The following is a 72089-nucleotide window of genomic DNA, read 5'->3' as shown; positions in this document are numbered from 1 at the left end:
CTTATGACTGTCATCGCTATAGCCGACGAAGAAGAAGCAGGTATTTAATTTATGAAGGAATGGTTGGTATTCTAGTTAATCAAAGTAATTTTTTTATTAGCAAGGCAGAAACTAGTGTTTTTCTATAAACTTAAATGTTAATTGTACAGGTGTATTTTACAATTTTGTTTAATTATAAATGTTAATATATTAATAATCAACCTGGTCAAAACCTTTCAGGTTTCTTCGTTTGAGTCAGTCGCCTTGATTCAGAATGTCACGAGCCTTATGATATCATGCTGAGGCGCCTTGCAAATCCGACAATTAAGATCCTCCTAGACCTTGAGGTGATCAGCATAAGAGGCCAGATCCCCTCGAGTCATCTACACCTAGCTTCACCTTATTCTTTAAAGGGCAGAAAATTTGAGTCGGTGATCGCCGTAACAGTAAATTTGGCTTACAATTGGGGCCCCCTCCGCTTTAGAAAGAGGAACACCAGATTGACCACATTCCCAACTAGAAAAATCTTCTTGCGTCAATCAAGCCTCACCTGGCTCTTTTGGCTGTCAGTTTGATCGTCGTTAGATTGAAGAAAACATCTAGATGCAGCGATCGACTATAGATACTTCTAGATCATCTAGATCTACTAGACCTACTACTAGACCATGGGCCAAAGAGGGTCGACCTGCAAACTTGCAAGGTTTATTTTAAATACACATTATGGCGTTTTATATTTTGTAATTCTAAGTTGTAATTCAGCTTTAACAAATCTTTTTTTAGGTTAGTAAAAAAAAAAAAAAAAAAAAAAACTTAATAGGCCCAGAGTTTTTCCAAATGAAATACTAAATTTTAAATAGATTTGAGATTTGATTTCAGCAGAGGTACACAAACACTAAAACTGAGTTATCATCTAATATTTTGTATTTTTCTAACTTGAAAAATAGGTCACGATCTAGATCACATTCCCGATCCAGGGGAAGGAGATACTCTCGCTCACGCAGCAGGAGCCGTGGAAGGAGGTGAGAAATTTGTAAAATTCCAGTCAAAATTTTAACAAGTGAAAAAACGTAAGACAGATGGGCCTAAGAACTTAACTTTAATTTTTAGGTCAAGATCAGCATCTCCTCGGCGATCAAGGTCTGTGTCTCTTCGTAGATCAAGATCAGCTTCACTCAGAAGATCTAGGTCTGGTTCTATAATAGGATCGAGGTATTTCCAGTATGTAGCACATTTTTCCTGCTTACTGTAGATGGACTGTCATGTCTTTAGTTATCAAGACAAGGTTTGCTGTAGCACCGGCTGTAGACCATCAGGCTGGCCTTGAGCTCAGATCCACTTGCCTCTGCCTCCTATGCACTGGGATTGAAGGCAAGTGTCACCACTGGATCCCTGCTGGATTGTCATGTCTTAATGACACAGTGAAGTATCTTAATTCCAATGGGGTGCTTCCTGATATTTTAGTATGCACACCTCTAATCTTAGCAGTGAGACTAAAACCAGGAAGATAACTTGGATCTGGGGGTTGCAGAACAGAAGGGAAGGTAGTGAGGTACATCCCCCACCCCAGAATAGATTTTTATGAAAGTAAATTATTTTAATGAATAATTTGGACAGACATGATGCTACCTTGGTGAAGAAAATGGTGACGGCTTTCCACCAAGCCTGGTAGCTTGCTTGAACTAGGAACCAGTGTAGTGGAGGAAAGACCCAGTTCGCACAAGTTGCTTTTCTGCAGATTTGTGACATTTATCTACTCCAAATAAGTGAATGCAAATTTAAAACATTTTGAGACTAGGAGCAAGACAGGATCTGCCTGCCTCTTAATCTGAGATTAAGGTGTATGCTATCACAATAACTGAGTGGACTTTTTAGTTGTCTAATGACATTTTTCTGTGTACTCCTAGCTGTCCTTGCTCTGTAGATTATTAGGCTGGCCTTTAAAGGGATCCACCTACCTCCACCTTCCAAGTGCTGGGATTAAAAGTGGGCATTATCACCACCTGGCCTGAATAGGGGTTAACCTTAAATACATCAAATCCAAATATAAGTCAACTTTCTTCCCATTGTAAGAAGTCCTTAAAATGTTTTTTATAAATAGGGAATTTGTGCTATGACTGAAAAGCAGTTGTGTATAAAAGTCGCTTTCATAAACTAGTTTGAGAAAGTTATTGAGCCATCTCTAGATAGACTTAATTATAGGGTTCCGAGGTTTTTTAAAAGATATATGGCCAGCCTAACTTGGTTGGACAAATTATGTATAAGAATAGGCATTTGAAGTAGTGGTTCTCTCTACTTGAAATCTCCCTGTTGGATCATTTGTGCTACATTGGATTAATGTAAGGCAAGACCTGTGCAGTAATTGTTTCTACTCTTCTATCTATACTGTCGGGGGGAGGTGCTCGGTTATAAAGGCATTCTTGTGTAATTGTTTCCCCTTTTCTTTTTATTAAGATCCCGTTCAAGGTCAAGATCAAGATCCAGGTCTATTTCACGACCAAGAAGCAGGTAGAGTCAGATTATCTGATTTAGTGCTCTTGTGATTATATAGCACCAATATCCAAAGAGTTCAAAGTGTTGAAAATGATTGAGAAGTGGGTGTTAGCCCAGTGCTTGAGTGTTAGTAGAAAAACACCTGTACCTTGTTAACCCAACTGAGAACTTCATTTATGCATGGCCTTCTGCTTGGCTGAATTTATGGAGAAATTAATGTTATGTGACATTTTACTTTGGAGGTAAGAGGCCCTAAAAGTTGTAGGTGCATAGAGAAATGTGCTTTGTAGAAGAATGTAAAAGATGAACTGTAGTTATATAGCAGTTCACTCTTTCATGGAAGAAGTGTAAGCCCCTTAAAAATTGGCTTTTTAAAGGAAATGAGGCTGGCATTGAAATTTTAGCTGTAATAAGACATTTTAATTGTAATTTGGGGGGTTGTTTTGTAGTAGGATTAAGAGGAAAAGATTGGTTGGTACTTTTTCTTACTAGAATTTCTCATGTTTTAACAGCCGATCAAAATCCAGATCTCCATCTCCTAAAAGAAGGTAAGCTAAATGTTTTGTTGCCAAATCTTGTGGCCACTTGGAGAACTTCAACTGCCTACTCTAGTCTTTGAACTCTTTTGGAAGATTGGTGCTGTATAGATTGGGTATATTTTTAAATAATGGCTTTTTATTTCATATTAAAACTTTAGTTAGAAATACCCGTGGTGGGATAATTTAAGGTGTTTTAGTCTTGAGTGTCTTAAAGCAATGTCATGCTTAAGGAACATGTTTTCTTATATGTATAATAGCTGAAAAGGAAATGTATAATGGCACACTTTGAAATTAAAGCATTGCAACTATATTATTCCTGCCCAGTGCCCCTTAATGGCTCCCCAACTTCTTAATACAACTTTTTGTCCTTTTTAATATAGCTTTAGTTTTTACTAGAATGGTTCTTAAAAGCCTAATTCTGGGGCTGGAGAGATGGCCCAATGGTTAAAAGCACATGAAACTTTTTACAGAAAAGTAGAACCTAACACCTATGTCACGTAGGAGGTCTGATACCTTTGGCCTCTTCAGGCACTTGCATTCATGTACATAAAGCTCACACATAATTAAGAGTCTTTAAAAAAAAAAAAAGCAAGGTCAAAGGGGACATAAAACTTTTTTGTATATTAGGTCTTTGGCAGAAGGAATTTAATTCCTGTGATGTATTGAAATAATGGATTGCTCTGACATACACAAGAAGCTTCATTATACTAATTGGTTCCAAACAAATGTTTTTCTTTTTAGTCGTTCCCCATCAGGAAGTCCACACAGAAGTGCAAGTCCAGAAAGAATGGACTGAAGTTCTCAAGTTCACCCGTTAGGGAAAAGTTATTTTGTTTACATTATTATAAGGGATTTGTCATGTCTGTAAAGTGTAACCTAGGAAGGATCATCAACCATCTAATCAAAATGGATCTGGATTATTACTCTGTAAAATTCACAGCAGTAAATATTGTTTTTGTTGAATGTATTAACATCTTTTGGTCTGAAAATGTGGGTTTTTATTTGACACATTTAAATAAAATGTTTCTAACTAGATGTTTTTGATTTGTGTTCAATATTAATACTTTTTCAATTGGGTAAGCATCAGACAAGGTAACAATCAAGAAAATTGTCAAATGACCATATTTATATGGGCCTGTATTCAAAGTTTAATGGTGTTGGTTAAGTATTAAACATCATTAACTGTTCTATACATAACACTGGCCAGGATCTGAAAGGACTTTGAAATTTTCATTTTACTCTTGTTCCTTGGGTAAGATGATCTTTGAGTCCTCCTAATAGCATGAATGCATCATGGCAGTTCTCTAAATTAACTGAGAATTGGTGTTACTCTTATAAATTGTCAAGCTTCGAGGGACCACTGATTAGCCTGCAAATGGGTGCATGACAGGAAATAAGCAGAGTTACTAAAATGTCAAGAAGTAGAAACTTCTAGAGGCTGAGATTTTAGTAGTGTAGTTTTTCAGTTGAGATGATTCTGCTCAATGTAATTTTTTTCCCCTTTCAAACAGTCAATTTAATACCAAAAAATGCATGTTTGAGGAATTGTCTGAATTTGGGAAAAAAACTTGTAAACCAGCTTTGCAAAATTATCCGGCCCCAATACTCTGTTCTTTTGAATGGATTGCCTTATCCTGTGCAAAAACCTGCTAATGCCTGAGCTAAGCTAGATTTTGCAGTTACTGACATTGTTCTATTTTGCCAAGCTGGTACAAAGAGATGTCAAGCAAAAATGTTAATAAGACAGCAGTTTTGTAAACCTTACCATGTAGCTAAGGTGGTTTTTGTTTTGGATTTTTCCTCCTTTGGTAGTGTCTGGTAGACCTTAGAATGGTGTAGCCAGTAGGTTCTTATTTAGACTTTAAATATATTATGCATAATAATAGGGCAGTAATGGTCATTTTTGAGTTTTGTTTTTTTTTTTTTTTTTTTGGACAAGCTTTTTACTATATTTCTTAGCCTTGGTGTAAAAACAATAGCACAGGAGTCTGTCCTTGTCTATTTTCTGCTTTTTCAACAAAGTTGTCTTATAGTACTGCAACTTAAATGAATACTGGTCTGCCCCAAATTTATTTGGCTGAGTGGTCACTAGTATGTTGAAAGTCATTTGGATTCTGTTTTTAGAATTTGACTGGTTGAATAAGTGGTTGGTATGAAGCTATGTGTAAAACGGCAGACTTATCTGTTGCACTTGGTTAGCTTTAATTGTTCTGTATTTGATAAAAATTAAGTTTGTTCAATAAATCTGCAGAGATTGAACAAATAATCCTGATACTCAGTCTTTGAAAGTATGATATCTGAGCCAAAAATCAACCCAGGTATCTTTTTAAGAATAACTAGTAACATTCTAGATATATATAACTTACAGAAATGAGATGGAGTAAAACATCTCTGTAAACTTTTCTGCTTTTACACAAGAGCTAGGGCTCTGTAGTGTACGTCTATCAATGCATCTTTTCGGTGGTACCATCTCAGTGACTGGGTTCCAGTTGGCTTAGTACGCCTTTTAAATTTTTGGTAGTTATGACCACCACTGCTAGACAGGAAGTGCCGATACTTTACTAAGTTTAACACGAAGTAGCCCAGGCCCTGTTTTGAGTGTCTGTATTATAATTTTAGCCTTCTGAGAATGAGCAATGAAAATCTGGAACCCAGGTCATTCTAGCTTACATAAGTTTGAGACAAATGCATTAGCTAGAGGTTTGAGTCAGGAGGATCTAAAGGTGGAGTCTAATCTGGGCTACAACCTGAGTCTCCTTATTCCAACCCCTCCAATTTATGTAGTCTTGGGACTCTAGATGAGGCTGGCCTTGAACTAAGATTGACCTGCCTCTTTGCCTAGTGCTGGGAATAAAGGCAGGAAGCACACCCACTCTGGCTCAACCAAAAAAAAAAGCACTCTTTTTATCTCCTTGGGTATAGAATGAGGAAAAACAGCTCCCCCGTCAGACCATCAGACTCTGAGCAACTATTAAGTGATTAGCTTTCTTTTTAAGGTATAATATATTCATACATATGTAGTGCAGATGCTCAGAACATTGACTCCCCTGGACTATGTTACAGGTGATTGTGAGGAACCTGATAATACTGGGAGCCCAACCCAGGTCCCCAGAGCTGTCTTCCAGCCCCTTTGATAAAGCCCAGAAAGTATCAAAATAGTTGGCAAAAAGGAAAATGACATGGAATAGTTAGGAAAAAGCAAAAGTTAAATGCTAGACTTGCTGTGGAGTATTTTAAGGGTAAAGATGGATAAGCCCAAAGATAAAATGGCTAATAACTAGGATAGTGTTTTTGTATAAAATATTAAGTACAGAGCTTTTTAAAGGTAGGATATCACTGTTACCCAGGCCGCTCTGGAATTTGTAATCCTTTTGAGACAATGTATTGAAATATTGCCTGGCAAGCCTTGGATTAGTGGCAGTTGTGCTTCACAGTGTTGGATTATAGGCCTATAACCATTCCTGGCTCAGGTCTGTATCGGAATGGGAGGGGTTAAGATCTGGTGTATTGCAGGCTGATTTAGAACTCAGGTCCATAGCCTGTGCCTTATGGGTATTAATTGGGTATTATAGGATTAAAGTTGTGTGCTACCACATGCATTAGAGCCTCACTGTGTAACCCAGGTTGACTTTGACTCTTGATTAATCAGTAATTTCATAACATGAATACTGCATGATCATATCCCTGCTTTTCCAATCTTACTTTTTTTTCTTTAAACAGTCACCCTGCCTGTTCTCAAAACTTTGTTGTAACAGGCTGACCTTGGCATTCTGAGTGGAATTACAAGCACCTGCCACCATTTCTACCTGACTTCCCAGTTTGTTATTATTTTTGTTTTTCCAAGACATGCCTTCTCAGTGACGCCTGGAACTTGCTCTATAGACCATGATACAGATCCATCTGTCTCTGCCTCCTGAGTGCTGGAATTAAAGGTGTGCACCACCAGGCCTGGCTAGAGTTTTTAATTCTAAAATGAAGAAAGGAAGCAACAGTAGGAAGGTTAAACACTTGGAGAAAGTTGCTGCTTTCACTGAAACAGACTTGGATTAGGTATAATGAAACTATTGAAGGAAATGGGTTTCAGTCTTCCTGGGTTCAGAAATTAGTACTTTATTCTGATTTATTCATCTTGAAGATAAGGAACATTTAACTTCTCTTTGTAGTTTTGAACCTTTTGTTAAGTTGCAGGCTGGGCTGAGGTGATCTGCTGCTGCTGCCTTCCACTACAGATGCACCAAATCCCACCTCTTTTCTTTCTCCTAACCTAGTATTAAGCATTTTAACCTTTAACCTCCCTATTTTTGTGTCTTAAAAACTCATTTATTTTTAGTGCTGAATAATAGTTGGATATTCCAGTTCCATTTGCCTGCTGGAGGATATCTTAGTTACTTCCTAGTTTAGGTAATTATAACCATTAAAGTGGTGGTTTTGTGTAGACATTTAACATCTTTGGATAAAAACAAGGAGTATGATTGTTTACTTTTGAACGTGAGGGTTATGTTACACAATTGATCTCCAGTATTAATATGGAAGTCCTCATCTGGCTAAATGGGTGTCCTTTTCCTCCCTCATCTCTTTCAAAGCTGTGTGCTCTACCAAAGATGACTTTTCCCCAGTAGAGGACAGTTTTTCAGCAAAGAGAATACAAGGAGCCATGCTCCCCTACTGAATCCTCTACTGCTCTCAATGTGTTTGTAAGAAACTGTTCACATTCCTAGCAGCAGACTGCCACAGTTGCTGTTGCTCTGAATCCTTTTGAGTGTCAGTATTCTGGATTCTGGCCAGCATGGCTGTGGAACATCTGTGTTCAACATTTCCTTTGGTGATAGATCTACTAAGGGGTGTAGGTAGGCCTTTTTATTTATTTTTATTACATATATGAGTGTTTTGCCTGCATTTGTGCATGTGTACCACGTGTGCCTGGTGCCCAAAGAGAGGTCAAAAGAGGGTATTGGGGAACTGTAATTATGGATGGTTGTAAGTTACACTGTAGAGGCCAGGAACTGAAATTGAGTCCTCTGTATGCAGCAGTGCTCTTCTTCCCTCCAACACTTTTAAAGACAAGGGTCTCACAGCATAGCCCTCACTGGCCTGGAATTTGATATGTAGAACAGGCTGGCCTTGAACTTGCATTGATCCACCTACCTTTGCTGGGATGAAAGGTGTGTACTACCCAGCCTAGCAGTGGCCAGGTAGAAACTGAGACAGAGTTTCTTTACTTAGCTGTTTTGAAACTGTAGATCCTTGATTCACAGATCCACCTCCTGTGGTGGGATTAAAGGCATTTACCACCTTTCTTGGCTTTTTTTTTTTATTTTAATTAGATACTTTATTTACATTTGAGATATTATTCCTCCCTCTCCCAGTGCCTTGGCATTCCCGTACACTGGGAAAACATGCCCTCCCTGGACCTCTTCTCACATTGATGCCATACTGCTATCTTCAGCTACACATGCAACTGGATTTCTCAATGTGCTGTATCTGTATGCCACTGACATAGTCTCTGAGGGGGCATCTCTATCTGGTTCCTCCAGTAAGTACTTCTTGGGATCAGTTATAGTGCTTGGATTTGGTGGCTGCATATGTGGTGGATCCTGGGGTGAGGTGGCTTCTGAGTGGCATTTTCTTCAATGCCTGTTCCTCTTTAACCTTGCATTTCCTCCCATGAGTGTTTTTTTCTCCCTCCTAAGAACTGAGGCATCCCCTTTTTGGCCTTCCTTCTTTTTTCTAAATCTTTGCTTAGCTCTGTATCCCATTTTTTATTTTTTATTTTTAACTTTATTTTAAAAAACAAAGATAAAAGAAAAAAATTTTAAACTTTTTTTGCATAAATGTATACAAATACATTTTTGTCAGTGCTTGGCTTTTTTTTTTTTTTTTTTTTTTTTTTTTTTTAAGGTTTGATACTCTGCATTAAGGTCTTACTAGTTACAATGAGCAAAAAGTACATGTAAAACAGGATGTAACCCGGAATAAGTCAATGTTTTCTTGGTGTGTAAGGATTGAGCATAATGATTTTTGTTTTGTTTTGTTTTCTTTTCTTTTTTTCTTGAACTTCACACAGTCTGTGAGTTGTTTCTGGGGCAGTCCAAGCCTCTGGGGTTAGCATCCCACTATCAGTGACTGCATATTATGTCTGTTCTTTTGTGACTGGGTTATCTCACTCAGAATGATATTCTCTAGATGCAACCATGTATCCATTTTTTAATAGGATTATTTGATTCTCTAGAGTCTAGCTTCTTGAGTTCTTTGTATATATTGGTTATTAACCCTTACTACAGGGTTTTTGAGGAGAGTAGTAATGGAAACCTAGTTTCCTACTGATTGACTGATTTCTAATTATTACCACATTTAAGTGAGTATAGCTACTCAGCTTGGGTTAGCATAATTCCTAAGTTTCAAAGAATATGTGTACATTTTTATTTTTGGTGAGTGTTAGTTTTCCCTGGTGGCAATGTGTAGGTATTCCTAAATATTTGGTGAGCTTTCAAACGTAGCAATTTTTGTAAATTTGTGTTGTAAACTGATACCACAATATAGTTTTTTTTCTTCTGAATCACTACATTTTAGTTATACAAAATAAAAGGCTTAGAGCATTTTCATGCCTTTAGCATACTTGGGTCAGCTTTCTCCCCATCTGGTTTTCTGTATACCCTTCACCTTTTAATTTATGATAAATACATTAACCTTCTCTGGAAGATTTCTGTGTTCACAGTGCTTTAATTTCCTTAGTTTCAATATACTTGAGTTTTACCAGTGGGTCTCTAATTTACATAAATATTATTGTTCATATGATTGTTCATTTGTCTGCACATTGTGACACCAGGTACCATTCTGTTTCTTTATTGCCTATATTTTATTTCATTGCCTAAACACTGATTTACACTTAGGTACCTGAGTAAAAATGTTAATTGGTGAATAAATTTAATTACTTGAATTCTAATTTTATAAGCCAAGCATATGAATTTGAAAGTTAATCAGTTTATCGACTAAAAGCTTGTTTTAAGTACCAATGAAACTGTCTCCTTAGGTTCTATTTTGTAGCTCTAAGGATAGGATTCTTCTCATCTGGGGGCAGAGTTCTCTAGAGTCAGAATTTACAGAATGTGAGTATAAGGGAAATTTATTGTGATGACTTACAGTCTGAAGTCCAACTAACCCAACAGTGGGCAGCTATGAGTGGAAGCCCAAGAATCTAGCAGTCCAGTCTCTGAGCTGGAACCCTGAAGAAGCAGGTTCCAGCAGATGTGCTGGCAAGTGAGTGTGCACAGGTGAAGACTGAGCTTTCCTTCTCCCAGCGTCCCCAGATTGAAGGTGTGCACCACCACAACTAGATCTGGGATTTGCTTTGCCCCAGGCTTATACTGAACTCAGAGATCTGCTTTCCTCTGTTTCCTGTTTGGGTAGTGTGACCAGTCACCATGGCCTTCCCCAGGACATGGACTGTACTCTCAGTAAGCCAAGGTTATAACGCCCTTCCTCCTTTAAGTTGCTTTGTCAGGTATTTTGTTACAGCATGGAGGAAAGGAACTAATACAACTGATGTAAGTAAAACAAGGTTTTCCCAGCTGGTGAGAAGGCTCAGAAGGTAAAGGTGCTTACTGACACGCTGGATGACTTGAGATCAATCCTGCAGGATCCAAGTGGAAAGAACCAATCCCTTCCACATATCTCCTGTTCTCCACATGTGCACTGTGGCATTTGAACACATACACACACACACACACTCAGGTCTTTCTCTGGGACAACTTGATTACAACCAAGTATAATTTATTTTTAAGCTATATTTGGTTTGCTTCTGTTTTGTAAAGGTTTAACAATGTGCAGTAGTTGAAGAATGAGAAGTTGCAACATTTGATCATATAAATTAAGTAGAATTCAAACCATAAGATCCTTAAAGCTTTTTCAGAATATACCTGTGATCTCATTTGAGACTTTTTGTAATGAATCACATGAAAGCGTTGCACGACTGCCGGAGACTATGCTGCAGTGGCAGAGCTGGGCCATTAAAAAGCCTAAAATGTTTCCTCATTTTGACCTGAAGTATTTGTCCGCCCCTGGTTTAGACATTGGTCTAAAAGTTTCCCGATTTTACAACAAATTCCTGTGAAGATGTTGGGTGCTGAGGTTATTGGTGGAATTGGCAAGGCCAGTTTACAAAGTGCACTACTGGCTGGTTTTACGTTAACTCGACATAAGCTAGGGCTATAACAGAAGGGTGCTTCAGTTGAAAAAATGCCTTGTTAAATCTGGCTGCAAGGCGCGCCTAGAGGGCATTTCTTAATGACTGAAGTGGAAAGTGCCCAGCCCATTCCATTTCTATAAGAAAGCAGCTGAGCAAACCGTGGAGGGCAAGTCAGTAAGCAGCACCCCTCCATGGCTACTGCATCAGCTCCTGCCTCCAGGTTCCTGCACGGCTTGAGGTCCTACCCTGACTTCAGTGATGAACAGTGATGATGAAGTGTGAGCCAAATAATCCCTTTCTCTCTGAGTTACATTTTTTTTTTTTAATCACAGCAATAGTAACTATGACTAAGACATTGGTAATGCTTCTTTCTGGTCAGGAAGACTATTCTCTGAGACTTATTAATGAAGAAAGTGCTGTGGATTAGGGAGGGAATAAACACATTTGTGTACTTGGTACATGCAATATTGGTGACTAGTGAGACATTTTAAAAAAGCTGCTAGTCTCATCACTGTTTGTAATAGAATCATTTAGGGACCTTAAAAAACATTCTACACAAATGGATTAGTCATGTTAGTAGTGCAGAAACCTCCTGGTGATCCTAACACAACCAGATAGAAAACCACTGCTTTGGGTCTCTGTTCCCTAAGTGCAACCGACATTAGCCTCATGTGGCTAAGGGGCACGTTTTAGGTGTCCTCTAGGTTTCTCTTGCCAAATACATGTTTCTACGAAGCAGCAGAAACTATTTTATTCGACATCTGTACCAGTAGAGGTCACTGTGCTAAAAGATATAAACCAGAGAAAAGATGAAAAATCTCTTCAAGAACTTTGAGGCAATATTTCACAGGCAGACTCAGTAATTACTAAGACAACATCCGAAGGCTTTGTTGTTGAGTAAATACATAAATTATAATTGTTATCCTAATGTGTGTGTGTGTGTGTGTGTGTGTGTACACAAACAGGTGGGAAGGAGCACAGCTTCATGAATAGGTCCTCTTACAACCTTGTCTGAGGCAGTCTTTGTTCATTGCTGTATACCCTAGGCTAGCTAATCCACAAGTTCCTGGGGGTTCTGTACTGGGAGATTACAGGGCATTCTACTGCACCCGGCTTTCTGGGGATTCTGGAGGCCAGCAACAGCAATAATCTATGGGCATAAACATAAATATAGAGGCAACTTCACAAGCACATCGCATTTGTTTAGCAAAAACAATGGCAGTAGCTTCCCCCAAAAGAGCCTGTGACCTTCAGGCTTTGAAGGAGACTTACAACACCAGACATGAATTCATCTACTACATTCTGGCACAATAAAAACCAGCCAACAGGGAGGAAGGGAGGATTTTTGCCCAGCCCCAGCTTGGCTTTTCCCCATATGTGGCAAAGTACTAGAGTCATATCATCTTGTTTCTTGCAGATAGACAGCCAACAGCAGGGGCAATAGCCTGTATTGTTTTGAGTCCTGGCCAACAGTTGGTAGGGAGGTAAGGCAACCTTAGCACTGGATTATTTCATTTTGGGCTGCTAGGAACATCTTTATCCATGTACAGACTCTTGAATCTGTTTACCATTCACAAGTACAGGCTGTTGTAAGAGTTTTCTTGTTCGCCTTGGTGGGTGTCAATAGGATTCCTAAGGACCGCACAGTTTTTGCCTGGTCTTTGCATCCAGGATGAGCTGATTTCCTATCCTCATGCCTTGAGACGTACATGCCCTTCATGTGCTTTCCTAAATCTGGAAAATACTAATAGATGAGATTAACAGACGCGAACTTACAAAGGGTCAGCTAGAGCTGGTCTCAGAGGTAACAGCAGAGACAATACTTTAAAAAGTGTTAGTGCTGGGCCGTGGTGAACGATTTCTATCTTTGCTACACTCTCTTGGAGGAGAAAAGCATGTACAGCTTACTTTGGATGGGTAACTGGCCGTCCCTGGGCGAAGCTGCCTTTTCCATCCTTGCTAACTCTTCCTTTTACAAACTGTCTTCAGGCTTTAACTTCTTCAGAGGTTCTCAGTGAATTTAGCTTTGTCATCTTTTTTTCCACTAGCTCAACATAAATTTTGACACATTTTGCTTTCAGGTAACCCCCAACAAGTCCCATTGTGATTTCTTTGTAATTCTGTGAACAGTTTTATCTGGCCTGGTGAACGTTCATCAAACACTGCCTCTCTTATGCCCAGTTGCCTTGGTAATGGCTTCAGTCTGATAGGAGGATCTCAGCTAACCACATTTTCCCATTGATGGCATTTATTGGGTAGCTTAAATTCTTCTTTATTACCTATTACATTTTGATGAACACTGCTATCTGCCCTTGCATGCTTGTTCTAGTATTTCTTTTCTGTTTATTTATTTTTATGTGTATCTGTGTGTCTCTGTGAATGTATGTCACATGTACTTGGGTGCCTAAAGAAGCCAGAAGAAGGTGGGAGACCCCCTGGAGCTGGAATTGTGAGCTGCCTGACATAATGTGGGGAACCAAACTCAGGTCTCTTAACCACTTTTTTTACTGCTCTAGAAGTGGGGAGACCTGGAGGAACAGAGCTGATAAATGGCAGACTGGAGTCCCATGCAATAGCCAACTTTAGTCAGAGCCTGGGACAATTTATACTCTGAGGATTAAGGAAGGTCACAAGGGTAAACTTCTCGAGTTCAAGCTGTGTACATTCACAAGGACAAGTTACACACATGGAAAAGACATGTTTTTCCATGGAGGAATATAAACATTTAATTGAATAATTCTTGCAAGCAATAATGAGTAATCCGGATAGACGCACTCCTATTAGCTACTCCTGGGAGGAGCAGGAAAATACATTCTGAGAAAAAGTCTGTGTTTTGAAGAAATTGAGCTCACAAGACTCTTGCCTTGTTTCCATAGATGTTCTCACACGCATTAAGAATTCTTCTCACATGACTCCTGACAACCAAACATCATCATAATCATCATCATTATATTATTTTGAGACAAAGTCCCTCTATATAGCTCTGACTGTCCTAGAACTCACTATATAGACCAGGTTGGCCACAAACACAGAGATCTGCTCACCTCTACTTCCAGTGTGTTGGGATTAAAAGTGTGACACATCCAACTCTAGCTCATGAGTTTTGTGATGACGGAATCTATCAAATTTCCCCTCAGTAAAGTAGTTTTAACATGTTTGTGCCTGTGGTAACTGGGCAAAAACTTCCTATTTACCAGTGCTATAAATTACAAACTGTGGTAATAGGATGGTTTTAATAAGATGGCCCTCACAGATTCATGCATTGAGTGTTGGTTCTCAGCTGGTGAAAGTATTTGGGAAGGATTAGGATTCATGATCTTATTAAAGGTCTTTGGTGGGCCCAAGGTTTCAAAAGCCCATACCATTCCAGCTCTGCCTCTTTCCCTCTCTCTTCTACTTGTGGGTAAGTATGTAAGCTCTTAGTTCCTGCGCCAGCACCATGCCTGCCTGCCTGCTGCCATGATTCCCACAACGATGGTCATGGACTCACCACGAAATTCTCAATAAACTCGTTTGTCTTGGCCATGATGCTCTGGTTACACAACTGAAAAGTAAGACATGAATTATAATTTTTCCCTTTCTAAAAAAGAAAAAAAGGGACGTTTCTTTTTTCTCGTGTATAGTGCCAATAGGACTGGACTTCTTATCAAAGGATATAGACATAGATTCTGGGTTTGCCATGACCTGTTCTTCACAAGGACTTCAACACCCTCCTTACCCTTCAAGGTCAGATGAAACCATCCATTAACATATACAACCATTATGATGCAGTCAAAACAAAGAGCTGCTTGTGGAAGAGAATCCTGGAAAGTTACATGAACCCTTCCTAAGATATAAATATCCATTCACCCAAGATGGAGCACCAGCCACAGAACAAACTAAGCTGTCCACCAAAGTCCAACCTGATGGTCAGTGAGTTTATCTGCATGCACAGAGCACAGATGATGTGGATGCTGGCGCTACTTACAGGAGTTTGGTTGAGCCTAAGCAAATGTATCACTGCTAAGTCCCACCCATCTGGATGGAAGACACTATGGAGTCCCCAAACATCTGTTAGGCAGCTTGGCTGACTGCGGATCTTCTCTCCCTCGTGATTCTTTACGGCTTGTGGTGGCTATTCTTGGTTGTCAACCTGACTAAACCTGGAAAGAACATAAACCCCCAAATGGAAGAGCACACTTGAGTGAGCCTGTATAAAGACATGGAAGAAGGAGGCTTTGATCTTTGCTGGCTTGCTCTCATCTCCCTAGCAAATCCATTCCTTTACTGGCATCAGAGCATAATTCTTTGGGATTCTGGTGCAATATATATATATGTTGTCCTGAAGCTGTTAGTATTTTAATGTTAATTCCACTTCCCAAGGAAGGGCTGGCTAGTCACATGACTGCAACTGAACCTTCCCATTTTAATTAGTAAAAGAAAACCAGTGACTGGACGGGGGGAGGGAAGTAGTGAGGACTGAGAGGTCAGTCGAGGGAAGGGAAAGATCATGGCAACATGGAGCTTCCCAAGGACCAGCTAGATCCAGGTGATATTTATTGGTGTTAAAGGCTATTAACATTAAATTTTTCATAGGTCTAGCATCTTATATGAAGGGCAGTTTGTATCTTTGTCTATTTAATGTAATCTTATTGTGTAGAGGGTTTGTGGATTGAGAGTTGAACATATAAACCTGTATGAAAAGCTATCAGGCTGTAGAGTTGTGTTTGTGTGGGATTTTGGGGTACAGAAACACCCCAGGACAGAGGCAGAAAACAGGTGGTAAAAAATTGCCAAGGGAAGGGAGTTTCGAGGACTAGTTGGGCCGTGCTGGCAGTTCGGACCAGGTGTGAGGAGCACATGACTCTGAACTAAAACCAGGCCTGAGTGACCTCAGGGCCAGTAAAGAGTAAACCTGATCTATTTTTTAATATTTACTGAAACATAAGTACACTGTAGCTGTCTTCAGACACACCAGAAGAGGGTATCAGATCCCATTACAGATGGTTGTGAGCCACCATGTGGTTGCTGGGAATTGAACTCAGGACCTCTGGAAGAGCAGTCAGTGCTCCTAACCACTGAGCCATCTCTCCAGACCCAGCTTCCTCATTCCTAGGAGCTTCTGTCTTTCCTCTCTGAGGACACAGCTCCCTCACAATGGAAACTGTAAGGATTTATTTATACAGAGGGTCCTACAAAGAGTGTGATCAAGGTACAGATTGTTAGGAGCTCTGAGCAGTGGTACGTTAGGCCTACATGTCTGCTTAAATGTAGTGAGGAAGAGGAACAAGGCCACAGCTCTAGGCTCCAAGCTGATGTTGCTGAGGACTTTGGTTGCTTGAGCATTTGCTGTTCATCCTTTCGGCATGTTCTGTCATTGGAGGGCCCTGGGCCAGAAGAAAAAGAACTTGATTCATATCTCAGCTTTAGGTCCTACCCTGCAGACATGTATTCATCTTCTTCTTGTCCGTTTGTCTCACAGGTGAGAAGACAAAAGTCCCCACATGGTTCAGTGAGTAAACATGCTTGCTTTGCACACATGACAACCTAAGTTCAGATCCCTAGCCCCCACATACCACTCTGGGCATGGTCAGAACCTGAACCCCGGTGCGAAGGGGAGTGATGGAGACAGAGGCTTCCGGCAGCCAGCCCAGCTAAAAAGAAAGCCGAGCTTCAGGCTCGGGAGAGACACTGTCGCAAAGGAAAGAAGTGGAGAGGGAGATGTCCAAAATCCTCCTCTTACCTCCACAACACACACACACACATACACACACCAGTGAACAAGAGTCTTCTGAAGATGAAAAGTCTGGTTTTATTTGAACTGGTTGTAGCAGGTAATAACACAAACTACATGTTTTTGTTTGTTTGGTTGGTTGATTGGTTGGTTGGTTTGTTTTCAAAATCAGCAGCCTGGGAGCAACCAGCTACTTCTAGTGCAAAGTTGAATGTGTGAAGCCTTTTATGCCTGTGCATCTGGCTACACTTTAGCCAAACTCCTAGTTAACTACAAAAGCAGAAAAATAGAAATTATTCTGGGTATTTGGATCTCGATTTAACTCACACCATCTCTAAAAGGACAGTTCAACTCTAATGCTTCTAAAGTGATTTTTTAAAAGGTTTATTCTTAACTGTTGTGGCTGTGCGTGAGTGTGGGTATTCTCGGAGGCTAGCAGAGGGTGCTTGTTCCCTAGAGCCTGACATGGGTGGACGCTGGGCCTCTGCAAGAGCAGTGTGTGCTCTTTACTGCTCAGCCATCTCTGTAGTTCCCACGGTAAGTGTGAGGAAGGCTCTGACGGAGCAGGGTCCTAGTCCCTGCCTGTCCTTCAGTGACCCTAGGAATGTTTAGGCAGACTGAGGTAGGGGCACAAGGGGGGTTTCAATTCTCACAGCTTGAATGCAAGACCTGGTTAAAGCTTCTGGAGGGTAGTCTGAGGTAAAAGAGGAGGCAGGAAAACAGAGTTCTGCCCAAGAAAGGCTTGGGGAGAATAGGCAAGACGGAGCCAGGATGGAGAGATGGAGCCTATGAAATGAGGAGAGTCCAGAGGACCGCTTCTCTACCAGGATCAGACCTTAGGTGATGGCAGTGGTCCTCAGACAGCCCATAGCCAGCTGTTGGGAAAGGGTATCAGTATTCAAGCCGCTTATTGTGGCAGCCACTGTCTGTGTGGCTTAACACACAGGAATACTTTTAAAGCGAGGCAGATGAGTGGAACCAGCCTGGCCCTGAACCAGGTCCCATCTTCTGTCTTCTTTAAGCAACAGAGAACTTGAACCAGGTGGTGTGGTTGTACTCCTCTCCAGACCGTAGCATGACCGGCGGGAACTGGGGCTGCGGAGGGAGATCAGCTGTCAGACCTTACCAGCCATCGCGGCTGCCGTACGGGGTGTGTGCCTCTGCACTAGTCTCTGGAGCAGGGGCTGTGCGCTGTGTCGGTGTGAGGAGAGTGTGATACAGAGCGGCAGTGAGAGCAAGTAAGCCACAAGCTTCTCCCCATGACTGACATTTTGAGGAGGGATGCTCTAAGTAACAACGAGACAGGAAATAAGAGGACAAACAGGAAGACAGGAGGAAGAGTGGTTGTGGGCTGGTGAGACGGTTCAGAGGGTAAAAGTGCTTGAAGCCAAGGATGACAACCTAAGTGTCATCACTGGAACCCACATGGAGGAAGAGAACTGTCCCCTGCAGGCTGTGTCCTCTGACCTCCATGGCTTGTCCCTGCCCAGCCCCCACTCCCCAGGAAAGTTCAGGAAATGAATGAGGATTGATAAGGGAAACCACTGAGGAAGGATGGCGGTTCAACATGTGTGCCTCTAACCACAGCTGTTAGCCGTGGATTCCTGTGGCTGTATACACTCAAAAGCTCGAGGGTCGTGACTTGCCCTGTTTCCGGACAGTGGATCAACGCCACTCTGGCGAGCAAGCTTGTGGCTTTACCTGATTGACTGCATCTGGCCAGTTCTGGGTCTCGAGACAAAAACCAGAGTGCTTGGGATAGACCGCTCCATTCTTGCCCTTCAGAGAACCATCCAGAAAGTTTCCTGTGTAAAACTGGACGCCAGGCTGGGTGGTGTACACTTCCAGGATCCTCCCACTTGCAGCGTGGTGCACCCTGGGGGGAGTCGGGGAGGAGCAGACAGGCTGGAGAGAGGCAATTCAAGCTTTCCCTTGGGATGCTCAAGATGAGACCAGGGCGCTGCACTAGTTCGTATGCCCTCTGCCGATGCCATTGAGGCCGCACTGGAATTTAGACCTACCGTGCCAGTCTCGCTAGAGTCTTGGGATCAAAGGCCTGTGCCACGGCTCCAGCCCCATCCCTGTCCTCCCCTCCCCCGCCATCTCGGGCTACAGGGTTTGATTGATTTTGTTTTTGAAGACAGAGTTTCTCTGTGCAGGCTTGGCTGGCCTCAAATTCGGAGATCCTCCTGGCTCTAACTCTTGAGTGCTAGGCTCCTGCTCCTAGATCTCCAAAGAGGAAAGTTACATACAAGGAACGTGCAAGGGCTCTGGAGTTCAGTGAAGGCGGGGGTGGCCAAAACAGGAGCTTTGGACATCAGAGAATTAGACAAAAGGAACTCATAGGATAGTCAGAGATGGAAAGCCAGAGAGGATGCTGGGTAAGGTGACAGACAAGATATGAGGTTGAGGGGGTGGAGTCTACAGAAGTCACTTATGGCAGGGGACTTGACAAAGGTATGGGGTGTGGTGTTTAATCTCTGCTCTGTTAGGAAACATTGAAACCACCATGGGGATTGTCCCTCAGGCAAAACTGCAGTTTCTTCCCCCACGCAGAGACAATAAGGACAAAGCTCCCAACCTTGCACAGAACTTCTTTTCTTTCGACTCCTTCAGACAGAAATTATGGTCGAAACCATGGATGTGGTGACCCTGCAGGTGTTTTCCAAGCTCCACAGGTTTTCTGAGGTCGAAGGCAGTTCCTTCCACTGGAGCAATGACTCCTGGGAAAAGATTGGAGAAGACAAAGGTGGTTACTACCAAGACCAAAGCTTTACATACGCTGACGACACACTGACCCTAGTCTCTCAGCCTTCCTTTCAATCCGTAGAAAAGATGGGAGTCTGGACCCCACAGAGGAGAATGGGCTGTTGGGTTCCCCGATCAGAATATGCCACTGATTGTCAAATGCAGTATGTAAAACAATAGGACAAGGACAAAGGGTAGGATGTGGCTCTGTGGGTAGAGTGCTTCCAGAATCCCCAGAACCACACACAACCACACGGGGCAGGCTACATCCCAGCACACAGGAGGCGGAGGCAGGAGGATCAGAAGTTCAAGTGTGCCCACTGTGGAGGCACACACCTTTAACCCCAGCACTCAGAAGGCCAAGGCAGACAGTTCAAGGCCAGCCTGATCTACCGGATGAGTTCCAGGGCAGCCAGGGCTATGCAGAGAGACGCTGTTCCAACCAAAACAAACAAACAAGATAGAGACAGACAGAGATCTTGTCTCTAAAACAAACAAAACAAAAATTCTGAGGTGGGGAGATGGTTCAGAGAGATCCCGAGTTCAAGTCTCCAGAACCCGTATAGAACTGGACTCAGGAGCACTCCATATTGGCTAAGTTTCTTCTACCTTAAGAAACTGCTGAGGCCTTTTTATTGTTATGGTAAAATGTCTGGCTTGTTTTGTTTTGGAGACAGGGTCTCACTGTACTGAGCTAGCCTCTTCCTCTCATGCTGGGTTCAAAGGTGTGTACCACCATGCCCTACCCTTCACCCCGCCAGCCTCTCTATTCCTTTTTGGGAGAGCTGCCCCTGCCTCCTTTTTCAAAATTCTTAGGTTTCTATCCCTTTGAATGGAAGGTAAAGGCACCTGCTTCCCAGTAGGTGGCGCTAGAAACACTCGAGCAAGAAACATCTGCTGTGACTGCCAGTCCCGTGCATCCTGATTAGTTCTGGGAGAGTGAGCTAATTTTGGATCTTAAAGGCCAAATCCTAATGGTGGGGATCCACTGGGAGCACCTTTTTTTTTTTTTTAAGCATTTAAAAATGTAGACTTTAACAAGTATAATCAAGTCAACTTGTGGAAAGACTTGCCAAGATAGTGTGGCCACTTTAAGTTTCTATATTTCACTCTTCCTGCAAAATATGTATCAAGGTGCTTTACTATACAGTTGTTCAACTGCCACCTTGGTTTTGGAAGTCCTTTATTGTAAAACATATTCACACACACACTATACACACACACACACTATACACACACACACTATACACACACACACACTACACACACACACACACATGTACCGCACATGTGTTTCATGTTTTTGGCACACAGTCTACTATGTAATTACCTATTATATTATCCATTTCTATTTATCTATAGTTATAGATCTATCTCTGTCTATACCTATCTCTATATCTATCTAGATTTTCTATCTATAATTATAACAGACATAGTCTATTATGTAATTATCTAATAGTTTATTATACATTATCTATTAGGTAATATCATGCTCTGACTTTCCTGTAATTCACTATGAAGAGCAGGCTGGCCTCAAACTCACAGAGATCCTATGGCCTCTCTCCTTCAGGGTTGGGATGAAAAGTGTTCATCACCATGTCTGACTGCAGAGATGGTCTGTCTATCTGATGACAGGCAGCAGCTATGATGTTAAATCTCTACCTCCATGTGTGTTGGATACATTTCATTTCTTCTTGAGACACAGTTTTCATTTTCTGGATTTCTGAGGTAATGCTTTTATTATTCCTGTGGTGTCTGGCGGGGTCTCTGATACAGAGGAAACCTGAAGACAGACTTTCTTCACAACGAATGCTGTAAGATTATAGAGGAGCTGAAGGGTAGCCTGCTGGTCTCACAGCTTCTGAGACTCAGAGTTCAGGACTCTCTTCTGTCAGGGAAATCTTAGTAATGAACATGGCTTCGCTCCCCAGATGACTGCTGTGGGACACCTTCTGGCTGCCCATCATAACCCCAGGCTCAGGTTGCTTCTGTCTGTCTGCTTTTATTGTGCACCAAATGCCTCCTAGACTGACTGCAAAGATCTACACTTTTGAATACTGTGTGTATTTGGGGTTATGTGTGCTTGGGTGTCATACCATGGTGGGATGAGGGAACAACTTGTGGGGTCAATTCTCTCTCCCACCTTCACATCCAATGGCGGGGGAGGTTCAAGCTCTGGGATGAATCCTCATGGTCCCTGTGATGGCCTTGGCCTGAACTTCTGCTCCTCACCAAGTCTTTTTAAAGGTGACAGTGATTCTTACGAAACTCTCATGAGCTCAGGATGGTTTTTAGTTCTACCAACCTGTATCCTGTGTGACATCTTACATTTTACGTTTTCCTGTTTACATTTAACACTTTCTTAAAGCCATACCCGACTTACAGTCTTAACTGTAAAAACTGCCTATAAATACTTCTATTAAAGGGTCACACACATGAGGCACTGTATTAAAGGGTCACACACATGAGGCACTGTATTAAAGGGTCACACACATGAGGCACTGTATTAAAGGGTCACACACATGAGGCACTGTATTAAAGGGTCACACACATGAGGTACTGTATTAAAGGGTCACACACATGAGGCACTGTATTAAAGGTCACACACATGAGGCACTGTATTAAAGGGTCACACACATGAGGCACTGTATTAAAGGTCACAGCCGTAGGAAGATTGAGAACCATTGACATGAGAGACTTTGTCTCAGACAGACAGACAAATTTGGAATAATTCCAAAACGAGATCTCTTTCTTTCTTTCTTCCTTGTTTCTTTCTTCTTCCTTTCCTTCTTCCCTTCCTCCTTTCCTTTCTTTGCTAAGCCATGTGGCTCAAATGTATTCTTTCTTTAGTTTTTCTTTTTCTTTTTTCTTTTTTAAGATTTATTTATTTATTTTATATATGTATACGAGACACTATTGAGTCTTTAGACACAGCAACAGAGGGCATCAGATCCCATTACAGATGACTGTGAGCCACCATGTGGTTGCTGGGTATTGAACTCAGGACCTCTGGAAGAGCAGTCAGTGCTCTTAACCACTGAGCCATCTCTCCAGCCCTCCTTTGTTTTACAAGACAGGGTTTCTCTGTGTGTAGCTCTGAAACTCCTAGAACTCGCTCTTCAGCTCATGCTGGCATCAAGCTGGGAGACCCACCTGCCCCCGTCTCCCGCAGCCCAGCCTCATTTTTCCCATTAATATGCTGTTGTGTGTTTCATAGGCATGTGTGTAGAAATTATAAAATTCGTCCCCTAGACTTACCATGTCCTTGGGACTTTTTAAATAAGTGGAATGTCCTTTTCTGTGACTTCCACCATACCACGGGGAAGTCCAACTTGTTACTTAAGATTATACCTAAGGGCTAGAGAGATGGCTGAGCAGTTAATAGCTAACTGGCTGCTATTCTAGAGGACCTGAGTTCAATTCCCAGTATAAATACGGTAGCTCACAAAATATGTTAATGTCAATCCCAGGGGCTCTGGTGTCCTCTTCAGAGGCAGCAGATATACACAGGATGGACAAACATACATGCAGAAAAAATACATGCCCATACACATAAAAAAAACAACAACAACAAAAAAAAAAGGATGCTCTCTAAGTCATGAATGGTACAAAGCTGAGGCAGGAACATCACCCTGAGGTTAAGGCCACCCTGTGGTACAGAGCAACAACAGAAAACACCAACAGAAACAACAGGGGAAAAAAAAGAGTCATCTAGGGCTGGAGAGATGGCTCAGCGGTTAATAACACTGACTGTTCTTCCAGAGGTCCTGAGTTCAAATCCCAGCAACCACATGGTGGCTCACAACCATCTGTAATGGGATTTGACACCCTCTTCTGGTGTGTCTGATGACAGCTACAGTGTACTCATATATACAAGGTAAATAAATATTTAATTTAAAAAAGAGTCATGCATAATATGGTGGTACATGCTTGTACTAGCAGCCCCCGGGGACTGGGCCGGAGTATCTTTAGTTTGAGATCAGCCTGTGTGACATAGTTTAAAAACACAAAGCTGGGCACAGTGGATCTCTGTGAGTTCGAGGCCAGCCCGCTCTACATACTGAGTTCTGGAACATCCAGAGCTACATACTAGAGAGAACCTGTCTCAGATATCTACATTTACAAAACCCAAAACAACGGAAGTCAGGTACTGTCTAAACCACCTAACAGTATCTGCTAATGACACCCATGTATTCGTCCACCTTACATTACATAGTTGAGCTACATTTGTCAGGACTCCATAGAGAGAACTTTTACATTATAAGAGAAGACATTTACATTACAACTCATAATAGTAGCAAAATGACAGGCAGACTTAATCTGCCTTCCTCTTTGTTATCATCAAACACAGAACAGACTTGCTCAAACATTCACTCACTACTGGACCACAGTAAGCTTTCCGCCGCTTCCGAAGCTGAGTTCTGAAAGGGCAGGAACAGCTTCCTGTCCTCCATAGCCACTGGTCTGAGCTAGAACTGCTTGATGGAAAAGGCTGGGCTGCTTGAAACCAGTACTGGAAAACAGGAACCACCATGAAGGCGGCAGCGGCTCGGATGAAAAATGCAAACTCCAGACGGCTGTGTGAGTTGCCTCAAGCAGACCTCTCGCTTTGTAGAGACGCTGACCCAGATGCAAAAGGGGCTTGCCTGAAGTGATACTTCTCCAGACCTCAAAGCCTCCCAGTGTCTATGACAGCCCTTTCTGACACTCCATGATGTGCCTGCCATGGGGACAGCACCTTCCACCCTCAGCCCCCCAAGTCTGCTTGGTTTTTCTAAGACTCTGGGAAATGAACAAGTCCTTTTAACTTTGGTTAATCTGCATATATGAGTTTCTGCTTTGTGCTAAGAATAGAAAGGAGATGTCAATCATGCTTTGAGCAAAGCCAAATGTACAGAAAAGGAAGATGAAATGGAATGTATGTCCTCAGACAGGATGCCATGTCACGACTCTGATCTAAAAGCCACCAGACCCATCCATCCTTGTTCGTCCGTCTGTCCATCCATCTATCTTGTGTGCTTTCTGAAGAGGATTCCTATCCTCCCGATATGGCTGGGCGTGTGCTAAGGTATGAACAGCAAAACCTAAAGCCTGGCAATTGGTGACCTCTGACCCGAAGACCTGTCGGTTCAGCTCAAGGGCACAGGAGTGATTTGACAGATTCTACCTCCTCATTCCAGCAAAGCCTGAGGACAGACACACAGCAGTAAGGATCCCTCACTGGCCGTTCATATGGCTACAGGAAGCAGCTGTGGTGCGTGTGGGCTGGCTGAAACAGCTTGGGCCGTGCTGGCAAATGACAAGAGGAGGGAGAGAGGCAAGAAAGTGTGAAAAGGGGTGCTTTTCAGTGATGAGTTCCTGACCTGAGCTGGGGCAGGGTAGGGGTGGAAGCGAGGTCATGAGTGGGTGGGTGGGAGAGAGCGGAAGGTTCGCGTGGTGCTGAAGAAGAATGATGGTCTCTCAGAGACAGACATTCTGAAGTGTGGCCACAGAGGGCTGCCATGAGAGAAAACCAGTCAGACTGAAGATATCACAGTGAGCAGGTGAGGAAGACCAGCGGGGGTGGGGCAGGATACCTCCAGCGAACACCCAAACAGCCACGGATAGTGACAGGAATGGTGCTGAGTGACTGCGAGCCCCAAGTGAGGGCATGACAGGAGAAAGGGTAAGTGGCCAGTCTACAGACAGCTCATGGGCATGTTATTCTAGCCAAAATATCTGAACTGCACTTCCTGAAATCTGTAAGGAGTAGATCTGATCATCGAAGACAGAAACTCTCTGACAAGGCTAGATTCCATCACCAGGAGTCAGTCTTTCTGTCTCACACTCAGGTCTTATGTTAAGGAACATTGTCTTTCTTCCTGTCTGTGGTAGACTGCACCATGGTCTACTCCCATCCCTCGTGTGCCCTTGCCGGCGTGACACTGACAACTGTGACACAGCCACCATATCATTAGGAAGATCAAGTCACATTAATCTTGGGGGATGGGTGTGCAGCCGGGGTGACAGCCTCAAGTGAGCTCCTAACCAAAAGCCAACGCCAGCAGCCAAACATGGAAGGAACATCTTCAGATGTTTGTAAGCCAGCTCTGGTCTTTGCTGGAAGCCCAAGACAATGACTTGCCTGTAGAGAAAATTTCTTATAAGCACTGCCTGTCAATAAAAAGCCAATGGCCAATGAGCTGAGACAGGAAATAGGAGGTGGGACCCTGACAGGAAGAGAGAGAGAGAGTTCTGGGAAATAGCATGAATAAAAGGAAATGGGGCGGGAAGAGGAGTGAACTGAGGAGACCGGACATAAACCAGCAGGTAGATGAACCCGGAGAGATACTGAGAGAGAGAATCGGCCAGGACTGAAGAGAAGTAACTAACCACAATGTAGACATAGGAGAGTTTGCATGGGTTAAATAAGTTACAGGCTAAACAGGGAATGAGCCAAAGCTTATGGCCTAGACAGTTAATAATGAACAATTCATCTCAGAGTCGTCATTCCAGGAGCAGGACTGGGAAGGAAACCAGAATTTAATATATTTTAACATTCGTCCGTCCTGACTGACAGAAACAACGAGACAATGAATGCTGCATTGGAATGATTTGTTACATAGCAATAGCTCCAGTAATTGCTCCAGTGTGTTTTCACCTCTCAGCACTGACTGACAACTCCCTGTGGAGACCATTCTCCTTCCATCTTCCCCTCTGCACACTGTTTCTAAATGCCTTCGAGAGGGCGTGCATCAGGAGCACGGATCCTTGTGATCGCTTTTGGATGGGGGTGGGGGGGAACAAAATATAGGGCTTCGGTGATCACCTAAGTGCTTAAGGACCCGAGTTAACCCCAGAATCAGCTCCAGGAAGATGCAGAAAGAGCTGCTTGGAGCTCACTGGCCAGCAAGCAGAGACAACTTGTTAAGTTCCAGGCCAGTGAGAGACCTCACAAAACAAGAAGGATGGAGCCAAAGGAACAACAGCTGAGCTTATCCTGTGGCTTTCGTGTGCATGTGCATACACACAAACTGGAATTTTTTAGTCCAAGTCTTCTTCTGGTTAAAAGAAAACTAGAACCAGACGATGAGACAGACCTACAATATCAATGTTTACAGGGTTGTGGAAAGGCCATGATCATGGGTATCCAGTGGGCCAGCAGAGGTTTTGCAGTGGTGTGGCAGGGCTCTAACCTTAAAGAGTCAGGATTAAATAATGCAAGGAGATACCGGAGAAGGTGACACAGAAACAGACTTCTGCTTCCTATGCTTGGGACACAAGCTAGACATATTTACACAATAGTACACAGATCCTAAGAGGTTCTTAGCTCTCACAGTTGGGGGTGTGAGTCAAAGATATATATAAACTTAAGGGGATTGTTTTTGGAAAGTCTGTTAGATGCTGTTTTTCTGGGGCAAACATGTTAAGGAATATTTTACTGAAGCAGACACAGGAGGGAGGATGTTCAGCTAAAGCAAGCAGAAAGGACACATGAAAGATTCATTGCTAATGACACACGTGTATTCGTCCACCTTACATTACATAGTTAAGCTACATTGGTCAGGACTCCATAGAGAAAGCTTCTGGTGGTGTGCTGCATTTTCTTGCCGCTTCAGCGGACTCAGGCTGACTTGCACAGTGATGTGAGCTGAGGCAGACGTACATGCTAAGGCAAGACACGTGTTTGCGCTAAGACCAGTGGAGGGCACGTGATGTTTGGAGGGAGCATAGGAAGGACTCCGTGGGCAGTGACGGACACTGGGCTTGGCTTGCTGCTAGAGCGAGCTGGGCAATGCTGGTCTCTGGTCTTTGCTGATCTCCATTAGCAGAACTTCTCCTGGTCCCTCCTGCTGACTCCTGCCAAGGCTGAGGCCTGGCTGTCTCTCTTAGGTAGTGCAACTGCCGCTGATTCAGGTTTGCTGTCCTGACTCTACTGAACCGGACTGCTGGTATACCCATGAAGTATTTGCAAGTGGATCAAGCTGCGGCTGCCGCTGCTGACGTGTGAAGTGAACTGCCAATTTCCAGACAACACAGACAAGAGTTGCTCCGAAGAACCTTCCTAAACACATCCATTTCCATTCCCCCCACCCCCCATATCCTTCCTTTTCCACTACCTCTGGTGGCTACAAGGAAGGTTAAGGCATTTTAGGAACCATCATTAGAAATTGGTTTTGAAAAAAAATGAAAGTTACAGACCTAAGGAACAGTAACTTGCTTCTTATGAATTCTTAAGTCAAAAAAATGGGCCACAGTAAAATACTGTGTGCCTTCTCTTTGTGTGTGTTTATAGCATTGTCCTGGTACACATATGCTGTGCATCTCCTGCCCACTCACCACAGACTTCGATTTCCCCATTTGTAAGACAGAGCTAATACAGGCATCTACTTGGCACACATTTAGCTTGCTTTGATTATTACATACGTGCATGCACACACATATGTGGTAAGAGGAGGGTGTCGGAGCATGGCCAGCTTCATTTAAGAATAGGATATTTCTGTTCTGTTTCCTGCTTCCCACTCTACATTATTTAAACATTGGAAAGAATGGGTTTTAAACTGTATGGAGTCATCAATTCCTTTGAGAATGCTGAAAGAGCTATAGACTTTCTCTCTAGTACAGTGCACATGCACACACAGAAGGTCCCCAGAGCTTCCTAAGACCAGCTGCACCTCCCTTGTTAAAGATCCCTGGCCTGGGGCTGGAGAGATGGCTCAGTGGTTAAGAGCACCGACTGCTCTTCCAGAGGTTCTGAGTTCAAATCCCAGCAACCACATGGTGGCTCACAACCATTTGTAAAGGGATCTGGTGCCCTCTTCTGGTGTGTCTGAAGACAGCTACAGTGTACTCATATATAATAAATAATCTTTAAGAAAGAAGATTCCTGGCCTGCAGGCTGGAGAAGAAAGACTTCCTATCCAATGAAATATCACAGAGCATGCTGCCCTCCCCTGATGCCAAAATTCACTGGTGGAATGCTGCAGTCACATCACCTGGCATTGGGTAGGGGGCCAGTCAGGAGTATACTGGCTGATTTCCACTTACAGCAATGCAGCAAAGGCCACCTGCAACTGTTACAACCCCTCCATTTTCTGTCAGGACATACAACAAACACTCAAAGGTAGAGATGCTTAACTCAGTGTGGGGAACCCAACAGCCTTCAGAAATAGTGGGGAAGTGAAGCATTCAAGAAAGCAGGACTCGTTCCTAATGACAACCTCCAAAGGGGGGCCAAGTGGGGCTACAGAGGCCAGGTGAGCACCCCTGGGTTTTGGTGGGTATCAGAAGTCATAATCAGCGATAGCTGTTAACCAGGAGCATCTTGTTTCCCATCGGCAGACTTAAAAAACCAAAGATTTTTATTTTGTGAGTCCTTTCTTTGAACCAATATGTGGGCACCACATGTGTGTCTGGTGCCAACGGAGGTCAAAGGGCAGTCGGATGCCCTAAAACTGGAGTTACAGATGGTTGTGAGCCACTGTGTGGGTACTGGAAACCAAACCTGGGTCTTCTGCAAAAGCAACAAGTGCCCCCAACCACTGAGCCATCTCGCCACCCACCCACCTTTAAACATTTTTTGAGGTAATAACTCAGTATGTAGCAAGACTGTCTTCAGCTCAAATTTACCAATCTCCTGCCTCAGATTCAACAAGTGGTGGTGGTGGCACATATCTTTAACTCAGGAGGCAGAGGCAGGGGGATCTCTGAGTTGGAGGCCAAGGCTACACAGAGAAACCCTTTCTGGAATAAAAAGTATATATTTTCATATTCAGCCCAGGTCTACAATTGTATGTTTTGAAATTGAATTTTATTTTTATGTGCACAGGTATCTTTTGCCTGCCTGTTTGTCTGCGTACAACATGTATGCCTCTCAAGTTCTCAGCTTCCTCAAAGCAAGGGTTGTTCAGGGATTAAGAAGCACTCAATCGGTAGAGTACTCACTTAACCTGGCCATATGACACAGTTTCTTTTCTTTTCTTTTTTTGAGATTTATTTATTTAATTATATATAAGTACAGTGTAGCTGTCTTCAGACACACCAGCAGAGGGCAGCAGATCTCATTACAGATGGTTGTGAGGCACCATGTGGCTGCTGGGAATTGAACTCAGGACCTCTGGAAGAGCAGTCGGTGCTCTTAACCACTGAGCCATCATCTCTCCAGCCCATGAGACAGTTTCAAAACAAGTAAGCAAAGAACAGAACAGCCAGGATGTGGTATACATTCCTGTGATTCCAGTGTGCCAGGCACACACACACACAACTAATCCCAGCACTCGGGAGACAGAGGTAGGCAGAGCTCTTTGAGTTTGGGGACAGCCTGGTTTTGTTTTATTTCTTTGTTTGCTTTGGTTTTTCATGATAGGTTTTCACTGTGCGGCTCTGGCTGTCCTGGGACTTGCTCTGTAGAGCAGACTAGCCTTGGACTCAGATCCATGCCTCACCACCACTCAGCATAGACCAGCTTGGTTTAAGTAGCAGGTTCAGGGCCAGTTGGAGCTATATAATAAGACTCTCCCCAGAAACAAATATAAATATTTTTTAAAAAGCCAGGTGGTGATGGTGTAAACATTTACTCCTAGCACTCAGAAGACAGAGGTGGATTTCTTGAGTTCACAGCCGCCTGGTCTACAGATTGAGTTCCAGGGCAGCCAGGGCTACACAGAGAAACCGGTAGTGGACAATGAGTAAGGCAGCATCCTTTTCCAGAGATATCTAGCTGCTGTTGAGCTCTGAGATCCAGATGTAGAACAGATACATAGGTGATAAGGTGATGCCTTCCAACTGTGACACCCCAGGATTACTGGGTCGTGAGACAAAGGCAGTGAAGCTGGTTGTTGACTTGGGGGAATATTCTGTGATATTTGGTTATTTTTTCTTCTTTTCTTTAAAACGTTTAATTTTGAGACAGAGTCTCATATATAGCCCAGGCTGGCCTTGAACTTGTACAGCTGAGAAGACTTTGAACTTTTCGAATTCTGCCTCTACCACCGGGGCTGAGCTCACTGGCCACCATGATTGGTCTTATGCAGTACTGAGGATGGACCTGAGACCTCGTTTACACTAGACGGGCATTTTACCAACTGAGCCTCATCCTCACCCATTTGTTTTCGTAGAATTTTCAGCTTGTCTTATTCAAGGAGACCACTGGCTGAATGCCATTTGCTGAAGACTGACCAGAGGAACACACGTTTTTAGTAATGGTGCCCAGCGCCCAGTAACGAAAGCCCAGCGCTCACGAGGGAGAATACAGTGAACCACGGGCCATCGGCGACCACAGAGGAGCTGGGGAGGGCAACAGAAAGGGAGAAATAGTGCCAACAGAAAGCAGCTTAAGCTCCTGCAGGCTAGTTGGAGCTTTGTTGATAAGCTGCTTGGAACGAAGACCCAAGGACCACGGGCAGCGGAACATGCCTCGCCTAAGGGCTTGAGAGAATCGTGGAGCCAGTAGCTCAAACCAGAGAACACGGAGGCAGAATCTGTATTTAACAAGCTCCCCGGTGATTGGTATGCACAGACCTGAGCGATGATGCGATGCTACACACTGAAAAAAGAGCGAGGGAGAAAGCTGCTGGAGTCTGGTCGCCATGGGGACGGCCCAGCTGTGCTTGCAGCCCAGCTGCTCCAATTACGTCTGTCTCTTTAGCTAGTCTGGGTGGGAATAGATTTGCATAAGGAGGCCTGCAGTAATGGGGCTCGTGGGCACAGGTATTCGTCTGATACCTAATTAAGCCGTCTTGGTTAAGTCATCTCCAGAATGGCAGTTATTATTTTAGGAAGCAACAGAAAGGATGATAATGAAAAGTAACATCCTAGGTGGGAATTTTTACTTCATTCCAGCACTAGGGAAGGAAAGGCGCCTTGGGACTTTTCTGTAGAGGTAGCGTTTTGCTAACATTTCCCAGATCCGGTGGTCTAAACGCTCCTCAGCACTTTCCTCTGCTGTCTGGTTGTGCTTATGACGTCATCCCGATACTGCGTGGGCGGGTCCCACTCTCCCCAATCCCTTTTCATTCCACTGAGCCCTTTCTGATTTTTGACTCTGACTCATAGTGGGGGAGGGTGTTGCTTCCAGATATGACTTGACATCCACAGCAGGAAGAGCTGAGCTGAGCCGCAGGTCACTTTCAGATGAGAGGGCAGTTCTCCATGGTTAACCCCACATAAGGCATTTTCATGACAGTGTTTTTCCATCTTAGATTCTCATCAGTACGGGGATTTGCCCTTAGGTAGGAAGGTCACCCTGCAGTTGCCTTCTGCTCAGTTGTGGCCTCCAGGTCTGATCTTCTCCAGAGACTGTTAGGTCCCTGGTGTCACGGTGTTTTCCTTCCATCCTTTACAGTCTTTGATGCTTATGGAAAACCCCTTGTCTATGGCCTGGCTTAGTGCTGTTCCTTGACCCATCTAGCACTCTGACATCCTGCCCTTGGATCTGACGAAACACTAGCGGTGGGCCACTCCACCTTCTTTGTCCCCACTTCTAAAAGAACCAGGAGAAAATTCATAGAAGCCCTGACTGAGGCTACACACATTTGGGGTCTTCATCAGTTGGATTCCCATGACCACTTCAGTTCTCAAGTTAATTCCCTCTCCCTTAAAACCTCTCTACCTTGAGTGGTACCCAGCCTCTCGGAGACACCTTCTCTCCTCTACCCTGCCTCTTCCATTTCTCATAGGCTGATGAGGATGACCTCTCCCACCCCCAGGCCTCGAGGGTTCTTCGTTCAGGTTACCTTAGCTAATAATGGCTCACAGGCCATAATCACTTCCTGTCAACCCTCCATGTTCACAAACTAGCTTCTTCCCTGTCATGCTGTCAGGTGAGGTTAGCCGGACACATCTCCTCCTGCTCTCTGCCCGACCACCTTCCCAGCACCCTGTGCAAGGGTCTTTCTCATGCCTAAAGTATTAGTGGCAGTCTCCTCGGGCTCCCTTGAGTTTGCTCTCCGCAGTCTGTTTCCTTCTGAACCCACAGGGTTTGCTCTACAACGTGCACATGCTGTTCTGAATCTCTACCCTTCTCTCTCCTAAGACCATACTCAACTGCTCAGCCGCTTGTCACTTGCTTGACCCAGACACCGTACATTCAGCCTCATCTCACATTCTAGGGCTAAACCCAGTGCTCTCTTAGTTCCTCTCCGTGCTTGTCCCTGCACTTGCAGTCCCGTTTCATTCTTCCCCACTTTGTCCCCCTCCACCACCACCTCTTCTACCATATCTTCATTTCTACTGTCCAGGGGCCACATGAGAAAAACCTCAAGTGTTGTTCCATCTTGGTCTGTTTGGTTTGTGGGTATCATCTTTTCTCTGTGTAGCTCTGGTTGTCCTAGAACTTACTCTGTAGACCAGGCTGGGATCAAATTCATAAAGATCTGCCTGCCTCTGCCTTCCAAGTTCTGGGATCAAAGGTGTGCCGTCACCACCTCCCCCAAACCCAGCTCATCTTGGTTTTTTGAGACAGGGTCTCTCACTGGTCTGAAATTTGCAGATTTGGCTCGGCTGGCTGGCCAGAGAGTTCCAGGATCTACCTTCTCAGTGTGAGGATTTATAGGCATGCTCTACCAATACACAGCTTTTGGTATGTGGGTTGTGGGGCTGGAACCCAGGTCTGCAAGCATTCCATTGAGGTAAATCTCCAGCCCCAGCCACCTAATTTTACCACCTAAATATAAAATTCCCTTCTTTCAGCTGACCCCTGCCTTAGTTCCTCCTTAATTCTCTCCTGGACATTAAGTAGCTTCTCAACTGGTCTCTGTCTCCAGTGAAGCCCCACCCTTACACTTGGTGAGATGGTATTTCTAAGCTGACAACTGTGTGAGGTCCGTCTCCTGGATTTAAAACACTCCAAAGACCTCCATGAGGTCTAATGTGCAAGCAGAGCACAGTTCGCTGGTGCCGACCCTGGAAGAGCATGAGCCAGCAAATGAACAGCTTAAAATTTCCACTCTATGGGGCCGGAAAGACAGCTCAGCAGTTAAGAGCACTGATTGCTCTTCCAGAGGATCCTGGTTTAATTCCCAATACCCACATGGCAGTAATTCTAGTACATCTGTCTGTAATTCTGGTTCCAAGGGAGCTGACACCTCCACATAAGACATACATGCAGGCAAAACATCAATGCACATAAAATAAAAATAAATTATATATTTTTAAAAACTTGCCACTCAAGTCCTCACCTTGCACAACTTATAAGTCCACCCCACCCTACTTCAACATTCCACGATTTGGTTACTCCGCTCTATTTGTAGATTAGCCTTGTTAGATTCCTCTACTCCCTGGGAGCTTCCCCAGTGCTCTGGCCAAGTCTTAGCAAGGTAGCATGGAAGTCAGTGGGTACCGTATGAACCTGAGATTGCTCTGGAAACTAAGTCAGCTTCTGCTGTATCGTTCCAAGCCCGTTATCCCTCAGCCTCTTTGGAATAAAGGGCCCGTAGAAGCTCTATATACCCTTGTTGGACCTGTGGGAGGGGGAGGCGTGAGGTAAACCAGCTCTCTGTGGGTAGTGGCCAGAGCTCTAGCAAATAACTTCCATTATGACAAACTTATGTGACGTGAGCCTGCAATCTTCACAGGAAGTACATGGAGCCTGGCCGAGTGCTTACTTCTGAGCAAGCTTCCTGCCAAATTTCCAGCAGGCTGGCTTATGTTCCCCAGTCTTGCAGCAGTGGGTGACGTGTTTTCTAGCAGGGAACACGGGTAGCTTGCAGTTATTTTGGGGGCTCACAAAACTGTTCTTGGATCATTTTGTGGAGACGTCCTCAGAAACGTGTCTCCTCAGGAAGTATTGCTGCCGTCAGGGCAGGTCCCTGGGTCCTCAGTGACTTTGCAAGGACCTGTCCTAGAACAAGCAGCTCTAATGCCATGGGTCATCATATATATATATATATATATATATATATATATATATATATATGTGTGTGTGTGTGTGTGTGTGTGTATATATATATACTACACACACACACACACACACACACACACACACATATGCCTTTACCCATCTTGCTAGCCTTTTCCCTATCATCTATCTACCCACCACCTACCTATCTAGATACAGGCTTTTGCTATGTATTTGGGGTTGCCCTTGAACATGCTCTGTATCAAACTTGCAGTAACCCTCCTGCCTCAGCTTCTAGAGTGTTGGGGTTACTGTTGAATACCATCAAGCCTGGCTTTAGTGCCATGTACTAACACGTACTTTATTTTTGTGTGTATTTTTTTTCCTGCATGCATGCCCATGGGTCAGATCCATGCACTGTCCGCATGTATGTCTGCCCATCATATCTGTGTAGTGCCTGCAAGGGCCAGAAAGGGGCAACAGATTTCCTGAAACCAGAGCTACCGCCAGCTGTGAGCCACCACTTGGGTGCTGAGAATTGAACCTGGGTCCTCTGGAAGAGCATCCAGTGCTCTTATCCACTGAGCCATCTCCTCAGCCTTAACTTCTCTTGATTGAGGACATAGCCTGGGCCACACACACTGTTGTACGTTCCCAAGGTAGGCAGAACTTAGCCAGATTGTTCAACATTACTCCCCTAGGTTTGACACAGTATCTGGCACATAGTAGGTGACTGTTATCACCAGGAGATGGAAACCGGAAAAGGAAGTAATAGGAGCTGGAGGTGCTTGCCTCCAGATCTGCAGGGTTGAGGGTGGCAGCTGACACATGCTCTAGTTTCTAGTCTCAAAGTGGACCAGTGTGTTCGCCAGCTCTATCCTGTGTCTGAGCACCCAGGCCCAAATCCTGACATGAGCTGATGGTCCAGTGAAGGCCTTGGCGTGCACTGGATCAAGTAGAAACTGTAGCTGCTCGACCCTGAGCCATTCACCGATGCTTCTCTGGTGGCATTTGGGGGCTATTGATTTTCTTGGTGCGGCACCAAACTACTTCAGCTCACCTGCTAGCTCAGATCCAAAGTGCAGCCAAGATGAACCCGGCAAAATAAAATAAAACACTCAACCCCACCTGAAATTCCTCAACAGGAAAACACTGTTGCTCTCCCCAGAAGCTGCCTTCTACCCAGCAAGACAGCCATAGATTGCCATTACCGTGAGAGAGGAGAAAAGATAAGAAAATCTTTGTTTAGACCCAGATGGCTTAGCTCTCAGGAGCTCCTGAATCCCTAGTGTTCTTTCCTAAGATTTCCAGACACAGACCACCAGATCGGAACATTTGGCCACATTCCATGTGGTCTTTGGGGTCAGAGTTTTAGCAATGGGACAGGATGTCAGAGTTCAGCTCTTCAGATTTTCCATACCTGGTTGTCAAGGACCAGAATTCTCCCGGCTGGCTTGAAGGCATGGCTGCATTAACGGACCGTTTAAAACAGTGGCGAGGAGCCCCCATAGTGGTGCACACCCCTAATCCTAGCACTCAGGTGGCGGAGGCAGGAGGATTTCTGTGCGTTTGAGGTCAGACTGGTCTACACAGTGAGACCCCCTTCTTGGAACAACTCCCCCCCCAACACACATACCAAAATAGCTGCAAGGGAGGTTAGAGTGGAGAGGCCTCGGGGAAGAGAGCTGTTTCTAAGACATACAGGTTAATTCTCAGTTGTTTCCACTTTTGTATTTAGCATAGATTAATTTTTCTTTTTAAAAACATTTTTATGCTGGGCATGGTACCTATATTATTTTTTAAAAATTTATCTATTACTATGTATATAGTATTCTGTCCACATGAGTTTCTGCACACCAGATCTCATTACAGATTGTGAGCTACCATGTGGTTGCTGGGAATTGAACTCAAGACCTCTGGAAGAGCAGCCAGTGTTCTTAACCTCTGAGCCTTCTATCTCCCCAGTCCTATTTTACTTATTTTAACATTTTATTTTGTGTGTGCCTTTGTGTGTATAGGAGCCCATGAGCACACACAGGTGTGGCTGAGTGTGTGGACCCCACATGTAGAGATCAGAGGATAGTTGTGGGAGCTGATTTTCTTCTTCTACCACATGGAACCCAGGGACTGAACTCAGGCCCTCAAGCTGGGGGTAGGTGCCTCTTACCTGTATGGCATCTCACCAGCCCTAGGTTAGTTTCTCTAGTGTGGGAAGCCACCGCATTTGCCATTATGAGATGGCGCCCAGCTCGAAGGGAGGTTGGCCAGTTTTGAGATAAACAACCTAAGTGCTCATGTGAATATGCCTGTTTTGCTGACTCATGCTGACTAGTTCTCTAGTCCCGGGTATGCTAATTAGGGCGCACAGAATGCACCAATCAGGTAGCGACACATTCCTCCTAAGCATATATAAGGAGAGTTGATTTCTGGGCTGGGGTCTTTTGCAACTGCAATCAAACTGGCAATAAACACCTGTAGAAGGATCCTGTTGTGGTGCGTCTTTCTTGCCGGCGAGATAGGCGATCGCTACACTCTAGCTTTAAACCAAAGATATTAAACCCTTCTTTGTTTTACAACTATCCTGATAGATGTCTGAGGAACATCTTTAGTGGTGGAGGGACACAGAGAGGGATCTGAACCGGTAAGAAACTCCGAAAGGCACCAGACTGCAAGGGGAGGTCTTGTTCCCCAATTGGTTCAAGGGGGCGGGGCAAAATGCTTGGTGGAAGGTACGGGTGGGACTTCCGGGTCCTAAGAGGAAAAGAAGACCTGTGGAAAGAGAGGAGCTTTTTTTCCCCCTGCCATGTTTTGGAACGAGGTGGCTGCAATCATGTAAGGCCTCGGGCAGCTAAGGCCTGTGGTCTCCAATACAGGCGGGCAGATGGCCAAAGATGTTGGCAGGGGCTATCTGATACAAACCACTAAATTTAGGGCAGAGAGAAAGGAGATAATAAATTGATAAAAGCACACATTTCCAAATGGGAAGCATTTGCGCCCAGCAATTGTACTAGCAGGCAAGTTCTAAAATAAAAAACCGAGTGTCTTTTATCTGCAGATTCAATGGAGCAGACTGGTAGCTCGACCCCTCCCGGAGCAAAGGCGGCTAGAGAGAGGGGCTGGGTTGGGGTTGATTGAGATCAATCCCGGAGCTAAGATGGGTGGGACAAAATGGAGCCGGGAGGGGTTAAAGTGCCCCAGCTCCTGGGCAAGATGGTAGTGTGTTTTTGAAACTGCATGCAACACCAGACCTTACCAAAATCATGCACGGGAAACAAAGCTGCATTGGAGAAGGTTGGGAAGGACGGGCAAGGAGAAAGTATGAGTCTTGAAGGGTGAGAGGGGGTTTAGGAGGCAAAGCTGGTATTTACTGTCTCCATAGGATGGGGTTGGGATTCAGTCTGGTGAGATGAGAGCAGGCGCGGCAGAGCGGCTGAAAAAGCGCCTAGTGTCTGAGCTGGGTAGCAATGTGAAAAGGGTGTGGGTGTGGGTTCTTTGTTTTAAGATGAAGTCTTGTGTAGCCTGGGCTAATCTCAAACTTCCTGTGTGGCCAAGTGTAACCAAGAACAGACTTACCCTGCCTGCATCTCCTGAGTGCTGGGATTAGAGGTGTGTACCACTACCATATACAGTTCCGGGAACAAACTCCAAGCTTTCATACATGCTAGACAAGTAATCTACATGCCCAGACCCTACAAAAATATTTTAAAGGAGTATCTATTGAAATAAGATTTGCATTTTAGATGCATTTAGGAACCAGATGGAGAATAAATCTTTTTTTTTTTTTTTAAGTGTCAGAACTATATATTTTTAAAATTAGATACCCTCCGTATTTATATTCCCTTCTCCTACCCCACTCCTCTCCCCCCTCCCCCTCCACTTGTCTCCACAAAGGTGCACTTGTTCCTGATCACCCTCTCCACCCCAGTGCCTTGGCATTCCTCTATACTGGGAAAATGTGCCCTCACTGACCAAAGGCCTCTTCTCACATTGATGCCAGACACTGCTATCTTTTGTTACATATGCAACTGGAGCCATAGGTCTCTCAATGTGTGCTGGATGGTTGGTGTTTTAGTCCATGGGAGTTGTGGAGGGTTTGGTTGGTTGATAATGTTGTTCTTCCCATGAAGTTGCAACTCCTTCAGCTCCTTCAGTCCTTTCTCCAGCGCATTCATTGGGGTCCCCATGTTCAGTCCGATGGTTAGCTGATAGCATGCTCAGCTGTATCTATATGACTCTGGTGGAACCCCTGAGAAGGCATTCCTATCTGGTTCCTGCCAATAAATACTTCTTGGCATCAGCAATAGTGCTTGGGTTTGGTGGCTGCAAATGGGGTGAATCCCAAGGTGAGGCAGCCTCTGAATGATCTTTTCAATCCCTGTTCCTCTATTTGACCTTGTATTTCCTCCCGTGAGTGAAACTTTAAGTTTTATTTTCACTTGTCCATTCATTTATCGATCAAAACTTACATTTCACACTGTAAGCTAGGCCCTGATTAGAGAAAAAAAAAAAAGTCACCTAAACCCAGAGAGTACTGACAGAGTCCTATAACCAATTGAAAGACTAAAAAGACTTGAATATTGGAGGCTAGAAATCAGCAGGACTTAATGACTAAGGATGGAGAGGGTGCCTTGGAGGCTGGAAGGAAAGAGAAACGGTCTGTGGATGCTTGAAACAAACACCAGGACCTTGGGTATTATTTTAGGGTTAGATGAAGTCTGGAGGAATTGCCTGTGAGAATTCCAGAAAGATTAAGCCCCCGACTCTTGGTGTTCACTGGCAACATCTCAGAAACAAGAGGCAACCTTGGAATTGTTTTCTTTCTTGGGAAAGGCAGATCTACCCTAGAGGAGTAATTAAATCACTGACCGGATTGTAGGCTGAATGGAAAGAGAAATAAAATAAAAACATCTAGCTAATGGCTGGGCAGGGGCACAGAGGCAGGACTTTTAAGATTCTCAGGCAAGAAATGAAGAAGAGGGAGAAGAGGGGAGTTCTTCATGAGGAGGGTGAAGAACGGACCATGCCATGAAGAAGCAGGAGGGTGGGGTGGTTGAAATGTAGGTGCAAGGGAAACTGATCCCATGGGAGGGCTACCCGGAAGGAAACAGGGAAGCAAAGATAAAATAGAGATTTAGAAAATGTTAACTCAGGAATAACAGAGACTGTGTGCTAGCTGTGAGAGGCTTGGAAATTGAGCTAGTTGAATCATATTAAATATGGAGATTGTGCAGGTCTTTCACTAATGAATCCAGAGCTGTGGGCGGGTGCAGAGCAGTGTGCCCACCCGGAGCATAGAGTGGACCTTAATGATTAACTGCTACAGGTCGAGCTGTGCCTCCCTCAACAGCCTTGCTGTAAGTCTTTCCTACCAGAACGCTAATTTGGGCAAAGTGACGCTGCTTTCATGCAATTTTAGAAAAAGCTTTCCAAGAGTCCTTGTAGCAAGAACAGCAGGTGAATGCAGATGGGGTATAGGACTCAGCAGACTGGGTAAAATTTTTAAAAAATAAGAGGTATATTATCTTAAGGAGAGGAGTTTTAAACTTACAAAACCCCCTAATGTTACTGAAAGGAGATGAGGCGGCCAAAGCATCCATTTCTGCTTTCTTAGTTCCTTAGAAACTATTCAGCTAGCAACTCAGTTGTACCTGGTGATGTAGCCTCCTCCCTCCATTCTGTGAAAAAGGCATGCGAACCAAGGATTTCCAACTCCAGGAGCCAATTCATCTCTGGCTTACACTTTCTCACATGCTCTCTGGCTTGCTAGCTGAATAGCGTACCAGTTTTCTCTTGTTGGGGAACAGGGCACTAGAATCAGGTTCTAAAGTGGAACACCCAACCAAATCCAGATACTGGAGTCAGGAAGATGGCTCAGTAGTTAAAGAGCTTGCTATGCAAGTCTGAGAACCCATGTTTGGACCCTCACTCCCGTGTAAATGCTGGGCAGAGGAGATATAGCCTCCCCGCAATTCTGTCCTCAGGAGGAGACAGAAGATGCTCTGTGAGAGCTGGCCAGGGTGATTAGCATAATCCGAAAGCTCTAGGTTTGATTGAGACTGTCTCAACCATAAATAAGGCATCAACTTAAGGCTTCCTCGTGCATGTATGTTATTGTGCATACCCACACATGTAAGAACATGTATACAGACATGTATGCACATCAAAAAAAAAGTTTGATATGGAAGTTTTCTGAACACTGAGCTGTTTGTTTGTTTTTGGGTTTTTGAGACATGGTTTCTTGGTATAGCCCTGGCTGTCCTGGAACTCACTCTGTAGACCAGGCAGGCCTCGAACTCAGGGTTCCACCTGCTTCTGGGATTAAAGGCCTGTGCCACCACCGCCTGGATATTCTGAACAAAGTTAATATTATCTGTCCTTTCTTGCAAATGGCCCCTAGGAGTTTCTTTTCAGGGCTAGATCTGACTACAGTACACAAAGCAAACCCCTCAAGTGGACCAACCTACAGTGCCCTGAAGACAGCAGACCTCAATGTCCTACCGAAGAGTAAACGTTTCATGAGCAGCTAGGGTTTGGGGTTTGTTTGTTTTAAGAAGCTAAAAACAATTGTTTGAGGGAAACAGCAAAACTAATGCCAACATGCAATCGATTGCTGGCCCCGGGTGTGGGTTGAAAGGAGCTCTCAGCCTCACAGACGCCTTCTGCAAGGGCAGCCTGCCAAGGTGTAAGAAAGAGGTTGCCAAGACCAACGGCTGTGAGTTCAGAAGGGCCAAACATGTCATCGCGTGGAACAGTTTTGACAGCCAGGCAACAGACTTTATCCAAAATATTTGTCTTACTTAATGTATGTTCTTTCCTTAGATTTTCTTACTCTCTGTTGACCCCGGGGTCTTATGTTACCTAGGCTGATCTTGAACTCCTGAGTTCGAGTGATCCTCCTGCCTCAGCCTCCCAAGTGCAGGGATTAAAGACGTGTGCCACCGCCACCTGCTTTGGTTTTTATTTATTATTTTTCAAGTGGAGAGCGAAGATGCCAGAATTTTGTAGCCAAACAATGAACACATAAGCGAAATTGCTCGTTTGTGTTATAAAACTCCAGCTGGTAACAACTCTCTATGGTGAAAACAAGGGTAACTTTAAATCATCTTGTTGGGCCCCAGTGAAGGCTGTGCATGTCCCTACTGCTGCAGAGACTTGGGAAGAAGGAGACAGGACAGGGGAAGAGGATAGAGACACCAAACCCCAGAGGCTGTTGTCTTCTATGCTTTATTGAACAAAAAGAGCTGAAGACATTTTATTATGTCCCCTACAATTGTCAAAAGGAGTAAAATAGGGGTCCCAGGGCGCCTGGGGTAAAGGTTAACGTGGGAGCCTAGAGTGTACAGGGAATCATCCCATCCGGCCACACTTGCCTGGGTTCCTCTACACCACAGTGTGCCAGTCTAAGCAACCGCTGTCCGGTGAGTAAGCAGGAAACACGCAGACACAGAACACCCACCGGGAAAAACAGTAGCCAGCCACCGTATTACTGTTGCGGTAAAATTCAAAGCGCGACTGTCTCAGCACACCAGGTCTCTTGTCTTCTGAAAAATTGTTTACCATGTCTAACCAGAGTGAAAGCGACCCCAAAGTTTAGATCTGCATCAGCATCTTCCTTCGACACAGTTTAGATAAAGAGTTGAAACCTAAATGCAAGCATAAACTACTAGCCACAAAACGGGAAGGACTGTGGTGGGAACTGTCTTGCTTGTTAGACCCCTGAAGAGCCCTCTGAGGGTTGACCTGTGGTTGAGCAATTGAAACCATAGGCACTATAATCAGAGGCTGCAGAGATGGCTCGGAGAGATGGCTGCCCTTCCAGATGACCCACAGTCAGTTCCCAGCTTAATATTACAACCATCTGTGACTCTTGAGAGCACACACACACACACACACACACAAATAATAATTAAAAATTGTAACAACAAAAAGCCAGGTGGTGGTGGCACACGCCTTTATTCTAGCACTTGGGAGGCAGAAACAGATGGATCTTTTGAGTTTGAGGCTAGCCTGATCTACATAGTAAGTTCCAGGACAGCCAGGGCAACAGAGAAAAACCTTGTCTAGAAAAAATAAAAATAACAATTTTTTTGAAAAATTATAATAAGATTAAATACCTGAGACAAATCCACAACATTCAAGGAATGCATATGATCCTATGGAAGTTTGATGTTAAAAATATTGTCTTAACATCTCTCAAACCCCAACCTACTATTGATTCTTCTGCACAAGCCACCGTTCAGATACTGCTTGGTTATCAGATAAGGAGTACTTAGTGCTGGGTTTATCACCTCTACAGGGATGGAAATAAGAGATACACTTGTAGAGATTAACAACGGTCCTAGAAAGAGAGATTTGAAAAAGTAAACACACAAGCCGGGTTTGAAGGTAGAAATGAGACGATCTGAAGGGTAAGAAAAATAATTTATAGAGTAAAAGATATTCATAACCAAGGACTTGGGAGGCAGAGGCAGGTGGATCTCTGAATTAAAGACCAGCCTGGTCTACAGAGCAAGTTCTAGGACGGCCAGGGCTACACAGAGAAACCCCCATCTCCAACAACCAAAACCAAAAAGATCCCCTCCCCCCAAAACCAAAACAAATTAAACCAAAGCAGCAGCAGCAGCAACAACAACAACAAACAAAACAAGAATAAGAACACTACAACCTCTAGTTACTGCACATCGATTCCCAGACCTGGAAGTTTGAAGCTAGACTCAGGTACATCTGCGAGTCTGCTCTGCATGGATTTGCCTTGAGCTCAGTGCAAATCTGACATGGGCCCAGCTAACTTCTCTAGGGCACACAGCACCTCTCCAAGGCTGGTCCTGATGCTTCCTTCAGGCTGCCCATCCTCATCTACCACCCTCCCTCCCAACAAAGTGTGTGTGCGCCATCCTGCCATTCTCCATATTCATAGATAACGTTTTTTGCCTCTTCTACAAGATGGCTCACTAACTCCTGGTCCTCCCAGCACAGGGGATGAGGAACATTTCTGGATGATGGGATGATGGGTGGGCCCTCTAGGCTGGTTTTAGAATTCAGTCATCTGCTATGGAGATTTGTTTATGTTAAGAGTCATGGAGACCAGAGAGATGGCGTAGCAGTTTAAAGCACCACACTACTGTTGTAGAGGACCCAGGTTCAGTTCCTAGCGTCCACATGAGAGCTCACAATCTGATGCCTTTTTCTTGCCTCCTCAAGCATCAGGCACGCATACGTTGCAAACAGATGCAGGCAAACACTGGTATACATAAAATAAACAAATCTGCAAAAGTTAGAGGAAGTCAGCTCCTCTGCAGGAGCTCCTCTGTTCTTTATAGCACCTGCTTTTGGAGAAGCTTCCAAAAGCATTATTACAGCTTGTGTTTGTTATGGGGGATAGTGTGATGAACAAAACCACGAATCGTGAGCTCTGCTGGCTGGCATCCTAACCGATCTAGTGGATCGGGTTGAACACCTGCTTCTACGCAGAGCCACATAAAGGAAGGGCTACAAGTGGCCTTCCAGACCCATTGCTGAGGTCAGGTTACGAGCTTACAATCACTGTCAGTGGCACACAGAAAACGGAGGGCCACTGGGTCAATCTGCCATCATAACTCTTTAAAAGTACTTCCTGCCACGCCTGACAACCCAAGTTCAATCCTCAGGACTCCGACGGTGGAAAGACACAACATGAATGTTTACTTCTGACCTCCACTCTCCCACCAGGGCACTCACACCCCCCATAAACACACAAAATAAATACATAAGACATAATGAAAATTTAAAGCTGTGTTCTTTGTTTTGAAATGAAGAGTTCTTATTTCTGTGGGGATTAAAGTACTTTTTTTTCTCTTGGTTTGAGGATGTAGCTCATAGAATTATGTTTGCTCTGCTTGCATGAGGTATTTGGGTTCAAGTCCCAGAATAGACAGACAGACAGACACACACACACAAACACACACACAATCTTTCTCATATGAAAGGATGGTGATTATAAATAATAGCTAGGTATTTTCTTGTTTTGAAAAAAGTAGTGTATTTATCTCTCCATTATTATTCAAATTAGGCTTCTAAAAAGTTCTGAAGATCCACTTGGCCCTTACATCTATAAATACTAGAACTGGTATTTGTGGATTCAACCCCACCAAAAGCTAAACATTTAAATTTCCTAAATTTAGAGGAAAAAATACTAGATTTGTACTGGGCATGTGCAGACTTCTCTTTTAGTTATTCCTAACAGACAGTAAACAGCTATTTACACAGTGCAGGGTGGTGGACTGTAAGAGGCAGCTGGCGAGGTTGAGCTAAAGGCTAGAAGCCCCAGAGACCCTGAAGGGACAGTGGCTGCTTTGCCTGCCCCCAGCACCAGGCCCTGTCACTTAGCTGCAGTCCCCCATAGAGAGATTTGTGGCCAACAACCACATAGGTCCAAAATAGAGTTCTCCATGCTAATGAGGTACCTAGAGGGCTGGAGGGCTTAGCCAATAAACTTCCCTTCCCCAGACATTCCTCCTTCCTCTGCGAAAAGTATTTAATCTCAAACCCACCCTGAGAAAGGAGGTTGGGGGCAGGGGGAATATGGTTTTTACACATCCACTTTCCACCATGACAATAGTGTTTTAGAACCATCGAGATCCACTGAAGGGAGCCATGAAGAAGGCCTTCACCTATAAGCTGCACCCTAATCTCCCTTAGAAGGCCTGTGCTTCCAGCCACAATCACCAACAAGCCTGCTACCACCTCCACCCCCCAGCATGCCTGGTCACTTCCCTATAGCCCATCATCATGGGATAAGTACACTCAAACTCCCCAGAGTTCTATCTTCCTCCCAGAGCGGCGGTGCCCTGTGTGAGCAGACTCACGCCCACAACCCCACAACACAGCATCTGTAATATGCTAGGTATGTGCTATGTGACCTAGAGATAATGTAAATAAATTATTTTTTATTGAGAGGGGGACTGCACACGGTGATACACATACTCCAGCACCCAGGACGCCGATGCAGGAGGACTGCCAATTCAGGGCCATTGTGGGCCACAGAGTAAGTCCCATCCCAGCCTAGACTACATTGTGATATTCTATCTCAAGACAAACAAACAAATAAAATCAATTTCTAAGGGAGGATGTAGGTAGGGTATTTGCAAACACTTTGCCATTTTATATAAGGAACTTAAACAGATAAGAATTGTGGGATCCATACAGGGTCCTGGGATGGAGCCCCACAGCAGGGACAACTGCCTAATATACACATTCTCAGTCTGTGTTTTTTTTTAAAAGAGATTTGCTTTTATCATTTATGTGTGCAAATGTGTGCTTGCACATGTGTATGCACACTTGCAGCTGCCTTTAAGGAGGCCAGAAGATGATGACAGATTCTCTGAGCTGGGGTTCAGCAGTTGTGAGCTGTCTGATATAGAAGCAGGAGTCAAACTCAGACAAGGAGTCTAGTCTACAGAGCAGGTCCAGGACAGCCGGGGCTACACAGAGAAATCCTGCCTCAGGGCTGGGGAAATGGCTCCATGGTTAAGGGCACTGACTGCTCTTCCAGAGGTCCTGAGTTCAATTCCCAGCAACCACATGGTGGCTCACAACTGCCTGTAGTGGGATCTGATGCCCTCTTCTGGTGTGTCTGAAGACAGCTACAGTGTACTCACATACATTAAATAAATAAATCTTAAAAAAAAAAAAAACAAAAAAAAACCAAAAAAAACAAAAACAACAACAAAAAACCCAAACCAAACCAAATAAACAAAACAAAAACAAAAAACTCAGACAGGAAGAATGTCTACTCTTGATTGCAAAACTGTGTTTCATGGGTCTTCTAACTTGAATAAAGAAAAACTTGGATACTTTATATAGGTATCCAAATTTCTTAAGAATAGTTTTACTGTACTGTAAATTATGCATGTGTGTGTGGGGTGAGTGTGCATGAATGTGGCTGCCAGAGGCCAGAGGCTTTGGATTCTCTGGAGCTGGTTTTTGTTTTTTTTCAGTTGTGAGCTGCCTAGTGTGGGTGCTGGGAACTGAACCCCAGTCCTCTGAATAACAGTATGCACTTTTAACTGCTGAGCCATCTTGGTAGCCCTCCCACCCCTTACCCCACCTCCACGATTTCTTTGTTTGTGTGGTTGGTGGGTTTTGTTTTGAGGCACTGTGCAGAAGTAGCCAAGTTTATCTTAAACTGCCATGGTTCTGCCTAACTGCAAAAGAGGAAATGGGAATGTGTATGGTTAAATGTTAAAGCATTACTCACACACAGAAGGTTTAGAAGAAAGAGATAGGCGTGGTGGTCCACGCCAGCAACCCCCATTCCAGAAGCCAAAGCAGTTCCTACACGGTTCCAGGCCAGTCAAGGTTACACAAAGAGACAAACAGAACAAAGTAAGTCTAGGGCAGTCTCCTGCCCCCAGTGTCCTGAACTCTTTTAGCTCCCACTAACAGGTTTTCAGTGTTAGTACAAGGCGAAGAATCTCACCCCATGGCATTTGCGGTGTCGAATTGAGGGCAAGCATTCCATTACACTCCAAGCTAGGTTCCACTGCGCTCCATCCCTCCCAATCATGACACATTTCAGATGCCAGATTAAAACCCAACAGGATGAATAAGATGCACAAATGTGCACAGATAAATACATGTTTCCTACAAAGCATGTATAAGCTACTTAGTTTACCTTCTCCCTTATCAGTCACAAACAGAAGCCACTGCTCCAATGTTGTAATGCAATAATTCTGCATCCAGGCCACGATGGGCCAGCTTATTCCTGCTCATCTATTGAGTCACATAAATATCAGGAGACAACACATTAGTGGGATAGGCAGAAAAGCCTTTATACCCAGCTTAGCAACCAGGATAATATTCAAAGCTGAGATGCCAAAATTTTTATTCTGTTTATTATTTTAACTTCTCAAAATTGTTATATATATATTTTTACATTTATTTATTTATACTGGTTTTGAGACAGGAGTTCTCTGTGTAGCTTTGGCTGTCCCGGAACTTGTTCTGTAGATCAGGCTGGCCTCGAACTCACAGAAGCCTCTGCCTCCTGAGTGCTGGGATTAAAGGAGTGCTCCACTAGCTACCACTGCCTGACTATTATTTTTTAAACTTAGGGACTGTTTTATTCAGATTTGAGAGAAAAACAATAAGGTAGACAAGCTGTAAATCTTGGCAGTTGCCAGAAAGAAGAGGATGAGAGGTCTGGAGAGATAGCTCAGTGGTTAAGAGCACTGACTGCTCTTCCAAAGGATCCAGGTTCAAATCCCAGCAACCACATGGCGGGTCACAACTGACTGTAACTCCAGCTTCAGAGGAATGTGACACCCCAACACAGACAGACATAGAGACAGACATATAGGCAAAACACAGATACACATGGGATAAGAATAAATGAATAAATCATTTTTTAAAAGGGAGAAGAAGATTTTAAAAAAGCTAACCCTTTCATAATACAGGTTGGCACACAGTAAGAGTGGGGGTGGAGAAAGGATGCTCAGCGTGCCAGAGAACCATGTTCATGCTTTGACCAGTGTAGGGGGGACAGGGGAGAGAAGAAAAACCAAAAGTTATGAACCATGTTCATGCTTTGACCAGTGTAGGGGGGACAGGGGAGAGAAGAAAAACCAAAAGTTATATTTTTTCGAGTTCATAAAATGAAATGAGTGGAATCCACAAGGTGACATGAAGTTCTGCAAGCATCTTTCCACAGTTAGGTTTTAGATTTGTTTGTTGTTGACTGAGAGAAGACTCCTCACTATGAAGCCCTGACTGTCCTGTAACACAGAGATCTCCCTAAGTGCTGAGATCAAATGTGTGTGCCCCATGTGCAGCCTCCAGTTAATTTTACAGCCACTATATTTATGAAATTCTCACTCCTCTCTAATTCCTGCTGTTAATGCTATTCAATATGTAGGCCCATACAATTACCTTTAAGTTTGCAAGAGTAAACACAAACCATGGTGTTAATGGATACACATCGCATGCACACACACTTTCCTAGTGTAAGACCTGCTGTCCAGTAAAAGGGAAGCCAATTCTCATATGATTTTTTTTCACTTTGAATTTTTGAAAGAATTTCAGATTTATAGCAATGTGGGTAAAAACTAATACATCGCCCTTGCTCTCTTCTCTCCCACCCTTGCCCCCCCCCCATGTGTTCATGGCCGGCCTCTATTCCTCTATTTTCCTCTCTTCTCTTTCTCTCTGCCGCTACTACCCTCTTAACTCCCCCCATGACCTGAATAAACTCTATTTTGTACTGTTAAAAAAAAAAACCTAAAACTATACATTTCATCAACCCCCCTTACCACAAACTTCTTTTTTTTTTCCTTACAACTTTATTTTAAAAAATAGAGATACATGCACAAATTTTTAAAAGCATTTTGGCATAAAACTATATGAATATATTTTTGTCAGTACTTGATTTTTTTTAAAGGTTTGATAGTATGCATTGAAATCTTACTAGTTACAATGAGCATAAAGTACATGTAAAACCAAACGTAACATGGAAATAGTCAAAGTTTTATTGGTGTGTATAGATTAAACATAATGATTTTTAAATACCAAAAATTGACACAAAGCTATCTTCTTAGCTCTTGAGTTATTAATGATTTAAGGTCTAGGTGTACCCCACTCTGAGTGGGTGCTATACACTTACTGTTTTGTTTTTTTTTTTTTTCCTAAGAAGGACTGAGGCTTCCACTTTTTGGTCTTTCTTTTTTTGAGCTTCATATGGTCTGTGAGTTGTTTCTTGGATATTCAGAGCTTTCTGGGCCTAGTATCCAATTATCAGTGACTGCATATTATGTCTGTTCTTTTGTGACTGGGTTACTTCACTCAGGATGATATTCTCTAGATACATTCACTTTCCTAGGAATTTCATAAAATCATTGTTTCTAATAGCTGAGTAGTACTCCATTGTGTAAATATACCACAATTTCTGTATCCATTCATCTACTGAAGGACATCTGGGTTCTTTCCAGATTCTGGCTATAAATAAGGCTGCTATGAACATGGTGGAACATGTGTCCTTATTGTATGTTGGAACATCTTTAGGGTATATACCCAGACTGTTCTTATATAAATGTGATATAAACATTGGAACTAAGAAGACTGACATTACCATGTTAGTTAACTGAACTACCAATTTTTAAAAAAGATTTATTTATTCTTTTATGAGTAATCTGTATCTGTCTTCAGATGCACCAAGAAAGGTCATCAGATCCCATTACTAATGGTTGTGAGCCACCATGTGGTTGCTGGGAATTGAAGTCAGGACCTTTGGAAGAGCAGTCAGTGCTCTTAACCTCTGAGCCATCTCTCCAGCCCTGAACTACTTTTACTAGGACTTCACCTAGTAAAGGTGAACATGGTAACAGCTTACACAGTAACAGCCCTTCTGAGGCAGGAAATCATGGTTCTACACAACATAATAGTTTAAATCCACTGACCTGTTGGAATCAGAGTTTCATCCACAGGCAAATATGCATCCGCTGCAATGGTGACTTCGTGGTCATATATATCTGGGGAGCCCTGGGTAGAAAAAGAGAAAAAGAAGATGTACTGCTTCCATCTTTTTTTAGGGGGTGAGGGTTGAGGAAGAGTCTCTAAGCAGTCCTGATGTTTTGGAACTCACCATGTAGACCAGGCCGGCCTCAGACACACAGAGACCCACCTGATCCTGCTTTCTCAGGGCTGGGATTAAAAGTGTGCACCACATCCAGCTACTGGGTTTTATTTTACATATTGGCTTTATATCTTCTGTAAAAATGTTTCCAAGCATTGACAGCTGGCCAGATGACTGTGATTGATAAGGTCACTTAACCATTGCCGAGTTTGGAAGAAACTGTCAAATGTAATTTGTTGGGTGATGGAGGTGGCTCAGTGGGTAAAAGAACTTGTTGCCAAGCCTGTCCCGAGGACACATGACTCCCCTAAGTTGTCCTAGACTTTCATTCACCATCCATGGCAAGCATGTGTGTATATATATGTGTAGGTAAGTAAATACCATTTCCAATGTAACAAAAAGTAACCTTAGCATGCAACTCTCTCATATGCAAGATAAAAAGGAGGAGGAGGGCGCACAAGTCTTGCATAGCCAGGGACCACTTCAGTTCATCAAAGAAAGCCATCTGTCACACTACCCTGCTTACCACCTATCTCCAGGACCTATTGTCACACAACAGGAGTGAGAATCGTAGTCCCTGCTTCTGAGAGTTTGTTCTTTGGGACAGAACTGGTCTAAGTCAAAGTCAGTGGTCAGATGCCCAGGGTTGACCCAGTTCTGGGTCTCCATGGGTGCCCCTAGGGAAATCACAAAGTCTCTGGAGAGACTTGTTTTGGGAGACACTTTCCCAGGGTCCTTCTGAGGTACAGGTACAGGTTATTAGGGTGATATGCTGTTTGTAAATTGAAAAACTCTTTTGTATTATGCAAACATATGAACCATATTTTCTATTTTTCAGGATCTTAAAGCCACCCAGTGGGAAATGGGGAAGAGGAGCCAAGCATGGGCTTTTGCTTTTATGATTGCTCACAAATCAGCTAAACCAAGGTTTCTCAGCCAGGGTGATTTTGCCCTGCAGAGGGACATCTACAATGTCTGGAAACATAGGGCTGCTTGCTGCCTTCTAAACTGGAAGAGGCCAAGGAGGCTGCCAAACATCCTACCTGCACAGAACCACCCCGCTAACACCGAGAATCGTCTCCCCCAAAATGTTAGTGCCAATTCTGAGAAACCTTGAGTAAAGTTCAGCAGAAGTTCTGCCAGGTTCCAGAGAGGCAAACAGGAGCTGGGTGGATGTTGATCCCAAAGGACTCAGGCTGCACAAGCAAACGAGTCACTGTGAGAAGACAGGCCGAAGTTCAGAAACTCGGGATCTGTGTCTAAACACAGCAGAAATGGGTTTCCTTACACTGCCCAAGGGCTCTGCTGCTGAATTAGCACAGATGGGTATGAAGCTTCAGACACAGTAGATCAGGAGTCTACTACAGGGGTCTATCTACAGGGCAGAAGAGTCCCAAAACACAGAACCAAGCTCACCACCTCCTCCACTGCCCTTTGAACACGAGTCTTGAAAGGCACAACCCTGCTAAACCTTACTCATTGAGGGAAGCCTGGTGGAGACACCCACTCTCTAGACTCCTGGAACAGCATATGTCCAGATCGTGACTCCCCTTTTCCAGGAGCATGCCTTCCAGCTGCCACTCCTTCAAAAGAGATAAGTACCTATTTATAACCAGAACACAGCTTGGTTTCTATGGTTACAGACTGCTTTCTTCTGCTCTGGAACTTCACATAAATGGCATCCCTCAGTAGACATTCCTCAGCAGCTTCCATCCACTTCACAACAGAATGCTCCTGACTGTGCCCAAGTTGCCAGATCAGTGACTTGGCCATAGCACGGTCTGACATTATACAACTCTCCTGTAGATGAACGTGTACCTTATTCCCACGGCTTTCACAGTAGGAGTAAAAGTGCTGAGAAATTTCCTTGACTGGTTTTCTTTCTTTCTTTCTTTTTTCTTTCAAGCACCAACACAGGAAGAAAACCAACATGAAAACCAAACACCAGATAGATCGGTGTGTCTGAGATACTAAGAAGGGCGGAGAGGCGATGTGTTTCAGGAGCCTGTCCTCTGAACGGCCCAGGCATTTCTTCACTGAAGAGAAGGAGGCATGCTTTCTGTGTCTTTTGAGCTGGAAAATGCAGTGGTCTAGGCTGGTGGAAGATTACTGTCAGATTCACTTCCTTCCCAGGCTGACGAAGACTTGTCACGAAACACTCGTTACCACACAGACCTTGAGGTCGAGCTCTGAATTCAGTTTTTTTTCTTCTGGTAACTTCTATTGACTGTTGCTTGTTGTAGCTATACCATTTGCACTCATAGTCCACTATGACTATCACAGACCTTAAAGACATTTTGGTGCATCAACATGTCTACTGCCTAATTCAGCTCCTAACGACTCTTGCAGGAGGTAACAGACAAGAGATTTCTACCTACAAGTCACAGCAACCCCTTTTTCATCATCTCCCCTTCTCTCGGAAGAAATCAGACTTGCTGACTAATATATTCATATATTCAGGGAGGAGGAGCCCTCCACAGCTTCTGAAGGCAACTGTTCTGTAGAAATCTCCTTGCTGGCAGTTGGGTTAGGTAGAGCGTGGGTCACACTTTTGGCTGATGAAAGTGAAACAAAGCCTGTGGGGATGCTTCTAAAAAATGTCCCATTTGTTCTAAGAAAAGGAATAGCATAGATAAGCAAGGAAAGAAGTCCTGTTTTATCTGTGGAGATGCATGTACTAGGATGAGACTTCTGGAGCTATAGTAGCCATTCTGTGACTACAAGGGAACAAGTCTGAAGAGAAAAAGCCCAACCACCAAGGAAGGAGTGGTACTTTAAATGAGAATGGATCGAATAGACACATATACTTGTTGGTTCCGAGTTGGTAGAACTATTTGGGAAGGATTAGGAGGTGTGGCCTTGTTGAAGGAGGTTTTATTTATTACTAGAGGTGGGCTTTGAGGTTTCCAAAGCTATAACCATTATCGGTTAGTTCTCTCTCTGTGTGCTTCATACTGGTGGTTCAGTGGCATGCCTACATCCTGCCGCCATGCCCCCAGTCATGATGGCATGGACTCACCTTCTGAAACTCCCCCTCAACAACCTCTTTCTTCTATAAGTTGCCCTTGTTGTGGTGTCTTTTCACACTAATAAAAAGTCACTAAGACAGAAGGAAAATGGATAAATGGAAGAAAATGGGTCCTTGGTGACACATCCATCAAGTCACAACAGAGCCACACTGCTTGTTTTTCATCTCAAGCCCTCCACAATGTGTTTTCATGGCTCTTTAGGTAAAGTCTCAATAAAACACATGTTCCTTGAGTTTTGCCATGGGCATGGGCTAGGATACAAAGATAAAAGCAAAAACCACCTGCAGCCTTTGTGCCTTTTTCATTCTTTGAGAAACATGATTCCCCATCCACCCCTGAGGACCCCAACATTGAAAACAGAAATAATAAATAAACAGAAAATTCTATTTATTAAATTTAGAAGATGGGCCTGGCAGCTCACACCTGTAATCCCAGAATTTGAGAAACTGAGGTAGGAAGATGGCTGTGAGTTTCAGACCAGCCTGGGCTAAGTAATGAGATCCTCCTGAAAACAACCAGCCAACCAACCAACTAACCAACCAACTAACCAACCAACCGATCAACCAACCAACCAACCGATCAACCAACCAAGAACTGTTCAATGAAAAACAAAAATGCAAAAGAGTCATCTTTGTTATTCTGAACTTTGGAGATTCCCCAAGAACCAGTTACTTGCTACTTCGGGAAACTACCACCAGCAAATCAGCAGCAAAACCCAATAAAGGGTGAAAATGGAAGCCGTCACCAGGTGGTCACAGCCACCAGCTTGTAGGATGTGACTGAAATGTTAGATAAGCTGAGTTCTTGAGATGAGGAGGACTCCACAGAGATAAAAGCTACAGTTTGGCTCCACATTTTATTGAACTGTGGGACAGCCTCTTTAACAGACTAAACAATTAGGAGGGGCATGTCTTGGTTTGCAGGGTGTTGCTACTGAGGGAAGGGACTATCAGTGGTTCTACACAACTCTCAGATGTTGTTTAGGGTCCTGTTACTAGGATGGTTTCAATGTTTTCACCAACAACTTCATAAAGTACTGCCAACAAAGCTTGCTACTATTATGAAACTGAGTCCGCGTCTCATAATCTAAAAACCCAGGTGTTCTAAATGCATGCTCTGTCCACTGAACCTACCACACAGGTCAAAGACTAACAGAAGTCCTGGGAGAGGCTGCGGGACCACACAGCCAGAGTACACACACTACCTGTGGCAGTTTTAGAAGGGCTAAGGCAAACAAGTTCTTTTCCAACATTAAGGTGCCTTCCAAGGCACCTAGATGGGAGTAATTCTGGAGGGAGCAGAACAAGGAGAGCAAATGTGCAACAAGGTGAAAGAGAATTTGGGAAGACACTCATCACTTGTTCGTATTCCCAGGGGACAGCTGCTTCCCTTGTCTGGATGACATTTCACTTCTCCCCCTCTATGACCAGTTATACTGAGCATCTCTTTAAAGCCAGATAGTCAGCTGGACCCTTTGGATCACCAAGAACATAAGTTCATCTTCAAGATGGGCTGGTCTCTCCAGTCACAACCCTTGGTTATCCCTCCAGCACTCTGGTTACAAGAGGAGAGAAGTAAGTTCACTTACCTGGCCTGCTAGGTTAAAGTAAGAATGGTTGGTCAGGTTAACTGGAGTGGTCCGGCTGGCCTGTGCTCTGTAGTTGATTACAAGTTCTCCACCATCCAGGGTGTATGTCACCCAGACTTTCAATTCTCCAGGGTAGCCTTCCTCACCGTCTGGACTGACTCGAGAGAACTGGATGCCATTGGGCAACACCTGAGGGGTCCAGAGGACCTGGACAGAGATGATTAGAGATGCTTAGTCACTGCAGACCCCAATGAAATGCCACATTTTAATATTTAAAGATCAGAGTCTGGAAAGGCTGATTATGAAGAAATAAAGGCTTCTGAAAATTAGCCTGGGGCATAACTCAGCTAACACTGTTTTATAAATGAAGAGAAGGCTTTTGAGAGAAAACACTTTCTTCTTTATCTACTTGCATTTCCTCTATTTTTCCTAACTTTATATTTATGTGTCTATGTTTTCCTTTATTTCGTTTTTCCTTTTTTTTTTTTTTTTTCTTTTTCTTTTTGGACACAGGGTTTCTCTGGGTAGCCCTGAAACTCACTCTGTAGACCAAGCTGACTGTGATCTCAGAAATCCACCTATCTATACCTCCAGAGTGCTGTGATTAAAGGTGTGAACCACCACTGCCTAATTGTGATGTGTAGTTTAATCCAGAGTTTTACTTTGACAAACATAAGACACCAAAACCTACTTATAAGATTTAAAGATAACCCTGAGGCCAGGAATATAGATCAGTAGGTAGGATGCTTGTCCAGCTTGCATAAAACCCTGTGTCCAATTTCTAGAACCACATAAATCCTGGCACAGTAATACAACCTTAATGCATGGAAGGCCAGGGCAAGGGGATCAAGAGTCCAAAGTCTCTCTCAGCTCTTCGAGAGTTCAAGACCAGCCTGGGTTACATGAGAGATACTATCTTCAAGAACAAAACCTTAATCAACCCCTTTCTATTGGAAACTATACATAGACATTTCATTTGTACTATTATTATTTTGGTGCTGGAACCCAGGGCCTTGAACATGCTCAGAAGTATTCTCCTACAGATCTCTACCCCAGCCCCTCTGTAAATATTTATTCTAAGTACTCTGAGGTTGGCCATGCTACCCAGACAAGGGTTGAAGCAAACAGCACACTTATTCCATTTGCAAGAATTCCAAGCCACAAGTTAGGAGTTCTGATTTAAGAACCAGGGTGTCCCTAGCTCAGTCTGTCACTTCTGCCACCAACCTTTTCCTAAAACAGAGTTACTGAAAAAGTTGACCTATGACCTCCACATGCACAGCATGCACACACACAGACTGAGGTGTGCACACGTGTACATGAGAGCACACACAATCATATAGACAGACATGCACAAGCAGACACAGACATACACAAAGATACACACAGATACATACAACACTAATAATAAATAAAAAATTTAAAACATTAAGGAAGCCTGTTACATGAGTAACCTTAAGGAAAAAAAAAATAAAAAAATCTAAAGAAAAGAAAGAAAGAAGAAAAAAATCCAAATGGAAAAATTTAACAATTAGATGTTTGAAATAAAATGTTGTTGCCTTACTGCCTAGATTTTTGACCTTTACAGAAGGGACACAGTGGAAAGATTTTTGATTTTTTTTTTTATCATTAGCTAAATGCAATTTCTATCCACAGAACAAGTTTCCTGTCAGTTTCCAATTTTTCAGAAATTTCGTATCTTTAGTCTTTCTTGTACTATTTCTAGTCCTGTCAGGACTCAATTTCATCTTTCTTTTAAAAGTGTTGATATAAATAGAGAAAGCACATTATATCCAAACTAAATTATTCATTTATTGCTGCAGTCAAATAGAGTGAAGTGTCACGTTCAAGGCCACTGCCTGCGCTTCTGCAAGACCTCAGTGGCTCCACAGAGGCCAAGTCTTTCCTTCCATAGTCATCTCAACATCCACAGATGGACAGACGCTATCTGTTCTTCGGGAGTTCAAATCCCACCAACCCCGTTGCTCACATTCACTTCCTACAGCACACTGTTCACATCTGGGCTCCTCTGTTATGTGAGGGGCCATCTGAGGAGCCCCAGAACCCAAGCTTGTTAGCCTCACGGGTATGGAGAAGGCTCAGACCACTAAAGGACATTGCTAAGACTGGAGTGTGCTGTTCTCAAACACACTTAAAACACACAACACACACACACACACACACACACACATGCAAATAAACAATAAAAGAAATCTTAAAAAAAAAGTAGCAATTCAAGCAATGGGGAGCTAGAGAAAGGACAATTATAACCTCAAGATTATCCTCAGCCACTTAGCCAGGTCAAGGCCAGCATGGGGCACACAAGATCCTGTCACGCAAAGATGATATAGAGACAGACAAATCCAGTGGGAAAGAAAGAGGAACAAGCAATACCAAATTGCTGTTTTCAAGCTCCTCTGAAGATTCCTGCCCTAACCAAGGTTGGGTCCAACTTCCCCTGGGTTGAGGTTTGCTCACGGACCTGAAATATTCTAGAGACCCTCAGCCCTAATGTTGGCAGGGCTGGCATTCCCCTCTCCCTTCTGCTCTTCGCAGCAGTGTGATCTGGCTCTCGGCCATAGACAGGAAGCTGGTAACAGGAGTGGGGAAACAGAGCATCCAACTTCCTTCAACAGAAGGGGTAGTGGCCTGAGGCAGAGAAGGGGTGGCTTTCAGTGGCTTCAGTCTGAGGCCTACATCCTCATCTTCTCTGGCTAGAGTCTAGGAAGTAATCTAAGCTACACAGTCCAAAAATCTCTTAAATGTTGTCCCTCACAGCTCAGAATGAAACTGGTCAGAGCCTGGAGCTGATGCACAGCAGCACTGGGAAGCAGGAGGCGGGAATCTGCCCCTCCCAGAGGATCTGCCTGATCCACCTACTTCCTGGATCTTGTTTCCCAGAGATTTGCTTGGGTAAAGGGAGTGTCTGTCTAGAAATGGGAACCTGGAGACAACCTGAGCTAACTTTGGGGAACAAAGCAATTTGTTGGAAGGGCAGACCTAAGTGTTGTACATGCTATGCATGGGGGAGGGGACTGAGGACGGGTACTAGGAGGACTGGGTACACTCCTGGTGGCCTTACTTACAATGGAGGTAGGAATGAGGGCTTGTGGCTAGGCAGGCAGGCCTGGCCGTCCTACTCAGAAAGGTTTAGCCTTTGGGGAGGGAGGCTCTCAGCTTTGTCATCAGGTGATCACAAGTGGTTTTAATGACAAGAGCACAACCCAGTTCCCTGATACTGATGCCTGGCTTCCTAAGCCCAAGGCTGTTCAAAATCTGAAACAAACCTCTTCCCTGGGTTCCTCCACAACACGGGGGCTCTACGGTCTGGCAAATACTGGCTTGAGGGGACTGTAAGGTGTGCCAAGAGGAGTTCTTGTAGCATGCCCAACTCACCTTATCAAACCCTCTGAATCCTCCATGGAGACTGTTGGGCTCTCTGTTAACGGGCAGTTGGTACTCTTTCCCATCTACGGTGAACCTTCCTTTGGCAATTCGGTTGGCTACCCTCCCAACCACTGCTCCAAAGTAGGGCTGCTTCTGGAGGTAACCTGCACAAACAGACCAGACATAGTAGCATTTCTTTAAAATCAGTAGGATGGTAAAGGTGCTTGCTGCCCAGAGATGCAAGCCTGGCCACCCACGTTAATCTCCAGAGCCCACAAATTAGAGAGAATTGACTCAACCTATCTGTCCTCTGACCTCTACATGTGCACAGAAGTGCTGGGATTGAAGGTATGTACCAACCACTAGGCCCAGTTTTTATATAGTCTTTAAAAATATTTCTAAATTTATACATGCATGTGTGTCTATTCATTATATGTATGCCCAGTGCCCCCAGAGGCCTGAAGAAAGCATCAGATCCCCTGGGACTAGACTCACATACAGTTTTGAGGTTTTCTTTTCTTTTTAAGATTTATTTATTTATTTTATGTCTATGAATACACTGTAGCTGTCTTCAGACACACCAGAAGAGGGCATCTGATCTCTTTACAGATGGTTGTGAGCCACCATGTGGATGCTGGGAATTGAACTCAGGACCTCTGGAAGAGCAGTCAGTGCTCTAACCACTGAACCATCCATCTCTCCAGCCCTTACATACAGTTTTGAGCTGCTATATAAGTATTGGAAATTGAACCTGGGTCCTCTGCAAGGACAGCTGAGCCATTCCTCAAACACCTTTTATGCATCCTTGAAAGATGAATTAAGTCTTGAACCTTTTATTCTTTGGAACCATACAATTAGGGACTGGAGAGATGTCTCACTGGTTAAAAATCCGTACTGTCCTACAGAGGATCCTAGGTCAGTCAGTTCGGAGAACAGTATCAGGTGGCTCTGCAACCTGCTGCAACTGCAGCTCCAGAGGACCTGACAACTCTGGTCTTGGTGGGGGCTCATGTACCCCCCCAATCACACACACACACACACACACACACACACACACACACACACAAAGATGCACACAGTTATACACAGAAAGACACACTCCATTTTAAAACAAGTATATAAGTACACTGTCGCTGTCTACAGACATATCAGAAGATGGCATCAGATCCCATTACAGATGGCTGTGAGCCACTGTGTGGTTACTGGGAATTAAGAGCAGCCAGTGCTCTAACCACTGAGCAATCTCTCCAGCCACTTTTTTTTTTTTTTAAGTTTTATTTTATGTGTATGGGTGTTTTGTCTGCATGCACATGTATGTGCATCTGATGTATTTTGGTGCCACGGATCCCCTGAGCTGGAGTTAAAAACATTTGTGAGCCACCGTGTAGGTGCTGGGAATTAAACCCAGGTCCTCTAAGGGAGCAGCCAGTGCTCTTAACCACTGAACCATCTCTCTAGCCCCTCTCCCCACACAATTTTTTTTTAAAAACTTCAAAATTACCATACAGTTAGCAAATAAAAATATCCTTTAAAGAAGGTTAAGCAAAACACAATGTGTATGGCAGGTTTGCCAGAAGGAACGTAGAATGCCCAGTTAAATCTGCATTCCAGTAAGTAATGATTGTTTTAACATATGTATGTTCCTAGTATTATGACACACAGTATGGAATGCTTACCTTAAGCTTAAAGTATGGATCATATATTTTTATTGCCTAAGACTGACAGGTAAAATGGACACTCTTCTTTGCCTCTCATCTCTCCTCTTTCCCCGTAGATCCAGGGTTGGCAGTGTGGTGGCTCTTCCCCACGCCCCACCCCTTCTTTTGAGATGGGGTCTGTGATATAATCCTAAATAACCTTGAACTCAATACATCACTGAGGGTAACTTTGAACTTACAGTGGTCCTCCTGCCTCAAACTCTCAAGTACTGGGATTACAGGTGTGTACCACCATGCCAAGTCTAGCCTCAAACTGGCTATTTAGCTCAGGATGGCGGTGAACCAATCCTCCTGCCTCCACCTTTCAGGAAAGGAAGACGCCTCTCCTTTTCTCAGGCTGCCGGGAAGACGGCGGACATTCAGACGGAGCGTGCTAACCAAAAGCAGCCTACAATCTTTCAAAACAAGAAGCGTGTCTTGCTAGGAGAAACCGGCAAGAAAAAACTTCCTCGGTACTACAAAAACATCGGTCTTAGCTTCAATACGCCCAAGGAGGCCATCGAGAGCACCTACATAGACAAGAAATGCCCCTTCACCGGTAATGTCTCTATCAGAGGGCGCATCCTGTCTGGTGTGACGAAGATGAAGATGCAGAGGACCACTGATCTCCATTACATCCGGAAATACAACCGCTTTGAGAAGCATCACAAGAACATGTCTGTGCACCTGTCCCGTTTCAGGGATATCCAGATCGGCGACATTGTCACTGTTGGAGAGTGCAGGCCCCTGAGCGAGACTGTTCGATTCGATGTGCTCAAGGTCACCAGGAAAGGAAGCATTCTACCAACCGAATTATAACCCAGCCCCACATATATTCATTAAAGAGAGTTACGCCATCCACACGCATTTGCAACTTTTCATTTATCCAAAGTCTTAAAATCTGCCCATCCCTAACATCTACCATATTCCTCCCGATGGCTACAGGGTACCTCGATGAACACAAAATACTCCTGGGCTTTGGAGCAGGTGCTACCAAGGTAAAGCTGCACTACTGAAATCAGGACTTTGAACATAAGCATTTTGTAGCACCTCCTACCTCTTTATGTTCTTGCAATGGAAAATATTAAGGATCTCTTGCAGACAGGTTTTTGTTGTTTACATTAAGAATTCCAGCCTTGATAGGCAGGTGGCCCAAGTCTTTAATCCCAGTACTTGGATGGCAGAGGTGAGTGGATATCTGAGTTCAAGGGCAACCTGGTCAGAGAGGGAGTTCCAGGGCAGTCAGGACTACACAAGTAACCCTGTCCCAAACTCCGCCTGCAAAAGAATTTCATCTTCTTTCCCAAGGTACTGTACAACTACCACACAGAGAATGGAATTCGACTCTTTTTCCATAGTTGCAGGAGATTCTCAGGGTACGAACTGAATCAGGTAACTGATTAGACCAAGTTACAGATCACAGGTTCCACTGCTCACCTGGTTGGGCACAAGCCAGACAGTAACTGTTGTTCTGCAAGTTCCTTGCTAATTTGTGATGCTTCGGAGTTTCACCCCTGACAATAAACGCTAACAGTCACTGAACAGTTTCTAAGTCTGAGACACTTTCTGAGGGCTCTGCCTTTCACTCAGCTTACACTGGGAACATTTCCCCAAGGAAGATACTCTTATTACCCTCATTTTATAGAAAAGCTTAGCAGGGTCTTGTAAGCCTTTTCCTACTTCCCAAATGCTGGGATTATTGGTATGGGCTGCCACGCCCTACTCTGAGTTCACTCTTCTATTTATTTTGTTGTAATTTATTTATTTATTTATTATATATAAATATACTGTAGCTGTCTTCAGACACACCATAAGAGAGCATCAGATCTCATTACAGATGGTTGTGAGCCACCATGTAGTTGCTGGGATTTGAACTTAGGATGTCTGGAAGAGCAGTCAGTCCTCTTAACCACTGAGCCATCTCTCCAGCCCGAGTCCATGCTTTTAATTATAGCATTAACTACCAATCTTCCCTCAGTATGGGGGGGGGGGAGGAGTTGTTCCATTCAGGAGCCACCGTTTTAAGACATCAAACTCTGCATATATTCACAACCTCATATAGAATAGTGAGGCATTTACATATAATCTATACAAATTCTCTCATATACTTTTAAGTCACAGATTTCATATCATACTCATTCATGTATGCAAACTATGTAAATTGTTGCATAGAACTGTTAGACAAAGACTAGAAAATATCCAAACAGCTTTAGATACAGTCCCCTTCCCCAAATAGTCCTCCTTTTCTTATTATTGTTGTCTTTTATATTTTATTTTAGTGAGTGAGTGTGTGTATGTTTGAGGAGGCTAGAAGAGGACTTTAGAACTTCCTGGAGACAGTCAGGAGCAATTGTGAGCCAACCAAAGTAGCCTCTGGAAACTGAACTTAGGTCCTCTGGAAGCAGGTGCTCCCAGATTTTCATGTTTCTTTCTTAAGCAGGGCTTCACACTGTAACCCAGGCTGGGTTATGGCTCTTCTTGCACTGGGCTCCCAAGAAATGGGATTATAGACATGTGGCACTGGGAATCTCCTCTATTTTAGAAGCGGTGGATTTAAACCCCCTTATCGTGGTTAACCAGAAAGAGCCCCAAAGAGCCAAACAGCCTCTTTTTGGTTTTGATTCCTGTGCATTTTGGCCGTTTGTGCATTTGTGATTTCTTCTGCACTCTCACTAAGGGTCAAGACTGACGCCTATAACAAAAGTCAGGTGAGTTAACAGAGACTGGCGCACCAAACACATTTGATCATACTCTGTGACAAAAGAGACTTAGACTGAAGACTGAAAGACCCAAGATGAGCTAGCCATTTTTGTGCTCACGTCTGACATAAGGTATAGAAGAAACTATAGAAAAATAAAGTTTGATAAGTGGGTTTAATACAATAGTGAGAGACTAAAGAACAAACCCACCAGGTCTTGTCTGTTAGATTCTTGCTGGCCTCTTTGGGAAGGACTCTCTTCTCCTAGGTCTGGAGTTCTCACTCAGGGGTCTTATGATCTGAAGTTAGTCAAGGAGGATCAGAGAATTTCTTCTTAGCCAACACAGTCAGGTAGACAGGAGAAAGAACTGTTTTTCTATATACTGTGGCTGGCTTCTCGAAAAGCGGTTTCTGGTTTCTCTGACCCTCAAGAGAAAGAAGTCTGGTTTTCCACGGCACTGTTTTGGTGGAGGAAAATGAAGGGATATCAGGGGGCTAGGGATGGCCAGAAGCTTCAGCTAAGGACTTCACTTTGTAGCATCCTTTTCTGAACCCCAGTTAGTCTCAAAAACATAAAGAAAAATGTTTTTTTCCCCCTGTCTCAAAAAAGAAAAAAGCAACAACAAAAAACCCAAACATTTGGGGGGGGGGTGATCTGAAAACTGTTTGGCTATATGTACTTTTCAGAGATACCTTGAAATAGCTAACAAATGCTCATGGAGTTCCTGCTCTCCTAAGCAGTGTCGGGTGGCAGAGAGAGACTTCGAGGCTCCTAGGAGCTCACGAGTTTGCAAGAATCCGTTCATCGGATACCTCCTCTGGCAACAGTTACCCCGCCCCCAGAAAAGAAAAGCACTCTGCAGTTCTTTAGTTTAGATGAATAGTTTCTAAAGATTAAACCGAGAAAGGACCAAAAAGGATGGAGAAAACCATTCCCAAGGATCCCTGAAACACCTTTTACAGAAGAAACACACTGACTAGTTCAAGTGGTAAGAAGCCTTCCCATCAAACCAGGACTGAGAAAACTGACAAACTCAGACCCCTGACTCGGGTGTGATGGACAGGCTTTGAATTGCAGAACATCTTGTTTATCATCCAAAGGTCAAAGTTCCTAGGTGAAGCTATGAATGCTAATTAGTGAACTCTGCTGTAGAAACTAACCCTGGTCAGGTTCTTGAGCCAGTAGAAATTAATAAATGCTTAATGGTGGTACATATTCTTTCTAGTCCTGTGCCACCCACACCAGGCAATCTAGGACCTTGCCAGAGCCCTAAAGTCTAAAGTAAAGTCACTCCCTCCTTTCCCTCAGAAGCGCCACCCATTGAACCACAGTCTCTGGGTTGTAAGAAAATGTTCTGAACTGACATTTTCTTTAATTAGGCCAGATATCATCTCCATGGCATATTGGTAGGATAGGCACAGTGAAATAAATAAAACTTCCAGCACAGCCAAAGAAGCTATTTGGGGGCAAAAGAAGGAGAAGAGATGAAAACAAGCAACAGTTCTCTAGTTAGAGACTTAGTTCACAGGGTGCAACGGGAAGATACACACACTACAGGTCTAGAAACGTTAAATAACTCATACAGTGACAGGCAAAGTGTGTTCTCAGTGTTCCAACAACGGTGCCCTTGGGCATTTGCAAGATCAGTCTTCAGTCTTTAACCAGAACCCTTTTGTCTCCTCCCTCTGTTCGAAAACTAGATTTTTCTTCTGTTTTGTTCTGAGCCGACCTCAGGTATCCCTGGCTGACCTTGATGAAGATGACTTTGAACTTTTGACCCTCCCCAAGCGCAGGAATTATAGGCAAACACCACTATAAAGCCTGCGCTCTATACACCAGGGGTGGAATTCAGGTTTTTAAGGCTACATGCATGTTAGGCAAGCACAACAGGGCTCCGTTCCAGGACCTGGACCTCAGTGCTGTTTGTTTATGGCCAGCCATGTGCTCTGCCATTGAACTAGATCCTCCACCCCCCACTTCAAAGCAGCAAGGTTTTTTTTTCTTTCCATAACGGCTCTCACAGCAGTAATAGCTGGGTATTTGGTGGTAACAGGGGGGAAATGAAAGGGAAGGAGTCTGGTAGATTGTATGTATGGGTAGGCTCTTTATACCTGTGGCTTATAAGCAAGTACTCTTATCAAAGGTTTTGAAAGAGGTTATAATGGCTGTTGGTGGGTCACACAGATGATATTAAGAAAAGAGTAGGAAAAACCCACAGGAGACATTACTAATTTTTTCCAGGCTATAACTAAATGATTACATATAATTTCCCCTTTAGAATTCTACAGAAGATCTCATTTTCCCAGAGAGAAGTCAAACCATCCTGACCTGTGGTCATGGCTGCCGTCCAAGTAGTTTACATAAAACTCTATCCGGGAGACTGGCAGTTACAGAAGGGGCAGGTTTCACAGAATTACCAGTGATTAGCACGTCCTCATATCTCAAAGCTTTTGTGAGAGAAGGTAAATTCTTTTACTTTGGATTATTGACTCGGTTTGTTTATGTAAATGTACACATTCAAACTTAAAAAAATGAAATCACAACTACTTGTATACTTGTGTGTGTGTGTGTGTGTGTGTTCAGGTGCCATGTGCGCACATATGGAGGTCAGAGGACAACTTGCTGTTGTTCCTTCCTTCCACCATGTGGGTCGTGGAATCAAATTTGGATCATCAGGTTTAGCAGCAAGCACTTTTACCCCATGAATTGTTTTTATGCTTCTCGTATGAGGGTCTTACTATGTAGTCCTGATTGTCCTAGAACTTGCTAGAGAGATCAGGTGCCACAAGACCCACTCTAAAATGGTTTGGCTTTTTATTTTTATTTATTTCTAGCTTTTTTGAGACAGGGTTTCTCCATGTAACAGTTGTAGCTGTCCTGGAACTTTCTGTGTAGACCAGGCAAACTGGCCTCAAACTCACAGAGCTATGACTGCCCCTGCCTCCTAAGGGCTGGGATTAAAGGTGTGTGTGCCTTTAAGCCCAGCATCCAAAATGGGTGTTCGAATACTAAAATCCACCAAGGTAGTAGCAGAAAACCATTTTATACTTTCATAGTTGAGATACTAAACTTCCTGTTGTGAAATGTGCCAACCCCTACCTTTGACGAGGGGGTCTATAAAAACCGGAGAAACAGAACTTTACGAGGGGACCTGGGTTCCCTCTGCCATAATCTCGAAGGCAGCAAATGGAATGACTCAGAAAGCATTGCTTAACAATCTACAGGTGTTTATCTTTCAACACCTCCTTTGAAAATAGTTCAGCATTCAAATTACAGCACCAAGATTTTAAAAGCTTTGATTTGGTGAAGCCGGAATGCATCTTAGTGAGAAGAAGCTCCAGGGCGGTGATTGTCAACGTTCCTAAGGCTGGGTGGGACCCTTGGACATAATCCCTTCATGCTGTGGTGACCCCCAGAAACAAAATAATGTCCTTGCTACTTCATAACTGTAGTCTTGCTACTATAATGAATCACAATATAAAATATCTGACATACAGGTCATCTGATATGGGTCCCACAAAGGGGTTGTAACAGCGAGAGCCACAGTTAGAGCACGGGTGGGGGGGGGGGAGCTCAAGAGACCTGCTGGGTCCTTAATAAAGGAGAGCCAATGCCTTTTGTCTAGAGGTGAGGATAATCTTTTCACTCCAGACTACAACGAATAGGCTCACTATTACTTCCTTGACTTTAAAGAAACTGGAGCCACCTGGGTGGGATGTCACCTCAGGTCACATTTCATAATGATCTCAAAGACGTCTTGAGATCTTATTTCAGGTCCACTGAACTCTCACCTCTGAACTGAAAGTGGCCTGGAGTGAGGGTGGTTGCATGTCTCTGTGGGGTGGTAGGAAGTGTCCCTCTGCATGGTGACACGGCAGGGACAGAGGATAAGAGCAGGTTCACACCGGCCACCTCTAATTCTCTTACTGGCTCTGGAATTCTAGGCCTCATATCAGATTCTCCCTCCACTCCACTGTAATAATCTCTTTGCGATTTTTATTTCAGTCCACAAAAGGGCTACTCACCTAGCAGAGAGGGGTGAGTCTGCAGTTTCTAAAGTTTCTTCCATCACCTGTCTGAACACAGACTGAGGAACCAGGCCTCACCTTCGCCAAGTCTCCACACCTTCCCACCAGCCTGTCCCTTATTAAGTTACCAAAGAAATTCTGCTGGGAAAAAAATAATCCTTCTCAGGGTCATGGAGGCCCTGGGACAATAAAGACATAAAGACAGACAGCCAGGAAGAGAACAGGAACCTCAGCGATACCCTCATAATGCACTTTAACAAGATGGGGGAACACATTATTGCCTAAGGGACAAATAGAAAAATAAGTAAATAATACAGGGTTTTCCTGCTGACCCCAAATGAAGAGCCAAGTTAAACCTATGAAGAACCAGGCAGGTAGAAAGAGGAACCACAAGGGAACCCCACACCTCCTTTTGGGATACAAAATTCGTTGACGGCCATTACTGAGCAGAGCAAATTCATTCTGTCTCCATTTGCTTATTATTTCAGATTTTGGTTTCTGTCTGGTTACATGCAATGCTAAGATATAATTTTTTTTTCCTGTTGCAAATCAATCTGCAATCCGGTGATTTAATTATGGAACTATTGGGCTAAAAATCTGTCTCCCCAGCTAAACTGCAAGTTGAAAGTGACCCTTTTCTATCTTGTTGAATGAATCCATGGCATTAACAGTTTTAAGTGCATAAATTAAAATAAAAACACGTGCATGGATCAAGATAAAACCGCTGTCTCTTGCCAGTAATCCCAACAGTTGAGAAGAGAAAGCAGGATGATTAAGAGTTCTAGGCCAGCCTTGACTACATACTGAGTTCCAGGCCAGCTTGGGCTGCATGAGGCCCTGTCCATTAAAAAAAAAAAAAGCTCCGAATTGCCCAGGTGATCTTGATGGCTATGTCCATGTTTTAGGAGGTCTTATTTCTTTCTACCCCTTTCACTGAGAACAAGTTCCTGAGCAGATGAAGGCATTGAGGCACTGTACCCTATATTGACACAACAGTCAAGCCGTCTCATGAGTTTATACCAGGCCTAAATTCTGAGGTATTTCTGCTCAAGGAGGCCTCATAGAAAATTCAACAAGAGGAGGAAGAAGATAGTAGCAGGCGCCTGTCCGTCTTTGATTGTCCTTCCTCAGAAAACCACAAGAGAGGAACTCGAGCACACACACCCTGTGCCCCACAGTTCTAAGCTCACTCCAGGGAGTCGGTCTGTCTCAGCTGACTTCCTCGTGAACAGTGATAAAGTCTGATTGTCTTAAGTAAGGGAGGCTAAGTCCTACAGCTATTTGGAATAGATCCATTTTTTTTCCCCAACCACACAATACTGTTAAGTGGCTTACATTTGCCGGCTCACGCGCTCCCATGTTAGACTGCCCCAAGCTTGGGGACCTCCGCCAGGTCCCGTGAGTGACTGGAAGAACCTGGTGTACACAGTGGTAGCATTAGGACCACTCCTGGGGTGGGGTTTACAGAACCCCAACACGCAGGACCAGGAGTGTATGTGGGCCTGTTTACAGGCCGTTTGGCAACGCAGGGCAGGACTCGACCCACCTTCCAACTCGGCAAAGCCAAGCACCACGTCTGAGGATTTCCCCTGCCTGTCTTTGACCTGCAGAGCAGTGATCGTGCAGCCCCAGGAGATGATGTCCACACTCAGCTGGTCTGACCGAAGCTGGAACTTCTCCACTGTCCCTCCCCCGGAGGGCAGCTCTCCAAACACGGTTCTGGTCACCGAAACCATTGGGAAAGTTCAGGGCGGAAAGCTTCTCCTTGCTGTTCAAACTCTAGCCTAGATCACGTTAGGAATGATAAAAAGTTCCCGGGAGAAGGGGAGGGACTCAGCTTAACTCCTCCCCTTTATTGCCTGGATTTAAACAGTTGACCACTCCTGGGGTCAGGGGAAATGCTCCGAAACCTTTTTAAAACTTTCCTTTATCCGAGGTAACTGAGAAGCAAACTTTCCAGTTACGTTTGCAGGTCTTTTCCGTCCCAAGCCCCAACTGCAGTGCATGTCGGGAATGGTAGTTTTTAAGAAAATTGCAATTGCATCTTGGGGCGTGTAGTTTAAAACGAATCAACTTTATTTTGCACACAGGCACGTGCGCATAAGGCACTTTAGGGGGTCCAAAACTAACCTCTCTTCTTTCCTTCTTTCTCAAAAGGTTCTCTCTTTTTCCTAATAAGCTCTGAGAAAATACCTCCTGTGGGCAGGCTTGGAGGCCCCCTCCTTTATCTACTAAATCATGTTGCCTGTCACATGTATTCTTTCTAAACTCCAATATCCCTATTTCTCTGTACACCTCCACAAGATGGTGTTATTAATGGTAGTTATTAATATTGGGACAATAAGAAAGATTCTGAGGGAATTCTGGTTAAGAGCAGGGTGTAATGTGGTACAGTGGTGGTTTAGGAATGGGAAGAAAGTCGTTGCAGACTTCCGCTGATTGACTATCCGTTTCGATAGTTTCTTTTTGTTTTGTTCTTAAAGAATGAAGCCCTAGTGTGGGTTTTCTGACTGTCAGACCACAGCTTAGGCAAACCAGACATAGGAGGTTAGGCCCTCCTACGTGTACTCCGAGAGAGCCTCAGACTTGTGTAGATATCTCCCTCTTTGCTCCGGAAGTACAAAGCTCCTTTAAGAAATGATTAATGGTGCTTGTTTCATAAATGCATGTATTTGAAAGAAGGAATTAAAGGAGTATATGTTTATTGCTGGCCAGGTACCAGGTAAATGTCAGGTACTGTTTCTTTCGTGTGTCCTTTGCAAGTTTAAGTGTGTACAATTTGGAGAAGACTCTGAGATTCTTACTTTATTATCTTGCTTTAGTATGCCTTATAATTAATTTCCTGCAATTTCTGGAGCCTAAGGTGATAATCAAACATCTTCATTATTTTTTATTGATTGGTTGATTGATTGATTTAATGTGTTGAGTGTTCTGCCTGCAAGTACGTATGCACATCACATTCCTGCTGGGTGCCCGTAGAGTTCAGAAGTGGGCGTAGGGTTCCCTGAAATTAGATTTATAGATGGTTGTGAGCTACCATATGGGTCCTGGGAACCGAATACTGGTCCTCTGTAAGGGTAAGAAATGCTCTTATTTGCTGAGCTATCTCTCTAGACCTGTAGGCATTTTAATTTAAATGTTTTTGATTATGTGTGTATGTGTATGTGAATGTGGAATTCTGCCCATACATGCAATGCCCATGAAGACTGGAAAAGGGCATCGGATCTCTTGGAACTGGAATTGTAGGTAGTTGTGAGCCACTTGACAAGAGGGCTGTGAGAAACCAGATCTTGGGTCCAGACTCCACCTTAGAGAACCTGGTCTAACTGGAGTTAACTAACAGTTGGTACCTAGCACCAGCTTCCAGGTTACTCCTTGACAAATCTGCAACTCCAGGTTACAAGCCCGCCTCTGGCTTTTCACTTCCTAACAACCACCAATCAGGAGGAGAGCGGAAGTTAAGTTTATGCACCAGCCAATTATGGTAAAGGCCATAATGGCTTCCAATCAGAACTGTGCCAGGCTAGATACTCCCTTTTTGCCTCTTTAAATACCTGCTTAAAATTAGACTCAGGGCTTCACAGTCCTGTCCTGCTGTGCTAGTGATGATGGTGTTGCTCAGCCTTGAGCTTGTAAATAAGAGACCTTAAAGAGTTTGCATCAGAATCAGCTCCTTGGTGGTCTTGGTGGGGGGGGGGGGAGTTGAGAATGCTGAATGGCACAAGGGGCCCGGGATCAAACCACCACCACTCCCTCCTCACCCCCTTCCTCCCACCCTTGTCCTCTGAAGGAGCAGTGTTAGATCTTGGCAACTGAGCCATCTCTGAATCTTCTTCCTTCACTTTTCCCCATCTCCATTCTGTTGGGATTCTGTAAACCCCACCTCTCAGTTACCTAGCAACAGCCAGGTATACCCCACCCCTCAATTACCCAGCAGTGGCCAGGTATGCTCCGCCCCAGTGACCTGACACTATAAAAGGAGCTGCTTGACCCCTCCTCTCTCTCTTGGCCTCTCCTGCCCTGGTGCTCTTGCAGCCTTGCTCTCCCATTTCCCTTCCCCCCTCTCTCCCACGTGCTCATGGCCGGCCTCTACTCCTCTACTTCTCTCTCTGCCTCTACCACCCTCTTAACTCTCTCCCATGACCTGAATAAACTCTATTCCGTACTATACTGTTGTGTGGCTGGTCCCTCAGGGAAGGGATTCCCAACATGGACCCCTCAGAGGCATCTCCCTTGCCCTCAGGCCTCGCCGCACCTCCATGGGCCATATGCCCCCCCCCACTCTCTTCATCCTTCCCCTAACATTGGTGCCGTGACTCGGATCATTAACCTTTCACAACATTAGTGCCCTGTGACTTTTCCTTTCATTGGTGCCCCGTCATCTTTTCCTTACACATTCTGATGTTGATTTTCCGGGGCCAGATTTAAATATACTGAAGGTTTGATGGCTTTTCCTCTGATGGTTTGGGTTTAGGGAGGTACTGTTAGGAGCTCCGGGAAGACCGTGAGAGATAACACCTCTGTCTTCCATTGCTTAATCTGAAGCTCTAGATGGGTGCTGGCTCTAGGAAGAAGAGGTCTGGGAGCCTAAAGAAGTGTATAACTCAACCTGTCTGTATTTCTGGTCTTGATTTAGCCACGGGGAGGATGGAAACACAGCGTGGAAATGCATCTCCGGGGAGGAAATCAGGAGAAGTGAGCTCATGTTCCTGTAATCAAATGCCAATAAACAACTGTCTCACTTTCTTCTGACTGTGAAATATGAAGTTTCTTAAACATTCACGCTACAAAGCCTCAATTATCCCTCACAAAATTAGGGGAATCCTGATAGGGATAAAAAGAGCTCACAGCAGGCTTTGGTAAAGTACAACATAGAATATCAAAAAGACCCAAACAAGTCAAATTATGGACTGGGCCCCCCTCACATAATAACCCAAAAGCACTGTTGTACACCACTCATACATGCTTATAGATTCTGCGAGTCTCATCAGCCCACTTACCATGTGTGCCTGACTCATACACAGACCCTTTCAGCAACACTGCGCTAGCAAAGATGCTCGAGAACCCTCTTCTGTGAGTGGGAAGACCACATTTTTTATTTCTCAGTCTCCAGTACTCAATGTTCTGCCAAGCTCATGTTGTGACAGAAAGAAAGAAAGACACCTTGGGTGGCTGGCACCAAGTGTCCCCAGAGAAGCTATTATTACTTAACTTGGTATGGAACATATTGTATTTCCCTAAGATGTGAAGGGTACAGGTCTTGATTTTCTTTCCCTGTGGTTTTGAAGCATTTAGCATGGTAAACAAGACTACTCTGTGTGAGCTACAAACCTTGCTTTTTTTTTTTCCCTTCTTCTTCTTCTTCTTCTTTTTAAAAACCAAACAGCCCATTTTCTTAACCTCACAGCTTCATTCAAAGCCTCAATCAACAGCAGCGTTCATGATCACTGTCCAGAAGGAGGTTAACATCAAAGCAGCAATGTAGGAATGGACTGTTGTTAAATCCTACCTACCAACTATTTAATTTTGCTTTTGGATAAATCCACCTCCTTTCTTTATCTTCTTCCTCTCTCTTCCATTCTTTTTCC

At 43.9% G+C, this 72089-nt stretch overlaps 2 protein-coding genes across 4 annotated transcripts in view; one reads left to right on the top strand and one right to left on the bottom strand.

The window, feature by feature from the left end:
* SRSF7 (serine and arginine rich splicing factor 7) overlaps positions 1-4043 on the top strand; it is a 5920-nt gene extending 1877 nt beyond the window's left edge. The window contains exons 3-8 of one of the 3 annotated variants that reach the window (XM_080914862.1): positions 1-40; positions 924-998; positions 1087-1164; positions 2431-2484; positions 2982-3017; positions 3750-4043. The exon at positions 1-40 is cut by the window's left edge and continues 137 nt beyond it. In XM_080914862.1, coding sequence (XP_080770988.1) covers positions 1-40; positions 924-998; positions 1087-1164; positions 2431-2484; positions 2982-3017; positions 3750-3804 — 338 coding nt within the window. In that variant the 3' untranslated portion in view covers positions 3805-4043. Of the gene's footprint in view, positions 41-923; positions 999-1086; positions 1198-2430; positions 2485-2981; positions 3018-3749 lie in introns of all 3 variants that reach the window. The other 2 variants (XM_080914861.1, XM_080914860.1) reach the window with 2 other exon arrangements.
* A 12940-nt stretch (positions 4044-16983) lies between these two features.
* Positions 16984-68420, bottom strand: GALM (galactose mutarotase). The gene is made up of 7 exons (XM_080913943.1): positions 68048-68420; positions 58087-58241; positions 54691-54897; positions 49898-49979; positions 19488-19629; positions 18608-18782; positions 16984-18001 (listed from the first exon to the last, which is right to left on the bottom strand). Exons 1-7 carry the CDS (start codon positions 68235-68237, stop codon positions 17924-17926), a joined length of 1029 nt encoding a protein of 342 aa, XP_080770069.1. The 5' UTR covers positions 68238-68420; the 3' UTR covers positions 16984-17923.
* Positions 68421-72089: the final 3669 nt, after the last annotated feature.

The sequence above is a fragment of the Micromys minutus genome (assembly GCF_963924665.1).
Source record: "Micromys minutus genome assembly, chromosome: 3".
NCBI lineage: Eukaryota > Metazoa > Chordata > Mammalia > Rodentia > Muridae > Micromys > Micromys minutus.
Note: the sequence above shows the minus strand (reverse complement) of the source record. Positions and strands in the feature narration are given on the sequence as shown.

Bases quoted from the DNA above. Each gene is read 5' to 3' on its own strand.
- GALM (XM_080913943.1), bottom strand. From the start codon at position 68,237: ATGGTTTCGGTGACCAGAACCGTGTTTGGAGAGCTGCCCTCCGGGGGA. The intron at 49,980-54,690 runs GTAAGTGAACTT...TTTTCTACCCAG, and splicing joins ACTTTAACCTAGCAGGCCAG to GGCTCCCCAGATATATATGA. The intron at 18,002-18,607 runs GTAAAGCCACAA...CTCCCTCCGCAG, and splicing joins GGCCAGATGCAGTCAATCAG to CCCCAGTTCCCGCCGGTCAT.